The sequence below is a fragment of the Lissotriton vulgaris genome, chromosome 10, assembly GCF_964263255.1.
Source record: "Lissotriton vulgaris chromosome 10, aLisVul1.2, whole genome shotgun sequence".
Classification (NCBI taxonomy): Eukaryota; Metazoa; Chordata; class Amphibia; order Caudata; family Salamandridae; genus Lissotriton; species Lissotriton vulgaris.
In genome coordinates, this window is record NC_141698.1 from 47922210 (window position 1) to 47994298 (window position 72089).

At 43.2% G+C, this 72089-nt stretch overlaps 1 protein-coding gene across 1 annotated transcript; it reads right to left on the reverse strand.

Moving 5' to 3' along the window:
- Positions 1-2472: 2472 nt before the first annotated feature.
- Positions 2473-58199, reverse strand: LOC147684573 (metalloproteinase inhibitor 4-like). Its single transcript, XM_086940416.1, has 6 exons — positions 58034-58199; positions 50037-50194; positions 49432-49544; positions 47463-47565; positions 31375-31496; positions 2473-3938 (listed from the first exon to the last, which is right to left on the reverse strand). The coding sequence occupies exons 2-6, from the start codon at positions 50146-50148 to the stop codon at positions 3777-3779; spliced, it is 612 nt and encodes a 203-aa protein (XP_086796542.1). The 5' UTR covers positions 50149-50194; positions 58034-58199; the 3' UTR covers positions 2473-3776.
- Positions 58200-72089: the final 13890 nt, after the last annotated feature.

Here is a 72089-nt window from a genome sequence, read left to right on the forward strand (position 1 = left end):
TAGAGCGGGAATCCGAAGAAGCGTTCTCTTGTTCCTGTGCTCTGAAGGCTGCACCCACTCGTTGCTCGTGAGCCCTCGACGGAACAAGCAGCAACTTTGACCCACCCACCAGCCCCTTATGGCAATGTTTGTTTTAAATAAAGTTTTGCTGAAGATAGGCCTTTTTTCCTTTGTAGAAAGTAAAGGAATGTTTAAGTTAAGGATGTGACTTCTGCCTGTAGGATAATGTTTTTTTCTTTGTAGGAGTGAGCAGTCGATGACACATCAAGGCAATGTTAGAATTTTTCCTTCCTTAGTAGGTAAACAACTGTCGTATTTATTTTTGGTCGGGCGGTAAGGTCATGATCGGTGAGCAGTAATTTCAAGGTCCCTAGAGGGGGGCGCCACCCAGAATGGATGGGAGCGCCCGGGGGGAGGCGGCCATTGGCCCCTCCCACGGGGAGGCGGCACCCACTAAGGATGGGTCGCCTAGGGGGAGACGGCCATAGGCCCCTCCCAGGGGGGGAGGCGGCTAGATGCCCCTCCTACTAATTTCCCGGGGGCCGGATATCCGCGACGGCGGATAGAGAGTGTGGGGATGGGGGGGAGTCCACGCTGTCCTTCCTACAGATACCTCACACGGGAACTCGGACGACCTTTAAGATGGCGTCGAGTGGAAAGGGGGCCCCCACCAAGACAAGGGAAGTTACAGTTGGCAACGAGGGTAGAGTCCTCTGCAAATGCGCCACTCACACTGTGAGGGCGAGAGTTTTGGTAGTAGGGATCTGACACCGGTTAAGACCTTGCCGTTGGCCCTTAATGCTAGGATGTACAATTTTAATTTAGAATATATGCATTTGCAGGATGTTAGACTCGGCTAGGAAACCTTTGTATTAGAGATCTGTTAAGGTTAGCCAAAGAACATGTCTTCATCGAAATGTAATAAATGTAAAATTGTACATGATTATGAAACTTTTATTTAATGTTTTAAATTTTGTTTCATATTTTAATAAATACGGCCGGGAGGGTGACTCCCTCCCGCCTTCCAAAAGTTCAACCTGTGTCCGACTTCTCCCATCCTTGGGGATTGTGTTGGGAGGGGGTGGCGGGCATCCCGGCCATATGAGTTTGCTGCCTGGAAACCCAAGCTGTTCATCAATTTGCTTGGTTGGAGATGTGGAGCCCATAGCAAGATATTTCCACACAAATTAATTTGCTACTATTGCCCCAATCTTCCTTTCACTTTGGGCCTACATATATTGCCACATTTGCTACTTTTCAACTGCAATGAACTCCAGAGTTCCTTCTTGTGTACACAAATGCGCCTACTGTTTGGGAAAGGGGATGCACTCTTATAGAGGGGAAAATACATACATAATTGCATTGTCTATTTGCTTACTTGCTATACTTGTTAGTCTTCTCTTTTAATAGGATTAAATGGTGTATCTGTTTCCATAGTATGTTTACCTGTTCTATACACAGGAAGGGGGATATCAAGCCTGATGACCTCCTCACTCCCTAATATCAACCAGACCTCTTGCCTATTCACAGCCCCTCCTCTTTATGCTAGTGAAGTGGACTCAAATCTCATATACCCCACTCAAACTAGTGAGCATTGAGCTAAAGCTCATTGGTCCATTACATTTTCTCTTATTCCTTTCCACATGTGCCCAAATAGTAAGCCAACTTCTGAGTCACGCTCATTCCGTAATCTAGCGTCCTTTTGATGTATTTTTGCATAATTATGCTACAGCAAATTATGAGGGTTACGCTCACTGCTACAATTTATCCATGAGAAAAGTGGCTGCTTACCTAGCCTACACTAAAGACACCACTTCTTGCATAAATTAACATACTCACAGGCTCTGCCTGCTTCTGTTGTAACACCCAATCTGCAATACGACAACACAGATAATAAAAAGAGCTGGAATGCGGAACCATGGAGAGTTGTGTCCACTACCGGCCATCAAACCTCCTGGTTCTTGTATCTTCCACACAGCTCCATCATCAGACTCATACACCAAACAACATCCTTTTGCCTCAGACATAATCCTGATGAAGCCTTGCATTGGAGGCAAAAGGGATTGGTTTGTTCATGCCTATCTATACCTCAGTGTAGAGATTTCTTGGCGAAGACTTTCTGCAAGTCGTTTCAGGATTTCCTTTGTCGCAAGGGTATGCTACAAACCAGAGCCATGACCGTTGATGCAATATATGACATTTCCTTTGTTCCTGTAGGAGGAAAGTGGTACCACTGTCTACCGGTCCATGATTCTGGGAGAACATTGCAAGAAAATTGATTACCTATCACCACGAAGATCAGGGATTCTACAAATCATGGAGATTAAACCTTTGTGTCTCCTTAATCTTTCTGATAGGGTCATCTAAAGCAACAGGAGCATTCATCTGATAAAAGCACAAATACTCTTCTTCACAAAAGCAAGAACCAGGTAAAGGAATCAGTTTTTAGGTCAACACAAACACAAAACATAGTTTTGATATATTTCCAATCTCTTTATTCAAAGCAGAATTAGGTTGAGATGCAGATGCAGTAGGAATCATACATAGGGCAGAGCAGGGTCATTATGGGAGGTCTTCATATTATTTATGCTGTGGCTACCACTAGATGTACTGCCACCCTGGGCAGCCCCTAAGAGGGTGGTGGGCAACGGACGACTTGTTACGGGGTGCGGGGTGGTGGAGCCCCAAAAAATAGTGCTGCCCGGGGCAGACCACCCCCCCAGCCTCCCCTAGCTAAGCCATCCCCTAGCTAAGCCATTCCTAACCCCCCAAGCCAGCTGTCATTATAGGTTTAGGAACATGGACTTTTCATTGATTGTGGTCTTTCAAGAACTGGGCATGTAAAGTAGTCAAGCATGTTACGGTCACATGGAAGGACATTGGACTGACATTGTTTCATAGGCTGGTTGAGAGAAGGTTGTAAGGAGTTTTATTAAAATCTCATGAGCTTTTTGAAGTTGTACAAATATGCAAACTGCATACACATTGAAGAATAAAACCACACATTTACCCATAACATTTTCTCCCCAAAAATGTTAATACAGGAAAATCCTTCTGAAATATATCCCTGCATGGATTTTGATGCAGACGTAAAGTTTACCCAAGTACACAATTCAAAACCTCAAACAGTTGTGAAGAGGCTCATCTATGCTAATATTTCATGATAAATTATATTTATATGCATGCTATTTCACATGCATCAGCAAAGACCTGGTTGGGGGGCCAAAAGCCCAGATCTAGCTAGAGTTCAGACTTAGGGACCCATTAGGATCACGGGCGGATCGCCACCGCCCGCATGGCGGTGGCGATGTGCCCGTGATCCAACCCCGCCCTCCACCCATTTACCCCGCCATATTACTATGGCGGGGGGGACCACGGCGGATGGAAAGACCGTCCGCTGCTTTTCCGCCCGGTCAATGAGTTGAACGGGCGGAAAAGGGTTTAATATGGTGGCTGTGCCTGCCATGTTGTGCATACAAGTGCATGACATGCCTTCCTGGCATTGTGGCGGGCGGTGCTGAGTGCACCGCCTGCCACAATGAGAGGAATTACGATGCGCCCACTATTGTGACAGGTGCATCGTAATTGCCCCCACAGGACCCCCGCCCTTATGGCGGGCGCTCCCTCTTCCCGATATAATGGCCAACTATCCTAATGACCCCCATTAGTGTGAATTGAATGTTACATTCCATTTCCTCAACATTTTGCAAGCAAAGGGTAAATGGGCAGGGTATTCTCTCGTAGGGTGATGAACAGTGAAATGCCCCCATCAGACACTACTCAACACTATGATACTCAATATTCTTCCAAGTGCACGTGCCAGGCCCATCTGGCACACACATCTGTTTCTGGTCCTGGTCACAGAATTCTGGCTGAAGATCATTCCACTGATCAAGAACACAATAGTTGTCTTCGTAATCGTTGTTGTTTCTGGCAATCTAGGACATAAATGCAAAAATGTATCACAGTCATGCTTAATAAAAGTACATTAGCACAAGTTGTGATACTGTTTGGCCATTCACTCTCAATAGTTGTTGCAGATTAACCTTAAAACACATTCATTATGCAACTAAATCATTTGCCCATTTTCGTCCATTTTACCAGAAATGCCATTCAAAAACTTAGCAGTTAGGATACCCAGGGTCTTTGCCAAAGTACTATGCAGCCTATCAACATTGTGCCCACTTTAAAGATATTTATCAAATAAGTAAATCTGATAATGCTCAACCTATCAGCGGTATTGGACACCGTCTTCCCGGTGCGTATGGTTCAGTGTTTGCAGCAATTGGTAATTGCAGAGAATGGCTTGCAGTTTTTTCATTCATTTATGTAAAATAGGGCCCATATTGTCAGCTGTGGAGGCTTTAGAGCCAAGGCCTTTAGTCTTCCTTGTGGGGTACCCCAGGGCTAATCTTTGAGTCTCACCCTTTTCAATCATTATGTGACTCCCTTGGCCGACCTGGTGCTGGCTTTTAGATTTCTGGTGCTATCTTATGTGGATGATATGCAAATTATTGTCTCCATCTTGAATGACTTGCAATTGGTATATGAGATGTTTAATCGGTGCATGTCCAGCAATATCTGCTGGATGAAGGACATTTCACTGAAGATCGATGCAGACAAGACTGAAGTGCGGGTCTTTGGCTTGCAGAGTTCCATCTGGTCAAACTCCTTGTGGCCGGCAGTCTATGGTCACCTCCCTGTCTCTGTTAGGACAGCAAAACATCTGGGGTCATCTTTGCCTATGGTTTGAGCGTTGATGCACTGGTCAGCCGTACGTTTAGTATTTGTTTTTATATTCTGAGGATTTTGAGAAAGGTTTCGCCTTTTATTCCATCCAAACTGAACGAGTCGATCATCATTGCTCTGGTCAGTTCAGTTCTTTAGCTTTATTCGATTTTTATGTTTAAAATCATAAAAGCATACATTTAAAAAACATTCATGACAAAAATTACATACAAAACACAAAGTGGAAGAAAAATAAAATAAAATAAAATATTAGTCCATGATGCATTAATAAGTTCCTTTGTTTCGTAGTAGAATTCATAATTTTCCAAACCCATGGCCAATGTACATTGTTGCAGGGTGGTTGAAGGCGGAAAAGCCATGACCACACAATGCATGCGTGTTTCTGCCCTTCGGGTGAGCTGACTCTGCCCTTAATTTTAGTCTAGGAGCATATACCGTGCTTGGGTAGAAGTCGCGTAGGTCCCAGATGGATATAGGGCCAACACCTTCACGGGGGTACAAAGTTTGCAGGTAGGAAACGACTGAGCTGCTTCTAAATTTAATTAGAACAAGGTCTCTGTCAATATCTTTTTGTAGAGGGCCTAGCCAACCCACCCTTCTAACAGACTTGATGGTACCATCAAAACCTAGGGGCAGGGGTCTGATTTTAGTTAGCCAATATGTGACTTTGTTAAGTAAGTCTTGTTCCTGCTCAGTTTTTCCATGTTTGATTTCTGGGAAACCCGCAAGAACACACACGAAAGGAGCAGCCTCCGGGGGTAGCTGTATGTGATTTGTATTCTTATTAGACTCTACTTTTGTAGCAGTATATTGTAGAGGGCCCAGTTTGTGATTCGCTTTAGGTGCATTGGGGGGTGAAGGGATAGGGACTAAGGGGAGGGTTTAATTGTTCTTTTTAGTACCAAGTGGGTTGGGACCGGTTGATGTTAGAGAATTTTCAGTGCAGGTTTGGTAGGCCTTTAAACATTTCTCTATTCCCAACAGCCTATCCTCTAGGGTGGTAATTTTGTCAATTAGTGGCGAAATGAGTGAGCCAACCGTTTGTTCAATTTGGGCCAGTAAATTCGAGTTAAAGGAGGTTATCCATTGGTCTATTTTTTCTTCCAATTTTTGAAGGGCGTTTGTTGCAGTCGTTGGAGAGCTAAAACAAAGTTTTTGTTGTTTTGATTTATTCCCTGTGGGCTTGACCCCATCCCACTTCCTTTTGCTAGATGTGAACTGTGGAGAAACTGTGTTTGGTGTACTAACATTTTTGGGTTGAGTCAGGGGGCTAGCAATTGGGGTTGACGTACTGGTTCGTTTAGCGAGGCAAGGGGAGGAGTTTTTTATTTCATTTCTGGGTTCCACGGTGGCATACCTTGTTTTGCAGAGGGAATTTAGTTCATCCAGCAGCGAGAGATGTTGCGGTATGCCAATGGTTGGGTCGGGCGATTGATTGATGGATATGCTAGACTTGGCAGGTTCAGTCATATTGGTGGTGGGCAGAGATGGCCTGCATAGAACTTGTGACCCTGCGTGAAAGCCTCTCTGGCTGATAAGTTTATTGGTCACCCCCTTGTGTGTCGTCATGGGATGTGCAATTGTTTGGCTATCACAAGGTCATCAAGAAGATCTGAGGGTTTAAAAAGTTTTCAACTGAAATTCAGTTAGTGATCCCTTGCCAAAATGTCAGGAAGGTCATACAATTATTACCTTAGCAGACTAATGGGGTCAGGGGGAGTGGCCCGTCCCGTCCTCCTCGTGCCTCTGAGGGCCACAGAGGGCCCGCCCTTTGCCCGGGCTTAGCCCGGCGTCCCGCGAGGGAGGGCTGACGAAAGTTAAATGCGCCTCCTGGCGCTACAATTGGGTCACATGGTTCCCTGGGCTGCTGGGGGTTGTAGTTCCCTGACCTGCACTCCGCGGCGGCCAGCGCTTCCCCAGGTTGAAGTGTGATCGGGCGGCGGAAGGCAGGCAGGCAGCAACCCCAGCAGGTCAAGCAGGTCGGCAATTCTCCACCCGGACTCCCCAGTGGCAACAGGCAAGTTCCGATGTGCTCCCCCCGCTCAGCAGGGTTGACGAAAGTTAAATGCGCCTCCTGGCGCTATAATTGGGTCCGCTCTGGTCACCTCTCGGCTGAACTATTGCAAATGCTCTGTACCTGAACATCATTGCGGTCTGCCTAAATAAGCTCCATGTGGTACTGCACAAAGTGGCGGGTCTGATTCTTAAAATTCCCTAGCACCTTGTGAATCCCAAATTTCGCAGGCGCAGATGGGGCGGACGCTCCTTTTTGGTGGCGGCCGCCAAGCTATATAACACCCTACCCACTTTTAAATCCAATACGGACTCATGCGGTTTTCAAAAAACATCTGAAAACATGGCTTTTCTCATCTTACGTTGTTGCAGCTGTGCTTCTTTCCTGTCTACTCTTTGTTTGCTTTAGCGCCTTGATACCCTCTCGTATAACTGCAGTTTATAAATATTATCCTATCATATTCTATGCTCAACCTAGTCTTTACCTCTTTCCCTGGCCTCTCACACCTGTCTTGTCATCCCCTCCTGCCCACTTCCTTGTCCGACTCCTCTTCCTCTCTTTACCCCTTAACCTGATCTTTACACGCCTCCGTCTTCCTTCCCTGCTCTCCCTCCCATAACCTCCTCTCTCCCACCCTGACTTGTCATCCCTCTCTCTTCCTCCCCTCCTTCCATCTCCTCATACACTCTCTCAAAAATAAATCTGGGGAATTGTAAGCGCACTACTCACCCGTGAGGGTCTCAAGGCACTGAGGGGGGAGGGTCTGCAGATCTGTTAGCTGAAAATCCTGGTCTTGAGGGTCTTCCTGAAGGTATTCAGGGAGGGTGCATGTCTGATGTCCGGTAGTAGCTCGTCCCAGGTCTTTGCTGCAGTGTGAGAGAAGGATCTTCCGCCTCCTCCGGCTCTGTGTATGCATGGGGCTTCTGCCAGTGCAAGGTTGGAAAATCTGAGATTTCTTTTGGGTACGTGGAAGGTGATTCTGTCGTTGAGGTATTTGGGTCCATTGATATGAAGGCATTTGTAGGCGTGGTTGAGGATTTTGAAGGTGACTCTTGTCTCCACGGGGAGCCAGTGGAGTCTGGCTGATGTGTTCGTGCTGGGGGACGCCGAGGACGAGTCTAGCTGTGGTGTTCTGTATTGTCTGGAGTTTACAGAGTAGGGACTTGTTGATGCCGGCGTAGAGTGTATTTCCGTAGTCCAGTCTACTGGTGGTGGGTGTGTAGGGGACTGTCTTCCTTGACTCGGGGGGATCCATTTGAAGGTCTTGCAGAGGATGCTGAAGATGCTGGATTTGACGGCGTTGACCTGTCAGTTCATGGTGAGGGTACGATTCTGAGGTTTTTGGCGTGGTCCGAGGGGGTGGGTGGGCTTCCGAGGTCGGTCCACCACCAGGTGTTATCCCATGCTGTATGGGTGGTTCCAAGGACGAGGATTTCTGTCCTCGCTGCATTGAGCTTCAAGCAGCTGTTGGTCATCCAGATTGCAACATCTTGCATTCTTTTCTGGAAGTTGAGTCTGGTGGTGGCGGGGTCTTTGGTGAGGGAGAGGATGAGCTGGGTGTGGTCGGACAATGGCTAGAGAGGGGTGCTATGTAGATGTTGAAGAGGGTCCCCTGTGGGACTCCACAGGTGATTTTCATGGATCGGAGAGGAAGGATGGCAGTCTGATCCTTTGGCTTCTTACGGTGAGGAATGATCGAATCCAGTCTAGGGCTGTTCCTTGTATGTTGGCGTTGTGTAGTATGGTGACTAGTGTGCGGTGGGAGACGGTGTCCAAGGCCGCTGATAGCTCGAGTAGGATAATGGTTGTGGAGTGGACTTGGTTCAGGAGTGTGCGGATGCTGCTGTGGCGGTGAGTAAGGGGGTCCCAGTGCTGTGGTTGCTTCAGAATCAGGACTGGGATGGGTTGAGGATGGCGTTGTCTTCTATGAATCTTGTCAGTTCCCTGTTGACTGTTTTCTTTGCTACTTTGGCCGTGAAGGGGCGGAGCGAGATGGGCCGGTAGTTCTTGAGGCCGATGGGGTCAGCTGTGGGCTTCTTGAGCAGGGGCCTGACTTCTGCGTGCTTCCAGTCATCTGGAAAGGAGCCTATTTTGAACATGGTGTTGATGGTGCATTGTAGTTCAGGTGCAATGGTGGCTGAAGATCTGTGGTAGATGTGATAGAAAAATCAAGAAGTATCGCAGGGATACTATTGAATATAAACTCAAAGAAGTTGATACATGGGCGGAGGTCTACAGTCAAAGGAAGTGACAACAAAAAACACAAATCTCTCATCTCAAGAAAGTATGGCTTCAGATTCGGATGTTGCACAAAACAGGCCACCAATACATTTGGGAGCAAGTACATCCACACAAGTTTCAAATATGCAGGCACCTAAAGGGACTAAGGTGTCTTTTTTATCCACAAGTTCAGCAGCCAACAATGCTCCAAATTTAGAAAAACCCGCAGGGGCAAAAGACACAGACCCCGACACAGTCAAGAGATCTCTAAAGAGCACTACCAAAACGAATTAGTAATTAACATATCGAATGTTAATTTGACAAAAGATCAAATGCAAGTACTAAATGAAGGGACATCATTTGTTCCTACATATACGAGCAATATAGCTGAGACAGAAGTTTCCATCTTTAAATTTTTACGCACCTTGAGGTTAAAATCTGTTATTGGTATTCTGTCTGCATCGACTGAACATAATACAATACAAGAGTACATTGAGTTTTAAAAAAACGTTCATTCTGTGCACCAACTTCACACAAAACTACTGATATCTTTGAACGTCTTGTGAAAATTGCTAGCAACAAGATTAAATTTGGCTAACCAAAAACGACTAATTTTACAAAAAAAGAATGGAATATTCTTCGGGACTTGGCAGAAAACACTGAACTGACATTCCAGAAGGCAGACAAAGGCAGCCCTTTGGTCATAATTAATACAGAATTTTACCAAAGTAGTGTGGCTACTCATGTACAAGACAAAGGAATATATATGCAATTAGAGAAAGACCCAACTATGGAATTCCAAAATATTTTGAGACAGATTCTAGATCAAGCCCTCGAGATGGGCTGGATAAGTGAAAATACATATATGTTTCTTGATAGTGAATTTCCACGACATCCTCAATGTTATATGCTACCAAAAGTCCACAAAAACGTATTGAAACCTCCTTTCAGACCCATAGTACCAGCCTGTGGATCTATCTCGATACTGATTGGTCAATATCTGGAGCAATTTTTTCAGCCAATGTTACAGAACTGGATAACTTACATTAAGGACACTACCTCTTTTTTAAACCAACTAGAGTCATTACCCAAAGAAGACATGTCTAATTGGTGGTTATGTACAGTGGATGTAACCTCTTTATACACCTCGATTCCACATAATGAGGGGCTTGAAGCTATTGAATGTTTTTTATTGAACAATGAATGTGAAGGAGCTAATAAAAAAAAATCATTTGGAATTAATGCATTTTGCATTGTATCACAGCTACTTCCAATGGGAAGAAAAAATGTTTGCTAAATGTAATGGCACTTCAATGGGCTTTGCTGGGGCGTCGGCCTATGCAAATATGTTCATGTCCAAATTTTAGTATGACCATATCTTACAAGAAATAAAATGGAGTAACAATCTTGTGATGTTTAAAAGATATATTGACGATATCTTATAATTTGGAAAGGTGAGGAGAATGCCCGGAGAATGTTCTGGCGCCTCCCGTCGCGCCGGAACCCGATGGAAGGCGGGAGACTCTGCCCGGCACACTATGTCCAACATAAGCGTTCATTTCCCCGAGTTTTACACCTATCCAGAAACGGTCCTACGTGCAATAGGACGTAGCAAGCCCAGCAAACGCTACCGGGGAGGCCAGTGTTGTCCCTCCTTTCCGGTTATGCTGGAAGGTCCCGCATCATGCATCGGTTGCCGCTTTCAGAGTCTACAAGGGGGACCCCTTGTAAACGAGTCACAAGCAGATCCATCGAAACACAAGCGGAGTCTTACCCATATCTTATGTAACATTTGCTCCCTTGTTAAACATTCTATTGAGATCTGGGACATGATCTCCACCCTCTCACCGGATATATGCTTCTTCACAGAAACATGGCTAAATCCTACCAACATACCAGCCATAAACTTAGCTATACCAACAGACTTCAAATTTATCCAACTTGATAGAAAGGGAAAGACAGGAGGAGGCATACGAATTGCGTTTAAAAATAATCTGAAAGTTCAATGGACATCCTCCATTAGTAACAATATAATGGAACTAGACATCTTTAAAGTGTCAGTGTCCCCAACAATATCCTGGGATGGGGCCTTGCTTTATCGACCACCGGGCCCCAAATCCAAATCCAATTTCTACACTGCTCTGACAGAACTTATTGCCATGCATTCCGTGGCCTCCAGCAATTTTGTTCTGTTGGGAGACTTTAATTTCCATGGAGAGGAGGTAGAAAACCCAGAGGTTAGGACGCTCTTTTCGAATCTGAGCGATATGGGACTCAGTCAGATGGTGTCGGGACCTACACATTCAGCGGGCCACACAGTGGACCTTATCTTTACTAACTCAGAACAACTCAGAGTATCACAGCCGCTCCCCTTAGTCTGGTCAGATCATTACATGATTCAATTTTCCCTCCAACTTCAATAAGGACCAAAATACAGGACGAATCCTATACATAAAAATGGGAAATTTAAAAGGCCATGGCATAATTTAACTTTGGATAATTTTAACAAAACAGTCATCCCACTGTCCTCTAATATTGAGCAGACTGATCAAGATCCTTCAGCTATACTATCTAGTTTTAATTCAGCCCTAATGGAAACATTTGACACAGTGATCCCACAAATAAAAGTAAACCGCTCATCAAGGGCACGTTCAGCCCCCTGGTACTCAGATGACTTAAAATCTCTAAAAACCATGTGCAAAGCACTTGAGAGGAAAAGGAGAAAGCAAAAACTAGCGGAAGATAGGAAAGTCTATAAAGCATCACTATCCCATTATCATCATGCAATAAAAACTGCCCGATTCTCTTATCTACATATGCAAATTGAAAAATCTAAAAACTCCAATAAAGCTCTATTTGACATTGTCAAAGACTTTTCCTCGCCCTCAGCTTGCAAACAACCTCCACTCGAATCCCAGAACTTATGTGACTCCATCACATATTTCTTTCATGACAAAATTGCTAAAATATATGCCAACTTTCCGGTCACTGATATCAACAAGGACTGTACAAATACTAATTTGAATAATCCTTCGATTTCTGCTAGAGGGGCCCTAAACCAGTTTAATCACATCTCACTCGCTGAGGCAAGCAAACTACTGCAAACAGCTAAATCTCTGGATCACCATCGGACTTATGCCCACCCAGTGTGATGGCTCTCATTTCTCCAACTTGTGCCCCTATGGTACAACGCATCTTCAATGCTTCCATTTCGACTGGCCAAATTCCGAGCGTCTGGAAAGAGGCCTCTGTGCGGCCCATCCTGAAAAAGCCATCGGCAGATCCCCAGGAGTTAAGCAACTATAGGCCAATATCCCTATTACCTCTACTGGGGAAACTACTAGAGTCCAAAATAAATATCCAACTCAGTCAGTACCTGGAAGCCAACGATTTGCTTGACCCTTCCCAGTCGGGTTTCCGACCTGGTTTTAGCACAGAGACAGCAACGTTGGCGGTTACGGACTCGCTGAGACGCATCATCGGTGCCGGAGGATCTTCGATCTTGATCCTCTTAGATCTCTCCGCAGCCTTTGACACAATATCCCACCAGAGGCTTGCGAAGAAACTGGGTGAATGCGGCATCGGGGGTGTAGCCCTACAGTGACTGAGAAACTTCTTAATGGATAGATGGCAATCTACTACACTTGGACCATTTGTCTCAAAAAACACATTTTTGCTGGACAAGGGGGTGCCGCAGGGCTCCTGTCTCAGCCCCACCCTTTTTAATATTTATCTGACCCCCCTGCCAAGCGAATTCAATCTTTTGGCTTCGAGATAGTCTCGTACGCCGATTATACGCAGTTACTGTTTCCAATAGGCAAAAACATCAGTGATGAGCAACAACGTTTCTTGGGTGGTATGCTGGCAATTGCAAATTGGATGAAGGAACAGTGTCTACAGCTCAACCCAGGAAAAACAGAGCTAATGCTGTTAGGAAACGATCCACATCTCCGGACGCCAGACTGGTGGCCATCCCAATTGGGTGAGGCACCAAAACCGGCCTCTTCTGTAAAAAGCCTGGGAATCCAGCTGGATGTCAAGCTTAAGATGAAGGATAACGTGAAAATCATCACAGGAGTATGTTACTACAATCTGCGCTTATCACGCAGAATCATCCCTTACCTACCATTGGAGCATCGTAGAACGGTAGTACAGGCAATGATAGGGAGCAGGATGGATTATAGTAATGCCCTGCTGGCGGAGGTAGGAGTCACCACTCTGACAAAACTACAGGTGTTACCGAACACCGCTGCCAGAATGGTTTTGAACTGTCCCCCCGGAACTCCATCCCCTGCTCAGACATTTACACTGGCTACCGATACAAAAGCGGTCCATGTTTAAAATATGCTGCTTCTCCTTTAAAGCGCCTAATGGAGAGGGACCATCCTACCTTCAGAACAAACTCTCCAAATATTCAAATGAATATAACTTAAGATCCAATGCCCTGGCACTCCTGAAGATCCCTCACATTCGGCTTACCCGCACAGGTGGCAGAGCCTTTTCGTTTATTGCTCCTAAATACTGGAACTCATTACCAATAGCCCTGCGAAATTCCAGCACCTACCTGTCCTTCAGAAAGCAATTAAAAACATGGCTGTTTTTAAAGCCCCTGTATAAAAGTGTCCCTTCTTCATCTTTTGGTTCTCTGATTCCCCTTGACACAATTGAGGGTCTCTGTACTTGATTATATGCAATGCCTCATAATTTTGTCGGAAGGGGATTTTGTTAATCTGTAAGAACTCCACTGTATTCACTACTTGTTTTTCTTTTTCTTTATTGCGTTAAGCATTTAACAAACACGAGTAGCCCCTTCAAATATATCACGGTACACTAACACGTGACTCCTGTCACGCTGCATATCACGTAGCGCGTAGTTCAGTAATGGAGAACTCTCAAGCATTTTTGATCCCGTAACAGACCCTGGGTTAAGCACTCTGTTGCAGAAAGTAAGTTTGCGCATAAGCAAACATTTTGAAAGTTTGGCGATTCTGTCTGACTGCGTTCACTCTTAACACTGAGTTGAATACGAGTGCATATCCGGTTGGAACCAGTACGCGTAAATGAATATGGCTATGTGTATAATTTCATTATTCTTAGAAGACGGGTACCCATCAAAGCTGATTAACTAAATGAGCGTTGTTTGGAACCATGAATACCACTGGGGCACTTTTTTAGCTTATGTGTGTACATAGGACCGCGGTCTCTGGTAACTTTGGTTGAAACGCAAGTTATTCCATTGATCAGTCGAATTTGGCATGAGGTATTGGTTGTGAATAATTTTGGGATGTGAGCACTTTTCATAAACACGGGCATTATACATTTTTATATCGCAAAATAAATGAGATGGACCACCGCGCATTGATTTCTCTATTGTCACTTTACGAACATTAGGCACCTTTTTTGTAGTACTGTATGTTATATGCTAGCAATTGGAATCTTCATTATCATTTGTCAGTATTACATTGAATACGAGTATATCTTATGTTTATCAAGAAAGAAGGACTGATTAGCATCTTGCGTTATTTCATTTTCAGACCCCTGAAGAAGGGTCCATGGAGTGACCCGAAATGCATTGGGTTGTCAAATCTATGGATGATATATAATTGGAAATTCAAATATTGTCCGTTGGATTGAACCATTTGAAGTAAAAATCGATTTCTTTCTGAAAATAAAGAAGTGATGAAGCATTGAAAATAAATGGCTTACAATTTTGTTTATTGAAGATTTGGCATCACAAAATAGTGATAAGGAACCCCAGAGGTTTCCATAAAAAAAGTGGTCACATTCATAGGGGAAGGGCTTGCCTGACCGGACCATGATTGTAGTACTTTTGGCACCTTGACGTAGTGTAACGAATGGAGCAGCACCAGATGAACATTGTATAGAAGATGAATTGTTTATTATTTCAGTGTGCACAGAGAACCATTAATATATGTAGATGTGAGGAGGGCAGGGGTCGGTGGCGGCCCCTAAGAGTATGCCTTTCATGGTCGAGGCGTTGTCTTCAGCCGTGACCGGCGTCCAGGTGGAGATGGTGGGCTGGCTGGTATGTTGTGTGGGCGGGGGGTTGACTGCGGCGTCAGGTGGATGGTCGACAAAGTTGTCGTAGAGGTTTTTGATCTTGAGGTGGAAGTAGGTCTTGGGACAGGGTGATGTCTGTGGCTTCGCTGCGAGGGTTGGTGAATTCCTGAATGACACTGAAGAGTTCCTTGGAGTTGGTGGAGTTGGCAAGGATTTTGTTGTGGATAAAGTGGTTATGATTTGGGAGTGGTAGTCAATCATGGCTTCCTTATAGATGATGTGGTTTTCGGGTGTCTTGGTGTTTTTCCATTTCTTCTCCAGGCATCTGCATGTGCATCTGATTTCTTGGAGATCGGTGGTGCACCATGCAGCTTTCCTGGGGCGCTGTTTGTCGGGGTTGCGTAGTGGGGTGAGCTCATCTGCACAGGTGGAGATCCAAGTGTGGAGTTCTCTGGCTGTGACGTTGGCGTCAGATGCCCAGGTGTGGTTGTCTCGGGTGAGGGTGGAGTTGAGTTGCTCGTTGATGACGTTGCTCCAGTTCCTTCTCCCTCCACTCTCTCTGCCTTCACCTCCTCCTTGACCTCACACCAATACCTGGCCTCTAATACCACTTCCTACCCTTTCCCCAATGTTCTTTCCCTTTCACGTGCTCCCCTCCCGCACTCTCTCTATGCATGCGCCCTCTCACACTCGACCCCTCACCTGGCCTCCCACCCTCCACCCCTTCCAATGCACGCCCCACTTTGCACTGCCCTCCACTCCCTATTCTCTGTATCACTCCCATCTCCACTCCACTGGAACTCTAACTCTACTGGACACAGTTTCCAATTTGTATAGATCTTTGTGTTATTTTCCTCCAAGCCCAGTCCCTTCTCCCTGTTTCCACTCCTAGCCCCCTCCTACCCTCCTCTCCCACTACCCCTCCCCTTTTCAGCCTCTCTCTCTCTCTCTCTCTCTCTCTCTCCCTCTATCAGACTTCACTTCCTCCCTCTAGTCCCCCATCCCTAGTCTCCCCTCGCCCCATTCCTTGATCCATCCTCCTTGCCACAACCTTGTCTCTGCTCCTCCACAAATCCACGTCTTTACCCCGACCTCCCCCCTTCTTCGTATAACTTCAGCTCTTTCCATTACTATCTTGCTCCAGCTCCACCATGTTTACTTCCACCTCTCTTTAACTCTCTCCATGCCATCTTTCACACTCAAGTTGGACAGCCCCCTGCTTTCCCGCCTTTCCTCAACCTTGCTCCATCCCTCCCCTCCGCTTGTTGATGCTACTCCCTGTTGGTTTCACATCTCTTCTTCTTCTCCTTCATACTCATCTCAGCCTTACACACTTTCAGTCCTTCTCTTAATTTTCCCTTTCCTCCTATTCATTCAATTTTTTTAAGCGTTGCTTTTGTTACTATGTAAAGATAGTTCACAGTGCTAGTAGGCTCTATAAAACAGTGGAATAAATACTAAGAAAGATTGGATTATGATTAGCATGGAGAGCAGGATCAAGCTTCTGTGGTTTAAGAATTGGAATTATTATAGCATGAGTAAATGATTGAGGAAATAGGCTGGATGACAAAGGTTAGCAGAAAACAGAAATAGGGCAACCACAGGAAATAGATTTATAGAGTATAATAGGGAGGGGAGGGGATAGTGAGAGGGTTCTGCAGTAGCATTTACACACTTTGGTGAGCAAAACAGATTAGATTCAGTGAAAGTTGTGAGGATAGAGGCCAGGGAAAACTAAGTAAAGCTGAAGTTGTGAATGGGGGGGATTGAGCACAAAGTAACACTCTCAGACGTACAATAGGAGACTAGAGAAAGCAACGCATTTCAGTGGAGATTGAATCTAGGTGATTGAAAGGATAAAAGGTTTTATAGGACAGCATGTTTGTGGTGGGAGAAGTTACTATGCAATCTGAAGCTGCCTTTATAGACTCAGTAAAAATACTTTTTTCCCTAGGACATTTGGTAATGTCTTCTTAAATTGTGTGGATGTATTTTTGATCTGGCTAGACATCAAAACTGTTTGCTAGATATTTTTTCAGTTTTTTGAAAAAAAAATATATATAATGGGTTTTGTCTGAGTAAAAGTTTCTCACTTCATGCTAATAGGTGTTTGGTGTGCTTATTAGGGGTGGTTGATAAATTCTGCTCAGCCGTCAGAGTTGGCGGAGTGTGGCCCCCGCCGCAGTATGCCTGTAACATAGAGTTCTGTTAAAACTCCACAAACCGCCATGTGGAATAATTTTGTCTTGAGAGCAGACCCCCAACGTTAAGTTGGCAAGCGAGAATTTGCATCTCCTAGTGCAATTTGAATACACTAGAATGGAACTCAGTGAGATTTTTGGCAATGGGGTGGTGGCAGATGTTTGCACTGAGAAAGGTGCCACTCGAATAGAAAATCTACTCGAGCCGCACCAAAGAAGCTGCGTCCTCTGGCACGTAGTTTGATGCAGCTCGTGCTAATTTTGCAGCATGGAACAAGCCTCACTTGCTGCCGAAACTCCGCACCTTCGAGGTCGGTCTTTTTCCGTCATTGCTGCTAAATTGTGGGACTCATTTCTAGCCACATTGCATGAATTGCATGATCACCTATGTTTTTGCAAGGAGTTAAAAAACTTGGCTCTACTCACAACAGATACTTATCACTGTTTCTTTTGAAGGTCCTTTGCCTAGTGCTAGGACACCTATATGGTTTTTAGATTGCTCTAAGAATCTGGTAACATAACATAACCACGCCTCTTTTAAACAACACTCTGTGAAATTGGGTTGTTGATTGCGAGGGGTGTTAACCCTGCTCAAGCAACAGTCACAATCCCTGTCAAGGTGAACCACAAAAGTGACTATATGATCTATGCATAACTCTTTGTTTGCTTGGCACAAAAGCAGTCAGGCCTAACTTGGAGGCAATGTGTAAATTATTTATGCAGCACACCAACAGCAATAACGCGAAAACAGCATCACAAGAAAAAAATCCCACACCAATTTAGACAAATAGAGTATATTTTAATAATGTATTTGATGCCAAAATGCCAAAAATCCATTCAGTAGAACTGGAGTGATTAAGTTTTGAAGTTCAAGGGAAAGAATAGCACTTAAAAGATCAAAGAGCCAACATGGACATCTAATCGCAAGAGACCAGAGCAAAATAAAAAAAAATGCGTCCAACTGAGATGGAGTGCTGGTCGGACACAGGAAGTGGATTGGGCCCGGTCAGCACTTACCTTCGAACTCAGAAGAAATTTCTAAAAAAATTGTCTAAGAAGGTAAAGATACATGAGATAAGGCTGCAGGCAGTGTCTGAGAAGGAGGCATCATTGGGATGCCGCTGGACAAAGTCACAGTGAAGATATGTACTGATATGACTTAGTCTCCTTTTTGGAATTTGAAAATCTCCAGCAGGACGAAGTGGCAAGCTGCAGCTGCGAGGATTCCACAAGTTCAAGTATCCCTTCAGTGTTGTACAGATGAACAGGATTTGCTGCTGTGGAGAAGAACATAGTGGGAGCTGCGCAAAGAAAGGCAGACAAGCAATGCACCTTGGGTAGATTGAGGAGCAGGCAGGTTCCAGTCTCCTATCGGTCCACAAAGCACCTTTTTGGCTAATATAAGTCCCCAATTTTAGATTTTGGTTATCTGGGTATGTTTAGCACCACTCCCATGGGGTTAGGGCTGGAGAGCAACCACTTGTGAAGTCCTTTGTGTGAAGACAGGGTGCAGCCTATTGAACAGCCAGTAGGGCTGTGTCCAGCCCTGCCCTACCCCCATCCTGGCAGTGATGGTCCATTAAGACACACCTGAGGTGAGTTGTTTGAAAAGAAAAAGAAATCCCTGGTCTTTTGAAAAAAAATATTAATGGATAAAAGATTTACTGATCATCTTAAAAAATAGGTAACAGAGTTCTTTGATAACAATAGATACAGCGCTTCCTGGAATACAGTGTGGGATACATTTAAGGCTGCACTAAGGGGGGAAACAATAAGTTACTTTGCAAGACTTAGGAAAAATGACCGAGAGCAAGTTGATAATTTAATGTTGAAACTAGGGAGAGCAGAGGAGCAACATGTGAAGGATATTGCGACGGGGAAAGATTGCGCAGAGAGCTTAAAAGTTTTAATGGTTGTGAAAGCTGACCTACAGAAAGAAATAACACAGAAGGCAATTAGGGAGTTTCAATCGTCAAGATCTAAGAGATAAGAGACTGGGGAACAGGCAGGTAGGGCCTTAGCCCTCAGACTAAGGCAAGCGAAGGCAAAATCCACTATTACTCACATTGAAGAAGCAGGCATAGAGTACACGGATGAGAAGGATATTCTTAGAGTATTTGAAAACTTCTATCAAAGGTTGTATGAATACGAAAAGCCTGGAAGTATTGAAGGAGAAAAAATGTGTGATAGAGGCCCTAAATTAGATAGAATATGTAAGGAGGATTTAGATAGGGATATCACAATGAATGAGGTCCTTGCTGCACTTTGGGGGCTAGCCTCAGGGAAGGCTTCTGGACCAGATGGTATACCTTTGGAAGTCTTTAAAACAATAGAGGATGAGAGTTAAACCTCATACTAACTATTGGTGGTTGAATGATAGAGATCATAGTTGGGTTGGTAATGTAGGTAAGAAAAAGGAAGTTGAAGGATTCATGAGTGATGGGAAGGAAGTAGTTGCCAATGAGTCTGAAGAGAATTTGGTGAATGAACCCATTCGAGAAGAGCATCAAGATGAACCTGAATGGTCATCCAATGTAAAAACTGCATGTGGAAGAGTTGCTAAGAAACCCAAATTATTTAATGAAATCTTATGCAATTGATTTTTGCTTTATGTTTTGTTTGGTCTGTTGTTACACTCGTTGTCATCTTTTCTTACTTTATTATTTCTCCACATTGATTCAGAAATTCTTGTAAAAAATAAAAGGGATTGTGTAGTATATGTGTAATTAATATTCAGAATATAATTAACATGTTGAATCCTCTTATTGTTCTTTGTTCTTTGTTCTAAAGTTCTGTGCTTTTATGGGCTTGGAGTAGAATGTTATGGTAGATACTGCTAAGCTGAGGCCACACTTGTACTATGTTTAGGTTGATAATAAAGGAAGATAATTATAATTATGCCAAGAATGTGGATTTATTCTGAAGACATTACTACACTTACCTATTTAAAAATGTCAGCCAAGTTGGACTGTACAGATATCAACGACTGGCAGAAATCTCAACACACAACCTACTCTAGCATTGACTCACAAGACCAATATTGAAACCAACATCTTGCCCTGCCGTCTTCAGCCCGGGCCTTTGAGCTTGTTGGAATGGTGAACACAATGTCAATGATTAACTAAATGTGTGCAGGCCAAACAACATCAATACCAATAAACGCAATAGCAACATATGCCATACCGTGTCCCCACATGACCATGCCAGTACCCTTCAATGCAATGTTCATTTAAGTCATAATCTTTACCTGCACAGTAGCGCTAAAACCATCAATGACGAAATCAATGTATGTCATAATCAATACTCAAATGACAATACTGTTGCTAGTAATAACAATGCCGATGTAGGTTACGACTTAAGAAAACATAACTGTATCCAAACCTGTAAGAACAATGTCAATGTATGCTATGACAACCGTGTGCATAATGCCAAGGATGGCGATAAAATGATGCTAGTGACTGTCATATTATTTTCAGGAGTTCCAATGAACTCATATCATGCTTATACTAAACAGTTACTGGGCACACATGTAAGGTCAATAGTACAGATACTACAGTATTTAACACATAAGAATTTGGTCGACACCAGTTGAGTGAAAGATACCTTGTTTTATGTAGATTTCTTTCTTTTTTTCAAAACATATAACGCCAGCCGACACGTGTTTTGTCAACAGGAAAGATCCTGTGACTCTTCAGGGCTGCAAGGGCGTGAAGTAAATCTAAGAACCGGTGATAATTCCAACCCGGTAAACGGGTAAAATTGGGGCCGTCGTGCGGGACACATGTTTTGTCAACAGGAAAGATCCTGTGACTCTTCAGGGCTGTAAAGTTTACAATATACATTAAGCACACATTAGTACAGATTGGATCAAACAATAAAAACCTAAAAAGGACAACAAAACAATACATGAAAAGGAAAAGAAACAGTTGCCTGTTAATGAAAATCACTGGAAAAAGCAGGATCCCCGGAGGTCTATGCAAAAACTTAAAAACACATAATAAAATCTTATGTGTGATCTATTCATTGGTGGGGAGGAGGTGACGAGACTATGTTTGCCTAGTAATGGGTCCCAAGGGGATGAGTGCAGGCATCACCCATAGGCTAAATGCCAAAAGCATAATGGCTGCGGAGTATGTATCAGAAACTTCCAAATATCAATAAAAGGGATAGCTAGTTGGTGGGAGACCGAGTCCTAGAAACTAAATCAAGCCTAAACACACAATTAATCAAAAGTAAGTCACGCGGTGTTCATATCCCCTAGTAGTGGGTGTGGGACCGATGCCGTGATTGAGGTGATCACTTGTGTCAGCAATGGTAGGCAAATGGTCAGAAATAGCGGGCCAACACGCGGTATAGAGCATTACATACGAAGAAGCAATGTGCGGTAATGGTAAGAGAAAATGATTTCCAACAAGGTGCAGCAACTTCAAAAACCATGTGACTGTCATGCCTGGAGCCGAATGCGTCTTGTAGCAAGTATATACTAAATAAATACAGGGATATTTAATTAATGATGTGACAGAACTAGAACGAGAGACATTTCTTGTGACTGAAAAACATTAGTATTATGAAAATTGCGTGAATCGGGAATGGATAGAAACATTTTAAAATTAGAACCAAAGACATGATATTGACTATGATTAAAACGAGATCCTGTTAGCACGAGTGATCCCAAAAACAACTTCAGGTGTGTGAGCATGCGAAGTGAAGATTAACGGTGAAGGTGCGGGTCGTGGAAAATAACAAAGAGAAAATCGAGAGAGAAATACCTGTAAGGGCGTAAAGTAAATCTGGAGGGAGAAAAAACATAGAGGCGGCGGAGGCCGGTGTCAGGTTAAACAAGAGGTCATGTAGAATGAGAAAAAGATACTGAAATGCAAGGGTACGTGGAGATCGCAAAAAACTCCGGGACGGAACTCACCTAAGAACCAGTGAAAATTCCAAACTGGTAAACAGGTAAAATTGGGGCCGTCGGTGCGGTGGGGCTGGGTGTAGATGTAGTAACAAACGGGTACGTCTGTGTACACAGTAACCTGTAAGAATAGGGTACGAGAGGAGCATAAGGAGGAGGGAGTACTATGGGGCACTGGTGAAAGGAATGGTGCGCGATCTGGCTGGTGGATCCCTTACCCGGGGTAATCAGTTTGCGTCAAGGATCGTCTCCATTATGATGTCGGGAGAGGCCTAGGGGAAGTTGCTCACCAGTAGAAGTACTCTGGCGTAGGGCAGCGTAAGAATGCGTGACGTAGGTCGGAAGTGACGAATGTGGAGAAAACAGGGGGGACTAGAGCGCTAACCAGGTGTGTGGGTAAACGGCGGTAGGAACTGTAGGGTAGTGCGCAGAAGGTACAAAACAGAAGAGGGACTGTGAAAATAGTATGACGGAACAGGATCAAGTTTGGACATGTATGAGCTTAACACTATCATATTTCATAGTGGTAATAGTGCAGTGTAAGAACACAAAATCCAAACCATGGCAAGTATAAAGTCAGCAGCAACAAAATTGACACATACAGCATAAAGTATACCAGTTAATTATGGTTATCCAAATTTGACGGAAATGTGCCAGCCAGAAGTTTGGTGGATGTCAATAAGTGGTAGGCCATTCTAATGGCAGCATAGATCGTATAATACAAGTTGCTCTTGGGTACAGAGGTGAGATAATATTCTCAGCATATATGAATCTAGAACAGGAGCGAAGGAGACAGGTTTATACAAATAGGAAAACCAATTGGAAATTCCGAGACCAAAGGAAACCCACTGTACACTAAGTGGGTTGTTGAAAGGTGAGCTACGTAGAGTCACCGCATAGGTTATTCAAGAGCGAGAGCGAGGGAGACAAGTTATATCCACAAGTTAGGGTCTTGCGCTGATGTTGGGGCATAGGGATTTGTCTGCTAGTAGCACTTTCCAATGTCTATTGATATTATTTCTGATTACCGGACTGAGTTCATTGTAATCCGCAATAAGTATAGTTTGAGAGTTGTCCGCCACTGCTTTATGTTTAGTTTGTAATGTGCCACTGCGTTCAAGTGTGTTGATGTGTTTAACTGCTCTGTTGATGGTTCTATTATTGTACCCCCGCTTTTGAAATCGGTGTTTCATGTCATTAACACATTTGTTGAACTCAGCGTTTTCGCTGCAGTTTCTGCGGGCTCTGACTAATTCGCCGTAGGGAATTGTGTCAATTTGGTGTTTGGGATGGGAACTGTCTGCTCATAATATGGCATTACATGATGTCCCTGTGCGGAAAAGCTTACTCTGGAGGGTGTTATTGGTGACATATAGTTCTAAGTCCAAAAAGGTGACTTTTTGTGAACTGTAGTTACATGTGAACTTCATGTCCATGTCAATGGTATTTAAATGTTTGAAAAATGACTGTAGTTCATTTTGTGATCTTGACCAGAAAAGTAGACAGTCGTCAATATAACGACCCCAGTAGACTATTGAGTCTACCCATTGTGCGCCTCATGTGCCCCAGATCCATGTGGCTTCAAGTGTGCCCATGTATAGGTTCGCGAGAGAGGGGGAAAACCTCGAGCCCATGGCCACCCCCTTAGTTTGTTTATACCATTTCTGGTCGTACATAAATTAGTTATTCTTCAGGATAGTGTCCATCATGTTGACAATCATGTTGGTGTGTTGCCACAAATTAGCTTTTTATCAAACAACATTGGTCCCCAACATTGAAAAATTTCAGCAAAAAATAAAATATAGACGGAGTCAATCTATATTTTTAGAAAGGCATGTCCAGCCGGACAGTGGTCTTTCAGAGTTTTTACTCAGGATTCATGTATTCAAATCACATAACAATACCTTCCAACAATCAACCAGTGTGGACCACAAGCCTGTGTCCAGTACCAACAGGGCAGGTACAAAGGGTTGATATAGACAGCAAAGAAGGGCTTTGTAATGCGAAATCAGGTTACTCTATTAACAATACAGATGTACAGAGTATTTCAACCATGCACTTGGCATCCAATAGTAATCAAAATTCGGTTTCAGTGCATACAAAGTCGACGGCGTTTCGGACCCCTAATTAGTCTCAGGGTCCATCATCAGGACAGATACAATGAAAAGCCTTAAAGCAATTAAGCCTCTAAATGCCTAAAGGGGGGAGAGAAGAAATTTTCACATTAAGTACAGGAATAGCATTAACAAAGTAAAGAGCTTGATAGGGAACCAGTGACTTCAGTGTGACCAGTGAGCGCAGCACTAGTCAATCCTATCACGTGACCTACGGTGGTTGGTGCATGAATACTCTAAAATCAGGACCTAGTGAACAGCCAAAATGCTGTGAGGAGGGCGGAGGTTAAGTCAGCACGATAGTGAAAGTTGTGAGGTAACACGAAAGTGAATGTGCCCAGTGAGGCGGAAAAATGCGGTCGAGCCCGTCGTGACTCAATTGGGGGAATATATCGTAATAAGTGAGTGACAGATGGTCTAAAACGGAATACGTGATGTTATCCGTGGTGGTTGGTAAAGTGTCGGCGGTGGAAGTAAAATCGGCACACAAGCTTACCGGAGCGCCTCATGGTGTAGAGGCTTGTCCCTCGGTAACAGAATAAATAAACGTTCACCCTGGACCGGCGAAGGAAGAGAATGAAAGTATTAACGCGGTCAGCGTATAGGGATTGAAAACAATTACCGCGGCCAGCGTGTGGGTGTATAACTTACCCCAATCGGGTGGCGGGAGCCGCGGAAAAAAATGGAACCCGTCGGCAGCCAGGAACCTGGGAATAAGGAGGGAATTACTAACGTGCATCAAAAAAGCGATCAGCACGGGTGGCGAGGGAGACGGGGATCCGCTTACTGGGTTAGTCGGTTGAAGGTTCAATTTCCTGGCGTGCTCAGAGCAGAATGGCTCAGCCGGCAATATAATAGCTCATGATTGGTCCAAGGGGAGGGGATAAAAATAGATGACGGACTCCCATAGGCGCCATCTTGGGGCAGTGAGGGAGTGATGGTGTAAGTGGTGACGTGAAGGGACAGTGACATGCTTGAAAGGCATATTAACAGTGAGGTTAAAATACCTATTTACAGCAGACTTCAAACAGCCCGAGTTCTAAATAAGTGACAAACTTGACAGAAAGCATATAGACAGTGCAGTTAAAATGCATATTTACAACAGAATACACGTCTGACTACAGGGAGCACCTAGTTCTAAATAAGAGCAGTCCATTCATCTTGAAGGTTAAGTCCAGAGTTAAGACTATCGGTCTTCAAAATCCATTTAAGTTCCTCTCTGTTCAAGAGGCGAGTGAGATCACCGCCCCTGGGTGGAATGATGATTTGTGAGATAACAGTCCAGCGGATATCATTCTCCGAGTGTCCCTTTTCCAAAAAATGTTCAACCAAAGGGGCGTTGGGTGTTTTACACCTGATGCGGCTACGATGTTGAGAGATCCTCAGCTTGACCTTCTGCTTAGTTTGGCCCACGTATATCAGGTTACAAGGGCAGAAAATGGCATACACAATGTTCCGACTATTACAGTTGGTAAATGTTTTATGTGCACTTCTTACATTGTTAAACACAAATTCCTTGCCATCAATAGAAAAATCACACACAACGCACGAACCACACCGAGAGTGTCCAAGGAGTGGGGGTAATTGCCAGTGATCATTAAGAGTTACATTTCTAGTAGATGGTAATGCTGCCCTCACCAATTGGTCCTTAAGATTTTTATTCTTCTTAAAGGCAAACAGGGGGGTGTCCCAATTCAGTACCCCTGAGTTTAAAATGTGCCAGTTCTTTTTTACACATTTCTTAACCTGGTTGGAAACTGGGGAGTAGGTAGTAACACATACCAATTTTTCAGTTGGTTGCTTGGGTTTAGGCTCAAGGAGGGTTTTGCGTGGACAGTACCAGGCTCTTTAAAAGAGGCCTCTGTCGGGATTTATAGAGGTGTACAAAGACACAACGTCTAGTGTTGGCATTGTCATCCCTGATTGCCTTTGAATGTCATTAAGGATGCTGAGGATGTGTTTAGTGTCTTGAATACACGATGGAAGGTTTTTCACAAGGGGATTCAAGCAAAGGTCGACATATGCAGCTAGTTTTTCGGTTGGTCCGCCTATGCCCGAGACTATGGGTCTACCGGGAGGGAAGGGCAATCGTTTGTGGATTTTGGGTAGTGTGTATAACCATGGTGAGGTGGGTTTGTCAACTTTAAGGTATTGTGCTTCCTCATCATTGAGTAAGCCTACCGTGTGCCATTCCCTCAGTTGGTTGTTAATGAGGTGAGTGACTCGATCGGTAGGATTGTCTTTGATGTTAGCGTAACAGGTCTGGTCATTGAGTTGGGACATGATCTCATTGTGGTAATCTTCCCTGTTCATGATGACCACGTTTCCGCCTTTGTCGGCCTCTAGTAATATTATGTCTTTGTCTGAGGCAAGAGTTTTGCGTGCCAAGCGTTCGTTTCTAGAGAGATTGTCCCTGTTCTTAAAATGATATTTGTATGATTTAATTTTGTGTTGCTCAATGTCCTCTAGGACTAGACTATGAAAAGTATCTATAGGATTGCCCGCCGGTAGGTTGAGAGTCCATCTGGATTTATGTTTGAGATTGCTAGCTATTGTGTCATCTCCATCTATGTCTAGATCCTGAAGTAAATGTTCAGGTGTGTAGGGGTAGTCCTCTGCCTCATCCAGGGTCAACAGTAAGTGGGTGGCTTTGATTTCTTTTATGGATTGTATAGTTTGTGTAGGAAAGGTGCTAGGGGGAACCATTGTGGAGGTATCGGTGGGGTTATTTGCAAAGTGTTTCTTAAGTTTAAGGCGGCGGACAAATTTGTACAGGTCTATTTTGGTTCTACAGGGGTCTTCTGCATCATGGGGGTTGAAATTGAGCCCTTTGCTAAGTAGGGTGACCATGTCTTGGGTAAGGGATTTGTTAGAGAGATTGACAACCTGTACTTCTTGAGAATCTGAGTCTATTTCCATGTGTCCCCTGATCTCAACTTTCTCTTGTATTTCTCTTTTCCCTGATCTTTTGCCTCTACGGGTTTTCTTTCTTGGGTGTTCTGTCTTTGGTGTGTCCTGTTTTCATGCCTGATTGTTCGAACCTTGAGTAAAAAATTGTTTGCCAAGTAATGGGTCCCAATGGGATGAGTGCAGGCATCACCCATAGGCTAAATGCCAAAAGCATAACGGCTGCAGAGTATGTATCAGAAATGTCCAAATATCAATAATAAGGATAGCTAGTCGGTGGGAGACCGAGTCCTAGAAACTAAATCAAGCCTAAACACACAATAAATCAAAAGTAAGTCATGCGGTGATCATATCCCCTAGTAGTGGGTGTGGGACCGATGCCGTGATTGAGGTGATCATTTGTGTCAGCAATGGTAGGCAAATGGTCAGAAATAGCGGGCCAACACGCGGTATAGAGCATTACATACGAAGAAGCAATGTGCGGTAATGGTAAGAGAAAATGATTTCCAACAAGGTGCAGCAACTTCAAAAACCATGTCACTGTCATGACTTGGCAAAAATAGTCTCGTCACCTCCTCCCTACCCGTGCATAGATCACACGTAAGATTTTTGCATAGACCTCCGGGGATATTGCTTTTTTCAGTGATTTTCATTAACTGGCAACTGTTTCTTTTTCCTTTTCATGTATGTTTTTTTGTCCTTTTCAGGTTTTTATTGTTTGATCCAATCTGTACTAATGTGTGCTTAATGTATATTGTAAACTTTACAGCCCTGAAGAGTCACAGGATCTTTCCTGTTGACAAAACATGTGTCCCGCACTGATGACCCAATTTTACCCGTTTACCGGGTTGGAACTATCACCGGTTCTTAGATTTACTTCACGCCCTTACAGCCCTGAAGAGTCACAGGATCTTTCCTGTTGACGAAACACGTGTCGGCTGGCATTATATGTTTTGAAAAAAAGAAAGAAAGAAAGAAATCTACATAAAACAACGTATCTTTCACTCAACCGGTGTCAACCAAATTCTTATATGTTAAATAATGTAGTGTCTGTACTATTGACCTTACAGGTGTGCCCAGTGACTGTTTAGTATATGTATTCTAGTGCCAAGGTCTTGACTTTGGCTCTTGTGTGAGGTTAGGATTTTTTCCTCAAATACTGGATGCACCGTGAGACATTTGACTACCCGACCATTCATCTACCCACCATAAACACTACTGTTAGAACGCCACCGTCCTGTTCTACCTCAAACCCTTCGCAGGCCTTCAAACTCATATCATGCTATTGGATTCAGCGATGGTGACCACATCATTCCAGAGTCATATATACCTCGTTAGACTAGTTCTATGACCCACATCCATACCTATCAAATACCAGATGCAGTCTCTCTAAACCTAAAAACAAACGTGCGCCCAGGGAAAATCCTGACCGATCCCACAGAGAGACAGCTCCACCTCAAACAGGTCCGACAAATTTGTCCCCAGTAGAACACGCTTGCCAGAGGGCTCATTTTTCCCAGAATACCACAAAGCTAGATACCACACGTAGATAGAAGTACCAACCAATCAGGAAATGAAATGCACACCACATGTAGCGATCACACGCTCCTCATGCCAGACATCTGGACACATACAGATAGGCCCACAACAGCTCTCCCTGAGGTTTGAGAGCCATCTGTGTCCTTATCAGATGCCAGTATTTGTTGATTTATGACTGAGATGCTTTTTTGGAATGTAGAAAATTGCTTTATTGTATCTCATGAACTTTATATAACAGTTGCCTGAACTTTGGAAACTGAGCATCCTGTCTAGGCTTTTCCGTCCGCAGCGTTTAATTAAACCGACTTGTTCCTGTTTTGCCAAACACCTCTTGCCTTTTCATGCATTTAAGGTAAACTCATATCCAAGCAACAAGCTAATATGGGTGGAACCGGCAGCTGTCAAATTCCAGGGATGAACTATTTACATACAGGTGCCTATAATATCTAACAGGTCAGTTCACAGAGCCAGGGAAGGGTCAAAATAGCATTTACAAAAGTTTACAGTGTCATCAGCACCAAGTAAAACATTTGAAGAAAAAATATTTGTGAAAGTCCTGCCAGAGTACATTACGATAAATGAAATAGTATTACTGATGTTCAAGCTCATGATTCTGCTAGAGAAGTTTTGTGAAGCATATAAACTTTTCACCTTTACGAAGTTCCAATTAGAACTTTACATGCCAAAATGTGTTTTTTTGAGATTCTTACTGCAAATTATTACACTGCACCTGAATTTTCCAGCTATGGCTAGGTTTTCTGTTTTTTTTTCTGTAAAAAGCAATGTTTATGTATTTTTGGGCTATTTTGTTAAAATATTTATCAGCGTTAGACATTGTATCAAGGACTGCGGTATAGCTGGTCTGAGTGGATAGTTTTTGGTAATCACTTTGCTATCCTCGCTGTCTAACAGAGATCAGCAGAGCAAAATGGCTGCTTCTCCCCACCGTTGATTTTTATCTGGGAGACCATTGAGTGTGTGTCCCCAAGTCCTAAGGATCTTGTGATCTGACCTATTGCTTGAATTTGAGGTGTAATATAAATGTATCATGATGTATTGCACTTATAGCAGTTAAGTCAAATAATGTACATAGAGAGGAAAAGCAGTCACTGCGAGTGTATGTGAGTGCCCGCAACAGCGTGCATGCGGATTTATATGAGTGTAAACAAATCAAAACAAAACAGTCAGCTATGAAACGAAGGACACACTGCGAAGGCTGCCATTTTGTTCTTGTTGCACATTCCAGCTTCCCGGCATATTGCTGATAAACTGAGGTCACAGAAGCACAACAGCGTTTTATGTTGGAAGTTAATGTTGTGATAAACAATGAAATCTGCTTGGGAGCTTTAGCAATATGGGTTGCCCTTGGGTTACTGCTAATTTTATAATTGATTAAAGAGCTGCTGAATTGTTGAAACTGCAAGCCAGCAAGACATCCTGGAGCTGGGAGAGGCTGGATTATTAATGCGAGACTCGAACACACATAGAAGTGGCACACACAGCTTGCAGCAGGGCATGCCCAACCCACCCCATCAAATTAACAGAGTTTGAATGTTGCATGCCTGGCAGAATGTCAGCGCTTTCGAAGGCACCCTAATAAGGACTGGAATACAATTATAGGAAGAATCTGCCATGTAATTAGTATAATTAGGAAATTGTGTGGTCCGTGAATTACAATTTCTGCACTACCCAAGACAGTCTTTATGGAATTACAAGGTTTTGTGTGTATCTTGAAGTTTTGTGCCAGCAGTGCAAATCTCTGAACACAACAGACTCACGCCAACAAGCTGCACCAATAAAGTGGGCAGATGATTACACATTGTGAAACATGTACCCGCAGGAAAGGAGAAACACAGAGCAGAGATGAAGAGTCAGACATCTGGCCAGTTGTAAGTGTGCCTCGAAGGTAGTGATCACACGTCCCCTGGAGCAGTAGGAAATATGTATGGCACCCGGTAACTTCGGTTACCCAGCCACTTGTAAAGAGGAGCATCATGATTGAAGAGGTAAACTGCCAATAACAGATAGCAGGACTGGAGTATTGTGCACCTAAGACATGATCCGCTTTCTTTGGCCCTGCCCCTCTTTCAACAGAGCTGATGATGTAACAGGCCAAGTAGGGCTTTTGTTGTCGCTTGAAGTCATAAATGATTCACAAGCCTCTCCTTCCAAGCCTTTTAGAAACAACAGTCGCCAAAAGAAACACATGCAGGCAGTTCAACAGAAATGTACACACCATATATTTTAAATGTCAGTTTCTATGCACTAAACGAACACAAATGAAAACCGCACACCTCGAGCTAAAAGTTAAACAAGCATTGGCCGTGCGGCCGTGAAAGTGATGCGGCCGTGTGGCAGTGAAAGTAAAAGTGATCGCGATCGTGGGCTGTAAGGATGCCTGCGAGCTATGCACTTAATGAGCCATGATGAGACAGGAAAGCCAGATGACATAACTGTGATCGTAACCGCATCTTTTAGGCCACACAAAAAGCTGTGGTGGCTTTTTGAAGGCCACTTACTAAAAGTCTTGCCAGAGGAGCGCATGCGCTGGCTCAGGTGAAACTTAAAAACAAATGACAGCGATGTGAAGCTCACTTATAATACAACTCTCACTGTATCCTGTTTGTAAAATTGAACCCTCACAGCCAGCCCCTTAGAGCTTATCTTCCTAGGATCCAAATCTGTAAATACACTCACCGTACAACTGCAGCCTTGTGCGTAGGCTCCACGGAGGCCCTTTGTCTGTTGCTCAGACACTTCATTCCATTTCTTGATGTAGTTGCAAAAGGTGAGATCCACACGGTTACCCCGGTTGCTACCTGTCAGTCATTAGCACAAAAAAATATTAGGGTTCCCATTACATTAGGTCATAGTAACTTCTGTTATTCACAACGCTTAGAAACAGCAGCTTAATATGAAAACGTAATAATAATAATAAGGATTTATAATCAATTTGAGGGTCTCAGGCTCTGGAACTGCTAAATATTTTTTTTAAATGAGGGGAAAGCAAGGAGAAGCCACACAAAAAACAACAAAAATATTTTAAAGGCCTCCTTAACTGTCTCACAGAGTCTTATAAGACCTCTGCACACAGAAGGGCATGAGGTCCGTCCCATGTGGTATTTGGTAGTTGTGTCACTCATGTTTTGATCAGCCAACTTTGATCAGACGTGAGACAGAATTTTGCCTCTCCAGTGGATTCTGTCATTTCATTCAATATAGGGAGGGGAGTGTCCTCTTTATTAAGTTTAGTAAGGCACACAGTATACATTGACAGCAATACCATTGCAGTAGACCACAATTACATTCAAAAGTGCTGGCGGCATACACAGATTCCTAAAAGATGGGTCTCTTAGTGAAAAACAAACAAGAAAGTGTATTAAGACCGTCAACTGAACAAGTCTCAGCGAATGAAGTGCCCAAGTTTACGCCACCTTCCCCCAAGTACACCCTAAAAAAACGATAAAATTAACATGCATGAGTGGAATTTCTGAAGTAGCCAATGATGCGTGGGGAGACCAGACCAGAAGGGTTGGAAAGGGTAGCCAGGCCAAGCCTGACCGAGTCACAGGGTTACCTCCTATCTCGTGGGGTCTCAGACTTGGAAGAGGTGGTGCGCCCTATTACTGATAGGACAGAAAAATAGCGGCAGGCCGTTTGATAGAAATCGCACCAAGGGTCCCTGCATATAGTAAACGTCTTTCAGAGTCTCTAGGAGGACATCAGCCAATCGCTCCATGGTTAGTCCCTGCCGGAGGCTGGCATGACACTGCGACAATGAGGGAGCATCAGTTTTCTTCCAGGCAGCTAGAGCCATCTGAGCTGCCCCCATGCCCAGCTATAAAATTGAGCGGTCCCCAGCTGTTTGTGCTTAAGGGATTAATCGCTTAGCCCCAGGAAAGCAAAGTTCAGAGTGTTTGGGAGAGGGTATCCCAAGACATCTTTCACTTGCACCAATATCTCAGACAAGTAGGGCTAGATCGCAAGCAATCCCACCAGATATGTTTAAAATTTCCAAGAAGGCCATAGTCCCTCCAGGCCTAGCTTCCATTATAATTCCAGGAAGAGCTGTGCGGGAGGGTGCTGATTAGGTCCCCGCCTGGCAATCTATAGATGCAGATTTTGTAATATTCAATGCCCGGCCAAGTCTCTGTGGGCAGGTGCATTTTATACAGGGCAGGGCCTCTGACTGAGGTATCATGGCGCTTCTCCTCCCATGACCACCACGTGGTCTGCACTCGCGACACTATGGCCTTTATTATAATCCCTTGGTCGCAAAGGGAATTAGTACACCCCTCCGCCACAATGTCCTCCTAAATGTTGTTCACCAACTATTAAACTTCTTGTGTGTAACTGTCAGTCCCTGATCAATTAGATTGTTGTTTTTGGCAAGCTTATAGTTTAATATGGGCCTCAGAGTTGGTAGCGGCCAACGGTATAGGCAGAGAGGCCCTCCCAGGGAAGAAGCCTGCAACCAGATCATTCTTGGTAACCAGATTGCTGACAAGAGTACAGTTTCACCACAGGACCGGTGGCCTAAAGGTGTTTAAGTGTTCACACGTAAGTCTCTGTCCGAGATGGCTGCCATTTTGAGGTCAGGCACCCGTGGTGTCAGTGGGTGGCCTGTGCCACCACTCCCCACCAAGCACCACTTACCACTGTATGGAGATGACAGTCTATCTGGACAGTCTATCAGGATTCTTGTGCGGCACTTCAGATCTGCCGATGATCACTCATGGGGCGACTATAGCAGTGACGTGGCCCAGGCAGAGATCATGCAGCTCCTCAACTCTGTGGGCCATCACAGGCAATCACAGGCAATCTCTGGCCCCTGTTCGCTGCCACACAGCAAATATTGTCTCTTATGCACTTTCGATTCCTCTGCATCTTCCACGTACCGGGAAATAGCCAAATTCAGTACATTAGCTCCAGAGTTCTCAGCTTTGAGAAGAATACAGCGGAGCCTTGGTAGATCATGTCCCAGTCCTTTTTTTTAACTGCATGTTGGGATCCAGTTGCACCACATGTCCAATGAAGCATCCATGAATTTCAGTTGAGATGGATTCCTACACTTGGTGCAGGTTTCTGAAGCAACTGAATGTGTTAGAACAACTGGTTGTGCGGGGTGTGGAAGCAAAGGTATTGGGAGCCTACCACTGCTGGTCCTGGCAATCAGTATCTCTTCTGGGTTTTGTGTTACAACCAGTGTGGTCAGCTTGCAAATCAGGGCACCTATAAAAGGGTGAAAAAGGAGCAGGTGTCACTAGCAACCCCTGCAACAGCCTTAATTTTCAGTCCACAGAGATTCATGATTCTCTGTAAAGTGCAGGCAGTCGGTGACCTTCAAAGTTGTGTATTGTGTGTAGTAAACCTCATGTGGAGGATACCTCTGACCAGTAGCTAATGGGATGAGTGAACCACTGAATGTTAAGGGTATTGAATAGTAATAATTTCCTATAATGTAATGACTACAGCTATTTTTTACATGTATGTCCGGATAACTCTTGTAAAACAAATGTTGGGTAGACACGCATGGGGCAACAGGATATTCAATAAGGAGCTTCTACTGAATCGAAGACAAGCAAAATTAATGGAGATACAATAGATTGCATGTGTCAAAATCTGCCTAACAAGTGCTTAACCCCAGTTGCCACTAAATATCCCATATAATCTATATGCCCATATGCTTTAGGGTCTATCATAAAAAAAAGAATATTATGTTCATCAACATATTAAGCTGCAATTGTAGAAGCTGCAACCAATTATGAATGATATAATAATACATTGATTGCAAGAATAGACAGAATTGGAGGATGTAAAGTGGACGGAGGTGTGAGGTGAGGGGGTGTCCCAAGAGAGTAGTCAGAAAAAAAGAAACTCCACTCCACTTCAAATAAAGGTACACCTGGTTAGCACTGGTTTTCTACCATCACCTCATGGGTTTTCATAAGCATTTTCATTCCTTTTTTCACTGTTATCATTGTTGCTTTTACTCCGACCACAGTCTGCACTGCCTTTTCAAGTGGGCTGCAGAATGTCCACCTCAAGGGCTGATCTTCTATCAAACCCTAGGAGCCTCTGTTGTTTGCTTATTTTTAGGCTGCAATCTCTGCACCAGTGGTTGGCATCTACACCCAGGCAGGGTGGGTGTCAATGAGGAGAGGCTGCAATAGTGTCTCGGAGTGGCTGCAAAAAATCGGAGGGTGTCCGGGGCGTACTGGCTTACACAGTGTGTGGTGTTATGATACACTTGCAAAAAGTTGTGAAGTGCCCACTCAGGGTCCCCACCTTGATCAATTCCTATCCGCAGTGATTTGTTAAGGGTGTGCATGTCTTTCACCCTCAGGAGTGGTCAGACTTCTTCAAGAGCCTTGATCACAACTTGGACCAAGCACCAACATCTACAGGTGTAAGTTTCTTCTTTAGGGGTAATATTTTCAGCCGTAATATAATAAATGACCCGTGAAGTGTGGAGTGGTGGCCCATGGACCATGTGGCCAATTTTTTTTAACTATGGGTCAGGAATTCTTTGGATAAAGATAACTGCAATTTGTTGAGGGCTGAGTGCCACAGGCCATCCACAGAAGGTAAGACTTGCACTACACCTGATTTAGACACTGAACTCATGAATTTCTTGTTCAAATTTGGAAAGGACCCCAGGAAGGTGATTGAGAAGTGCCTGAAGAAATGTCAGGATAAGTACCTGGAAATGCAGTGTCCTTTGATTGGCATACTTGATGACTGAGGAGGCCCGAAGCAAGAATACCAAGGTCAGCGTGGACCTTTTGAGAGGCAGGCCCCAGCACGCCATTTGCATGCTAGTGAACAAAAATGTGGGTCTGAATCATGGAAAGGAGAAAAGCAGCCCTGATAAAAATGAAACCCAAATCAGTGATTTGTCCAACAGAGAGGAAATAGGGGTTCAAAAGGGACCTCTCTGGGCGAATCTTGTTAAATGCTGCAGAAGTTTGTCTTCACCTTAACCACCTTTAGCAGGGCACAGACCAATATGAGACACATATTCGGCTCTGGGGCTGTTTTTTCGAAGGGCTGACAAGAGGGGGCTGGCTGTCAGCCATGGATCCCCTAGATCTCAATACTACTCCCAAGAGCCCAGAAACCATGGGAAACACAGTAGGCACTTCCGCTCGAACTCAAGTTTCTACGCTCAGAGAGGAAGAAATTCAAGATCCTGTGAAGGAAGATCAAGACCTCAAGGTGATGATCCCTAGGTGAACTTAAACTCCAAAGCTGGTTCTTCCCATTTAAAAGTTGGGCGTAGATTGAGATTCTTCACCCATTCTGGGGAACACCAATACAACAGAAACATCCTAGGGAGTTGGCCTTGGATGCAGAAAATATGGGACTGATAAACACAGAGGTGGCCCAGATGTTAGAAAAAGGGGCTTTGCTTCAAGTAGTAGAGTTGAAAGAGGTGGAAGGTTTTGTGAGTACAGCTTTTCATGTAAAAAAGGACAAAGGTTGGAGTCATACATTTAAGGGAGCTTAACAAGTTCCTGGTTTACAGACATTTCAAGATGGAAAGAATCCATCTGTTGAGGAACATCTTGCAGGAAAAAGATTGGTTAGTGAAATTAGATTTAAAGGACATATATTTCACAATACCTATGGCAAAGGACAGTCAGACGTTGTTACGATTCAGGTGGAAAGGTGCCCTATACCAGTGCCTTTGCTTACCCTTTGGACTCTCCTCAGGTCGTGGTGTTTAACCAAGGTGATGCCCCCAGTAGTAGCTTTCCTGAGAGAGAGTGAGGCCAGATTAATAATTTATTTGGAAGATATTTTGCTAATGTTCCAAGACAGGTAAGCATTGTTGAAACATCTGGCTTGGACTAGTGACCTCTTAGAGAGTTTGGGATTTAGAATAAAGTAGAAAAGTCTGTTATGATCCCCACACAGAACAAATAATTCCTGGAGTTTCAGGTGGATATTCTCTTATCACAACTGATTCTTCCACAGAAGAAGGTACCAAAGATAAGGAAGGAGATAAGGGCAGTCTGGCAAAGGATGCAATCACCCTGAGTAACCAAGCACGAGTCTTGGGACTAATGCCAAGCCATTTCCCTAGGGCCTTGTATCACATAGCTCTTCAGAGGCTGGAGACCTTGAGTCCGAAGAAAGGTTTATGGTATGGAGACCCAATTTCCTTGCCAGGGGATGCTCAGGAGGGTCTGGAATGGTGGTTGAATAACATAGAGGCTTGGAATGGTAAAGCTATCTTCTGGAATGTTCCTGAATGGCTTTAAGAATCAGTTCCCATCAATTAGGGCTGGGGAGTGTATTTAAACAGATTAGAAACAGGAAGAAGTTGGTCCAGGGAGGAACAATTGTTTCATATAAATTGTTAAGAGATGTTGGCAGCCTTGAACGCATTTATAAGTTATTATTGGCCTTTTGGCAAACAGTGTGACTCTGATTCGCTTAGACAACTTTGCAGCTGTTTCTTAAATAAACCGCTTGGGCGGATCTCGCTTGAAAGTTTTGGCAGATCTGGTGAAACAAATATGGTACTTTTGTCGGAATCACAATATACTTTTGAGAGCAGAATACATTCGAGGTCAGCAAAATTTAAGGGTGGATTGGAACTCCAGGTAACTCAGGACTACAGCGACTGGAAGTTGAATCCAGAGGTGTTCAGTATGATTCAGACACCATGGGGTCTAGTTCAAGTAGATTTATTTGTGAGCAGGTTCCCAGGTACTTCGGCTGGAAACCAGATCTCAGGACAATGGCCGTGGACGCCTTTCTCCAGGATTGGGGAAGAGAGGGAGGCTATGCTTTTCCCCCCTTTTTGATGATCCAGAAGCATTGATGAAAGTCAGATCAGAGGAATGCTGTATCATTCTAGTGACACCCTTTTGGAAGTCTCAGGTTTGGTTCCCAGGTGCGAAGGAACAGTAGCAGTAACAGTAGCAATACCCCATCTGTTTCCGGTTTTCGTTGGTCTTCTGATAGAATCAGAGGGAGAGGAATACCATTTGGTTTTCTAAGGGATAATGGACCTTCTTACCTTGAAAATATCCAGGGTACCAGTAAATATTCATGTCTTTCAGGAAAGGCTAAAGAATTATTGAGATATAAGAGGGTAAGGAAGAAGTGGCGTAGTTGGCGCACAGAAAGGGGTTTCGATCCAGTGGAGGCTCCTGTAGCTGAGGTGGCAAACCATCTAGTGTACTTATTCAACTCTTGTCTTTCATATAGGACTATTTACTGTTATAGGTCAGATGTCTCTGCTGGACATGCTTTAGTTAATACATTTACAATAGGGAGTGGCCCTTTGATCAGGAGAGTTATGAATGGAGTACGATTAAGGAGACTTCCTAGGACTCATTATGAATTATAATGGGACATTAGTATAATTTTCAGGTTATTTATTTCATGGCCAGCTAATAATTACCTTTAGCTTAGACAGATCTCTTTGAAGTTAGCAAATTTACTTTGCCTAATTACCTTTAGAAGATTTTCTAAAGGTTAAGGTGTTGAACATTTCTAAAAGATTTTTTTTTCCTGTAGGGGTACATTTTGACATTTGAAAAAGGACTAAAACCATGTCTGAAACCGTTTTCTATCCCTATTTATCATGAGTGTGAGAAGCTCTGTGTGGTGAAATGTAAGAGATCATATAAGAGCAAGTTGCTGGAGTTTAGAGCAGATGGAGAGGAACAGTTATTACTGTCTTATGTCAAACTGTATAAAGCAGTCTCGACATCTACTTAAGCAGATGGGTGAGAGTATTACTGAATGAAACAGGAATACATCTTTCAAGATTTGGTGCTTTTTCTTCGAGAGGTGCTATGGTTAGCAAGGTTTTCAGGGCAGGCGTTTCACTAACAGAAATTTTAAAAGCAGCTGATTGGTCTAATTTGAATACTTTCATAAACTTGTATTTAAGACCTGTGGAGAGCATGTGAGTTGTGTGGAGTTGGATGGCTCCAAACGTGCATAACGCTAGCCTCCGGTCTTCTGATGAAATGGCGATTCTCCAATTAACAAGCAAAGAGAATCTTGATTTCATTAAAGACAATGAAGGCTAAGAATATTTAATCCTCTGCACCCTATGAGGAGAGGAAAATACAAAATATATGAAATAAATAAAATAAAATGAATTAAAAATATATTAGTTAAGTTTATTAGTATGATTAAGGTGGTTAATGTTATATCATGATGTACTTGTGGGTTAATGTATGATTTTATATGCAGACAGCTCATAATGTTTGGCAGGCAATAACGATTTTATCCTGTTTTGTCACATCTTAAAGAAGATGATGACTGTCTGCCTTGTATATGTATATTTTCTGGACATTCTAAAGCTTTATGATGTCTTTTCTGTTCTTTAAAGGGCTGCAATAAAAGTGTATTGCATAATGTTAGCCTCAGTGCTCCTTAATGGAATCAAGATTTTCTTTGCATGTTGATTGGAAAATCACCATTTCTTGATGGTGGGCCCTGGGAGGTACTTTGAAACAAGATGACTAATGGTTTGTGGCAGGTAAAGACTGTAAAGCTATGTACAGGTATTGATGGAAATGTTGACACTCCCACTTAATTGCCAGAACTTTCTTTTCAAGCTGAGTGTACTAGGCTTCCACTTCAGTCGGAGCCCAGCTTGCAAAAGCTATTGAGGCCTGCATGTTGTTTCCTAGATCAAGTAGAAAGACTTCTCTGAGCCTTACCAGCATCGACCACCAGTTCAGTCTTATTCTGAAGGTTGAAATAAGCTATTGTGGTGTCAGGAACACTTCCTTCCCTTTTTTGAATGCATCCTCATGGGTACATCCTCATCCCAACTTGAACTGGGATTTATGGAGGCATTAGAGTGGTTCATTCAGGGTCACCTGTTCAGAATAATGTGGTCACAATATATAGCCATCACTAAAAAGGTTTCTAACTTCTTTTGCTTACTTAGGAGCCAGAGTGTTCCAGATATTGTCTGATGTTTTGGGGGGTCAATCTTGGTTCCCTCCTTCAACAATATGTATGCATAAAAATGTACTTCAAAGAATTAGCATTTTTCATGATGTAGTGCAAAATGGTGGTCCAAAAGTCTTTTCAGGGTGGCTGCCAAATGGTGTTATGTTCTTTGACTGTTTTTTTGTACAGGAGAATGATGTATTTTATTTTGAGCATGCCATAGAGCCCTGAGATCATATTTCTAATGGCATTCTGAAATAATTCAGTGGCAGTTCACTCTTTTATATCTAACGAGCCATAGGTGCATTGAAAAGGGGATTACATATTGACTTCTTGGGTCTAATATTGACTGGTGATAACAGACACATAGGTCCATCATTTTGGAGCACCACCCAGCTTTCATGAGTTCTATTATCATTCGTTTATGGAGGGCATGGTATAGCTTAATTTTTGAAGCTCATTAAATCCAAAGATGCTCTGTACCTGATTCCACTGGTGTGGGGTCTATCACAATTTGGAGCACCCATGGGATTGATCCCCTCACCTTTTCAATGACATCCATTGCTTTCACCATTTCTAATTCCTGTTAAAAAGTCTCCGGTACTGCAGGTCAAAGGAAATATTTTCTGTTTTATTCCTGTGGAGATAAACAGTATGTTGTATTTGAGATCCCACACTTTGGAAACTATGTTCACATCCCTTGAGGATGTTCTCAACCTGCTGTCGTAGATCTATTTTGCAAAACAAAACCACCTCAGATGTTCTGTGGTATGACAAATGAGCATAAACCAGCCCTTCCTTCACTTGTTCACTGGCTATATGAAATTTCATAGTCAATGTTCGCTGTCCATGGTGTATTTTGCCTGTACATTGGTGACTTAGACACCAGCAACTGACAATTTGAGGCTCACGATAACAGCACTTTTTAATTGTTCCTTTGAAGAGATAGGGGGTCTTCTTCCAGAGGGGACTTGCTGTGATGGTTTCCTTCCCCACAGGCACAAATTAGAGAAGAAAACAAAATGTTCATTTTGTTCTGTAGTATATCTCATGGTGTTCCTCTGGTTTTTCAGTGGGCTCTGAATATCTCTTGCATGCGGTGCTTTCCCCATGCACTAGTTGGCCCTGTTTCTTTTCATTTTTAGTGCAGTCTCGGCATGCTAATATGGTCACTGAAAATTGTTGCAGAAAGGTGGAGGCAGGCTCTTCTCTTTCCGCTGCTCTTCCTCACCCCTTCTAGTGGCCACCATTCATTCTCCCAGATGGCTGACAGGCGGATGCTGTGATTCAGGCAGCAGGTCATGGCAGACCCTGACTGGTGGCACTGCAATAGGTCAGCCTCCCCTATGCAATGGAAGCAAGGCTGTCAGGAATGCATTGGCCCTTGACCTCTTCACCACTGTGGAGGCCTGGTTCAGGTTTTGGGGGATGTGTATGCAGCATTAATGCACCAGACACTGCCACACTGGGATCCAGTGTGGAAGAGACAATGAGCAGTCCCACTCCCCCTTTGGCTGAGCCCAGCCCTCAGGTACATCTGAAGTGGGTGTGGTCAATTACAGCTAGCCAGGTGGCTCACTATGGTCATTGGTTCAAATTATTCAAATCCCTCAGTGCTGAATGAGTTGTGTGTGATTGGTCAAATGGACATTAATCCTCATTGAAAATAAGGACATCAACACTGGGTGTAAGTGTTTGATTGGTTCAGATGCTCCGTCCCATCACCACCCCCTTTTCTACCATTTTGCTCGCCATAAGTTGGCTTGGTATGCTCAGACGTGAGTCCCTTGCTCACTTTGCCACTGGATTCAAGCAAGCCTGGCTGAAGACGGCTGAAATGCCAGAAACCGGTCCTCGGAAGCTTGTTTCCGGTCCAGGGAAGGCATGGCTTGGCAGTTCGGGCTGGACTGTTCCCATGAGGCACAGGTTTAGACTGATTTGCATATGGCCATGTCTGAACTGGGGTGGCAGAGTGGGCTAAAGAATGGTGATGGATTAAACCCAGATCTGTTGACTGGGTGTGAGTGTTTGATTGGTTCAGATGCTCCGTCCATCACCACCATCTTTCGTACCGCATTGTTCGCCATAAGTTGGCAGGGTATGCTCAGACGTGAGTCCTTTGCTCGCTTTACCACTGGATTCAAGCAAGCCTGGCTGAAGATGGCTGAAATGCCAGGAAACGGTCCTAGGAAGCTTGTTTCCGGTCTGGGGAAGGCTTGGCTTGGCAGTTAGGGCTGGACTGTTCCCAAGAGGCACAGGGTCAGACTGATTTGCATATGGCCATGTCTGAACTGGGGTGGCAGAGTGGGCTAAAGAACGGTTATGGATTAAACCCAGATCGGTTGACTGGGTGAGAGTGTTTGATTGGTTCATATGCTCCATCCATCACCACCCCCTTTTGTACCGCTTTGTTCGCCATAAGTTGGCAGGGTATGCTCAGACGTGAGTCCCTTGCTCACTTTGCCACTGGATTCAAGCAAGCCTGGCTGAAGATGGCTGAAATGCCAGAAACCGGTCCTAGGAAGCTTGTTTCCGGTCCAGGGAAGGCATAGCTTGGCAGTTCGGGCTGGACTGTTCCCATGAGGAACAGGGTCAGACTGATTTGCATATGGCCATGTCTGAACTGGGGTGGCAGAGTGGGCTAAAGAACTGTGATGGATTAAACCCAGATCTGTTGACTGGGTGTGAGTGTTTGATTGGTTCAGATGCTCCGTCCATCACCACCACCCCTTTTTGTACAACTTAATTCCACAGTCACTCTTCCTAGTCCTAAAATTGAGTTCAATTTAATTAATTCCTAGATAACAATATACAAACTCTCTTAGTGCTGTATTCAGCAATAGTCTGAATACTTATGGTTTGAAAATGCTTCAAACTTGTTTCACCTGCAAAACACCTGCAATGTACCAAACCATACCACACACCCCTCCACATAAAAATATGAGATGTCACCAGAGAAGGCATGAGCCACACCGTTGTCAAGGAGTATGACATGAAGAGTATTTGCAAAAAATCTTTCAAACTGAAAGAGCAAGATGAGTATGCCCCAGAGCCCAGACACAACTGGAAGACAAGCCAAGTTCAAACGAAACATCTTGAATGGGGCTATTTCAAACCATTCATTTTATTTCCCAGTCTCCATATTAAGCCATACAAATAGTTTATCAACTTCCATAGTCAGAGTTGTCAATAGGCAGCAGTGTAAATACTGGTCGGCATGATCTCGCCATAATGTCTTAATAAAAAGGCAGGTCAGAATGCTTTCTATAGGTTTTTTAAAATCTGATCATGAAGCTTTTTATATATAGTTTATTTCTAACAACCATGTAAGATTATTGAACTAAACAGTCCATAAATATTTGAAGCTGTAGCTTGGACCAGTCGATTAACAGATGTAGACCACCTCCTTTTGAATACTAGGGTTCAAAAAGGTGTTGTTTCAGTTTTTGTCAAATTTACTGCCAGTGCATTTGCCGTATCTAATGAACCTAGTATGTTATGGGGGTTTGCTTAGGGGACAGAATCTGGGCTGGATTGGTTATTTAAATTTCTGTTGTGTATTAGTTATCTTTGTACAGCAAGAGTTGTGTTTGATCCTGGACCCTCACTGATGTATCATCCTACTGGACCTCTTTATGAAAATAGATTCCTCTTTACTCCTGCTGTGTCCTTCATTTCTTGAACATTATATTTTTAGTGAAGAGTGTTCTCCTGTTTAAGAGATTATTGTTCTTGGTCATCATGTCTCATAGACCTGGTTTTGGTTACCTGTTTCTAGCAGTACCCTATAGTTGCTGAGGGTCCATATGCTTGTGTAATTATATGGTTTTGCAAACATAACTTTCAAAGCTTATGATTACTCTAGAGAGCACTCAAGCATCTGCTCCTTGATTAAAGCTTGGCTATGATTGCTTGTGCGTCAATTTGCTTGGTCTCAACAAAAAAGAGACTGCCTGGTGCACTGTTTAAAAAGGCCTGAGGCAGCCTTGCGCTGTCATAGAAACAGAAGAGGCTCTTTTTCAACATGAGTCAGCCTTTGTTGGTACACATCGATCAGCACCTGTACCTTCTTAGAGATGGAGGACCAGGAACTGTTTAAGTGATCTCACCATGTGTGCCTTTAATCTGTGGCAGCAATGCCTCAGATTTGATCCCTTCCTGTTGCTCCAGATGGCTTACTCTTGCATAGGAATATAAGTACTCCGCTATAGGCGTTCTGTTGTCCCACAGACCTTGGTGTTGCCCTCTTGCACCATCTACTGAAATTGCGCTCATTAACTTTTTCGCGCTTTTCATATCCACCTATAAAAGTTTCAGCAATCCACACATTTGGTGCTGACTACTGGCTATTTCAAGTACAAACCATACCAGTACATTCATTGACTGCTTACATCTTTCAGTGATCAAGCAGCTATGTGCTAATTTTATTAAGGTAATTCCTCTTCACTTAGTTTAGGATCCAGGCACTTTTATGTTTACCTTGAAAACTACAAAATTGTCTGTATTCTAAAGATTTTTTTGCAGTGATTTAGATTTTATTTTACTGAAACTCTAGTTTTTGTTAGACTTATGTGCTCTTTACATTTGCATTGGGTTTTGGTTGGTGTTTTTCATTTCTTTCTTCTTTGTTTGCATGACTATTGCTCTCAATCCTTTTCTTTAAAATCCAGAGGATCCTCCAGCGAAGTTGTGAGACTTGATCAGCTCTTTCAATGTCTATCTGGATGCTATAGATGAACACAGGCAAAATCATGAAATCCCATGGCCTTAAACGTATGTCTTATGCTGAAGACACTCACTTCTTTCTTACGCATTATGACAATCTCCTGAACCGACCTCTCTTTTTGCTGATGCCTCTCAGATGTCGAAACTTGGGTAAATTCCAACTGACCTCACCTGATAAAACAGAGGTACTGTTAGTGGGAGCTCTCCTCTTCTTGGTGGCCTCAAACTTGAACTCTCCTCCCTCTCTTTCCATCTCTGCCCGCAATCTTGGCTTTGCTTTTGATAATGCCCTCAGGTTGCTCCTCACATTTTGGAGACTCCACAAATAGTTCCTATTACATTCAGCTCCTTAAAATTGTTTACCTTCTCCCTATTGAATTCCGGGACACTGTGGTACGAGCTGTTATACTCTCTTGGAATTTATTATGGAAATTCCTTTACCGTGGGCTTCAACAAAACATTTTCTAGCTTCACTTGGTTCAGAAGGGAATGCTGGGGTATGCCTTATATCTAATCTTCCAAGTCTTGCTTCTATCTGACAATTTCTATCTAAACTCCACTCACTACATATTATTCAGTGTGCCTTGTTTCTCCTATTTTACCATTGTGCTCATTACTTCTCTGATCCTCTCTACCTCCTGACAAAAATAGTCACTGGACTTCCACAGCTCTTGGTGCTCATCTTCTTTAAGTCTTCTCCCTACACCATATACACCTCACTATAAAATCTGAGGCAGCGCCTACTTTTACATTTCACTCAAACAATGGATACTTCTACTTCTTGCACTTTGCAAACAAGACAATTTCCAGATGTGATGCAACTTTTTTAAGTACACCTGTTCTCTCATTAAGCTTGCTTCATCTCCTTCATTGTTGTCGCTGGCACCAGGACACCATTGTGTTAGGATATTTGCATGCTCTGAAAAACCCACCAATTAATCAATCAACCAGTTATTCTGGTGCAATGATGTGTGATTGTTGGGTAAATCAGTGGAGGATTATGTCTTGATTAGACAAAGATGATATTAGTTTTAATAATATTGTTGATGCCAGAGTGTCTATTTGTGGCCATAAACATGCATCTCAAGAAAATACTCCTCTAAAACTCAAAAGTTAAAACTACTGTAGAATTGTGGCCAATGGAGAGATGTGTGGGGATTGAATGAAGGAATATAATCTGGGCCTGGATTGGTTATTATAGATTCTGTTCAGGAATTGTTTATCATTTTACTGTGGCTACCATACCTTGGGCAGTTGAGCCTGCAACCCCATTTATGTAACATGTATTGCAATTCAATTCAAAAAGCACTTTATTCAAATTTGCACACTAACACCTACATGCATCAAGCGTTTTTGAAGTCAGTAAAATTGCGAATCGCAAAAAAATGGCATTTGCGATCGCAATTTGAAGAGTAGAAATGCATGAACCTCAAATCTGCGAAAAATAGTAAATTTTCGCAAAAATAAGGAATCGCAAAAATAAATCTGTGAAAACCATTGCGATTTCTCGTTTGTGATTCGCAAGTAAAGAATCGCAAATAAGGAATTGCAAAACCTTTCATTGATGCATGTACCTGTAAATCCTAAAAGTACATAAAAACAAACAGTTCAATAAAATCACCTAAAAGCAGTACAAAACTCATAAAGAGGCATGAAACTCCCCTACTACCCACGATACACAAAGACAAACATGATAACTATTTAAACATGAGAGATACAATAAAGCGAGCCTCATTGAATAAAACTAATTGTAAGAGAAGGGGATGTATGTATTTATTAGCAAATTTAGGGCCAATAAAAACAATATGTAAAGTGTCCAGGGCAACAGCCATTTCACAAGTGCAAACTGGGGGCTCCGATGGATTATGCCAGCCCGCTATGAGCTGGGGGACCACATTTATATGAAAATAAGACAGAAATTGTGCTTGCAAAACTGGCAAATCAAATGTCAAATACACTTCTGTTTTACACAAGGATTTAATCATGGCATGATGAGTACACACATGTTTAGACAAGGTGCCTTCAACCCTTTTCATGCACATTGGCATGAAATGTCTCCTTGGCCCATAAAACATCTAATTTGTTAATTTGCTCTGATCCACAAACAAGTTTGGGTCTAACAAGGTCACACAAAATACCTTTGACATATTGCAGCCAGGGAATACGATGGCTATAATCCAGGCCCAGACAAAATATTTCTTTTAGATTCCAGATCATTTTTCAACGAGACAGAAAACAACTATTACAAGGGGCAGATTTGTATACAACCATGAATAAACCATGCATCCAGTTCTTCATGCACAATCTCTGGGGATACCCTCTGCGGTATCCTCAGGATCCTCCTGAAGAATTTATTTTCAGCAACTTGGATGGGGTGGCAGTGCTTATATAAAATCTTATCAGATCTGTTCTTTAGAAAAAAGTTCCTGTGTATTCCCGATTCATCCTTCATTTGTGGAACACTAAAGACGCGTGGCTCATTTTTCAACCCAATGCTGTAAAATCACATGGAATTAAATCGCAAAGCACATACCTCAGTATAAAAATATGATAAAAAGGCTTTATGCCCAGTTTTAAGGGAAAAGATATGCCTTGTCAATTCTTAATCCAGGCCTGCTAAGTACAGACTAGAGAGTAGTGTGTCAAGTACACACTGCTGCCATACTCTTCTACAATGCCAAGCGGTTCACGTGTTATTGGTGCTGAGTATCAGAGTACATTTTCATTATTAGAATAATAATCAACCTAGGGGCGCCCAATCCCAGTAGCTTCTAGCCCAATACAGCCTGACCTACTCAATGAAATTCAGTATTAAGGTTCATCAATGCACAGTGAAACAAGGAATTCAGTTTCATGGCTCGCTTATTCAACAAAATGAGTGTAGCATTACATGGTATGATGGATATTCTTTTCACAATTTTGTCTTGGTCAGTAGAGTCATATCAACTGAGTCTCCTACTGAAATACTTCTAGTGACAAAAGGGATGGTATGAAACTTATAGCTGTACATGTTTCCAGATAAAATATGTTTTCTGTGGGATCAGCTGCATGAAGTGTTAGCGAAAAAGTTCACTCAAGGCGGAGCCACGTAGTGAGATCACACACTGGTGTAATCTATTCAGACTTACCTGTGATCAGGTACTCGGTATTGAGGGTAGGCATCGGAATGGTACACATCTGAATGTGTGTTGTGAATTGCATGTTGCGAATCTCTTCGCCACCTTTGAATATCTGTCAGAGGATATTAAAAATGTTTCAGGATTTCCACATAAACCTCCTCCCTAGCATCAGTAAAAGCTTTTCTAGTGTTTTCATTTCTCCCTCGATTGGCTCTGCAAAGTAAAGCATAATGACTACCAACAGTGCCAGGCAAATCTGCTTAGAAGTCAGAATAGACTGTAGAACAGTAAATTGGTAATAAGTACTAAATGTGTTGTATCTTTCATTTAGAATTACATTTCCATATTATCATACAGTCTGCTAAATCTGAGCCAAACATAGCTGTAGCAGAGATATAAAAATTGAACATTATACAACCTAAACCGCGAGCAACTACTCCACCTTAGGTGGTAACAAGGTTTAACAAAATCCCCTATCACTCTGAAAGAGACCAGTATTCTTTAGCTAGGATATACTTCACAACTGGGAATTTCTATTACTGAGGCCATAGCTTTATTGCAATGTACAGTGGTACATAAACATTTAGGTTTTCTGCAAATGTGAAAAACATAATTTATGACTTAAAAGAAAATACTATTTTTGATATGCCATAACATTTTCATATTTGTGCTGAAATCATATCATAATAGGCACTTGCATTAAATAATATTGCAAAGTAATTTACTGATCTATTTATTCCATTTATTGTAACCATTTACTAAAAAACAAAACCTCACCTCCCTGTAACACGAATGGCACCTCCTGGTTTGAGTGATATTTATTTATTTATTTTGAGTATTTGTAAAGCGCGACTGATACCTTGCAGGCTTCCTGGCGCTGGAGAATACTCCACTGACGGATAACCGGGATAACTGTCGGACGGGCATTTATTGGGGGAAAAGCCAGGTCTTGATGCGTTTCCTAAATGGAAGCAGTTGTGAGATCTGGCGTATATCAGTGGGCAAGCTGTTCCATAACTTGGCCGCTGCAACACGGAAGGATCTGCCCCCGGTTCTAGCTTTATTAAATCTGGGTACCTTTACCAGACAGGCCGAAGATGAACGTAGGTCTCTGGTGGGAGTGTACCACAGAAACAGGGCTTGCAGAGGTTTGGGTCCGAGTCCGTGCAGGGCCTTGAAGACAATGCAGAGGGACTTGAATGCCACACGTTGTTTTAAGGGTAGCCAGTGTAGCTCGGCCAGAGCTGCTGTGGCCGAAGACCTCCGCGTCCAGCCAAGAGCCAGCTTGGCGGCGGCAGATTGAATTCGCTGTAATCGATCCATCAGCGTGACTGGAGACTCAAGGAGCAGGGCGTTACAATAATCGAGGCGACTAAGTATCGTACACCTGACTATCGACGCCCGGGCTTGTGCAGGGAGAAGTGGCATGATTTTACGCAGGGAGCGTAGCAGGGCTGTGCAGATCCCCACTGTTTTTGTTACCTGGGTTTCCATGCTCAGCTTGTTATCGAGCATGGCTCCAAGGTTGCGAACCGAGGCGACTGGCAGCGGTTTGTCTCTAGTCTCTGGGGGCCAGAATTCACTCGGAAACTGGCGGGGTATGTTGGTGCCAGAACAAAACAGGACCTCTGTTTTAGAGGAATTAAATTGGAGGGATAGGCCTCAGTAACGGTAGTTCTCAATCATGGATGATCTTAGCAATGGAATTTCAGAAAAGGGGGTTCCCTAACCTGCTAACTGAAATAGCCAATTACTGCAGTTTTGGTTACTTCCTTAACCTAAAATATAACTCGGCATGCATCACCAAGAGGCTCAAAGTTCCTCACTGTGATACAATACTGAGTGAAGCACTCTACTGATTCACATTGCAATATGTATATATACAATCCTATAATTTATATGAAAATTACTGTAGCCCAAATTTATGGCTTTCACCTTCCAAGATCTGATGGCAAATTTTATTGCCGAAAATCATTACCTCCAATACATCAACTTCACAACGTATGAGCAGGTCTTCTTCATTCGGGATCTCACCATTGGGGTAATCTACTGGTGGAGGTTCGGAGCAGCTTCGAAACACCCCTTTAATAACTGAACAGAGAGAGTCAGCAGCAAATGACAATGACAGGCAAATTAATGTGCAAATCAATACTAGGAAATGAAGCATTGTTTGTTGTTATACCATCTATGTCAGATCCCCTTTGTGACTCTTTCTGGAGTCACCCTGAAGAGGTTAAAGAATTTGAGTGACAAAGGCATTAAAATGGGAAAGTGCTTTCTTGACTACAATAGGTCAATGGCTATCTCTGCATCATTTCCATGTTCCTGACATGTCTAAAGTGTATTCCACATCTCATATGGAATCCAAGGGATGCACACCTTTTCCATTGATAGCACCTTCTGTGAGAAGCAAATCCGAGAGAAAATGGGACACATGAACTTATTATCAACTGGGCTAGAAATATACAGGCTGTGAGTGGCTCATGACTCCTTACATCTGGTTGTTGTTCTTGCTGACTCAGGTCCTGGGCAATGAAATATGAAGATGAACATACCAACAACATGTATTTTAGACAAACTCACCGACGCTTGAATGGCAGAAGTCTCTCTGCAAGTGTATCAAATAACAACTGCAGGCATCTGTAGGAGAGGGGGACAGAAGGAAAAGTAGAGCTGCTGCCACCACCAGCCACATCTTGCTACTTATGACCTCTGGTAAAGTATTGATGCTGTTGAAGAGTCTATCAAGAGGAAGAAACAGAAACAATAACTTTTAAGGGTGATGACAATGTCATGACTCTGCCTTTATGAGGAAAGGGAACTTCTTAGTGATTGGTCATGCAATTCTACAATACACTCACACACTCATTAAACCATGCTCAAAGTTACCAAGGACACGTTTGTAAGTAGAGAAAATGTCAATTTCTAATCAAAGCAATTCCTCAGCAAGGCAAGACACAACTCACCTCTTCTATGCCTTCATTTTGTAAAGCACTCCACTTAACATACTCAAATACTTGTGCATTTGGTACTCTAGAATTCCACAAACTCCTCAACAAATCCCATTCACTCTAATACCTGAACTCACGGTGTTACAATTTTCACTTACCTGAATTTTCCCTTTCTCTACATACACATCAACACTCATGTTGTTCCACCTGAAATGCAGGTCTTCTACACTTACCAATTACACAGAACCTACACTAGCATTGCTTCACCTTAATTTATCCCACTTACATTATCTATAACAGCGCTAAGCAACGTAATATCAAATGAAATATGGGCGGCTTAACTTTATATATCTTGTAATTGCAGCAGCCCACTAACTGCTTGCTGTTCTGTAACTCCTAATAGATCTTGTCTCCACAAATCAGTACCCCTGATCATCAAAAATGTAAATGGGAAAGTGGGAGGGCATATTGAGACCTTGCCCATAGGCGAAGGAAATCTCAGCAGTAAGCGGGTCTTGATGACAGTATTCAAACTGAAAACTGGCATAATGGACTGAGCTTCTTCTTTTGTCAATCCCCACTGTCGCCGAGGATAGAGGGAGGCTTTTTTCTTCTTTCCTATCAATCCTTTTGAGTTTATCTATCCAAGTATGAGATATGGGGCTTCATCCTATTACTCATTTGGGCTGAGAACGCATCAGAAAAAGAATGGAGAATTGATTGACAGGGGAGACAGAAAACTCCTACCTATTATATATATTTTTCCAATAAATCATAGTGCCATCATCTGTGCATTGCTAACTTTCAGCTTGATTGGCACTTCCATTAGTGCAGAATGCAGATTGTGTGTTTGATGCTATTCATATGTAGCCACGCAGAATGTCCACAGTGTGCAACATACACAATACAATTAGTGTTATTGGGAGACTCAGGCAAAGTTTAGGTAAGTTAGACAAAAGAGACCCCGACTTCAGTACATTAAGTTGTCAACTCTGCTGGACAATGTGGTCTGCAAGATGTACAGGTTTTTTCTATAGATATATTTTTGTACTTTGCTCTTTAACTTTGCTCTCTAATTGGATCTTCACAAAACCTAATGTATTGTAAGCAAATGACCCCCTCTTTAAAAATGCCCTACTTTATGAAGCCGTCCATAATCTCCTTGTGTTTGCTTTGTTCTCCCTAAGTTGGCAGAGTATGCCCAGACGTGGGTCACTTGCTCACCTTGCCACTGGATTCAAGCTAGCCTGGCTGATGAGGGGTGTTACCCCAAAACTGGTCCCAGGATGCTTAATTCTGGTTCAGGGAGGGAAGGCTTGGCTTGGCAGTTCGGGCTGGACTGTTCCCATGAGGTACAGGGTCAAAACTGATTTGCATATAGCTGGGCCTGAAATGAGGTGGTGAAGTGAGCTAAAGAACGATGATGGATTCAACCGTGAACTGTGAATGGGGGTGAGTGTCTGAAAAGTTTCAGCACACCGTCCATCATCTCCTTGTGTTTGCTTTGCTGGATTGGCACAAACTTTAACATACCTATAGTAAATAATCCTTTCTAGCTTTTGACAAATTGCGTGTAGCTTCATAGGGTGGTGAAAGGTATTATACAATTAATGAGCAAAGGAACAAAAGAGTGGGAGTCTGAGCTCGAAAAGATGGTGTGGGAGTACAGGATGACATAACATGAGACTGTTGGACAAAGTACATTTTGTTTGCAGTGAGGCAGAGTACCACATTCCAAGATGAATCCTGGTTGGATTAGGAAGAGTATGAAAGTGGATTGGGATGTTGATAGTGTTAGATGGTGTATTGTGACATTGCAGGGAAAGAAAAAGTTGTATTTTGAGTCTGAAAACAAAGTAAAGGAGGAACATTTGGAGGAAGGGCAATGGGTAAGAGTGAAATTGGGTAGGAAGGTGGTCAATGGGGAAAGCAGGTTTAGTGACCCCAAAACAATTGTCAGGGTCATAAAGACCACAGTAAAGCTTGAGGAGGGGAGTATTTTGCACATGAGCCATTTGGATATTGTCAAGCCTAATGCGGTGGAGGGTTGTCAAGAGGGTGAACATGGTGTAAGAAAGTATTGGTGGTTGGAAATTGCATGTGATAATGAGCAGAGGGTTGACAGCAATGTAGCAGATGAAAGGGAATCGAGTGGTGTAAGCATACAAAGAGTGGATGCCAAGTACAGTGGACCAGAAGACGCGCCTGGGAACAACACCTCTTGACCTGGAGAGGAGAAGGAGAAAAGGCAGAATTCACATACAATGTATAAATTCTAATGTGAAATGCGGGTGGTAAATAAAGTTTGGGAAAGTAATTAAGGGGAGGGAACATTGAACAATAAAGCCTAAGAAAATGACATTACATTAGTATGGTGTGATGACCTCTCCCCATCCCATTGTCCAATCACAAGTAGGGGATTTACGAATATTGAAACATTAGAGGGTGGTACATACACTGAGAACAGTATAACCAAGGTAGGCTCAGTCAGTTAGATTGTCTGACTTGTCACCGACCCATCATTGCGGCAGAAGACGTCAGATGCCACGGAGGTCAGATGCGCTGCTCGAGCACTCTGACAGAAGATTCGAGAAAGGAGAGATGGAGAGAAAGAAGAGTCTGGGAGATTGCTGAGGGAGAAGAATCTGTCCATCCAGAAGGGGGAAGAATCTAGGAGAGTAGCACCAGAGAGGGGTGTAATGCTGGCGTTGCACTTAGAAGAGGTTACCTGTCCTGAACCTGTCCTGATCTGTTGGCTCTTGACTATTCGGGAGTCCCTTTCCCAGCTCCTTGGCCAGGGGTTGGTCCTCACACCATTCTAGGTAAATATATATCTGTGTGGTATGTCCTTTCACCGTTTTCCTTTTCCACCCTTTCCAGGTACCAACGTCATGAGATTTTACTAAGTCTTTATGTCTTAGATCTTTATTTCTCCTTGAAAAGTTGGTGTTTTGATATGTATTCGTATTTGACCCACAAAATTATTGCATGGATAACGTTTTTAAAGCTCTCCCAAATCTGTGGTCATTCAAAGAAATAAAAGTAAATGTCATTTATACCTATTATGCTAACAACCTTATCTATTTACCAGAGGAAATTGAGAGTTAAGGTGATACGGTATTGGTAAGAAATGGTGTACAGGTATAATTCACGATAAGGTAAATAAAAGTCCTGATCACCAGCGGTGATTATCTGCTTATTGTATGCATGTTTATGGGCCCAAGTGAGTATGGTGTTTTAGAATACCCCACGCTGGTATTCTCGCTGCATCAAAGGGAAGGGGGGGTGTTGTAATGGTAAGTTTACTTTAAGGTAGATCCTCAGGCTCAAGTATAGAGTCTAGAACTAGTGAGGCTCCAAGTATATATATGAGGTAATGTAACCACCTTGTGGGGAGTTTGCGAGGGGTTGGTTTCCTTTGTGCTAGTTGCTGCATCCTTGTAACAATGTATCTTCAATAAACCAATCTACAGTTTGTAGTGTGTGGAGATTATACACAGCACAGAATTAGAACCTTCAAATGGAGGATTCACTCTCTCATCCTGTAGGACCTTTACCATGAGCAGAAGGTCTGTACATTACCACTGATGAGAAAATACCTGGAAATTCACATTGATTGATGTTATGGTTCTTGTTCAGAGAGTAAAAGGAAAGGAATCAAACCATGGTGAGGTAGCTGTGTCTGTCTTGTCCATGGCTTTGCGGGAAGGCAATGGAGTCAAAGAGTCAATGTTGTGTTTGAAATGTACAACAAGACGTCTATTATGAACAGCAAAAGGACAATCAGAAGGGAAGAACTCGGACACCAGTTACAGAGCATCTCACCTTCCCAGATTGTCAGACAGTGGAGGAAATTCCTAAGCCATGTAAGGAATAAAACAACTCTCATCACATTTCTTGTTAACGACTAGAGGAAACCAGAGTATTTCATAAAACTTGAGAACAAAACACTATTCGAGAACTTGGAGATAAATGCTATAAAATCACATCTGAAGGGAGCCACGAAGTGCCCGATCTCAACTGTACACATGCTCCAAATTAAGGTTATGAGGCAGTAATGATAAGCTCAGATGACACCAATGTGTCTATTATGTATGTGGGATTCCAAGACATAATCATGGCTAAATAGTTTCTGAAATCTCGTACTAAATAATACATGCAGGACCTTGGCATTGGGAAAATAGTTTCAACTCTTGGTGAAAATGTTAGTCGAGCTATGATAGGTCTCCATATGTTTACTGGATGTGACACAAAAAGCGCATTTAAGGGAAAAGGAAAAGTAGGTGCATTCAAAATCTTGTCTGCTAAAAGACATACACAGGGGGAAACAGCCATTACAATGAGGTTTTTACCATGTTATGACTTTACTATGCATTTTTTACCAAACATGTTTATACCAGGAGTATGTTTTTACAACCTATACCTTTACCGCACTTTTAAGGTAAGTTGGAGGTGTAGGGAGCCTCCCCCCACAAATGCATTGTTTTATATGAAAAAACAATGTGTGGTAAAGGCATGCATTGCAAAAGCATAAGCGCTGAAAAAAAACGTGTGGTAAAAAATACGCGGTTAAGGCATGCAATGTATTTCCCTGCATTGTTCCATCATACAACCATACAGAAGAAACGTTTTAGCAGCTCAGAATTGTATGGCATATCCCAAAAGAAATAATGGACAAATTGGAGCAATTCTCGTGCTTACTGTGTGCACCAAAATATTTGGTTCATCACATGAATGCCTTGAGGTATCACCTATTCTGCGCAAAGAAGGGTGAGATAGATAGTCGTAAACTTCCACCTTGCATGGACTGTCTAAAGAAACATGCAAAAAGTGCAAATTATCAAGCCGCTATGAGCAAGAGTTGTCTTTGAATGATTAACAGATACCGATTACCGACTCGAATTGGAAGTTGGAAAAACACGAGGGGGCAGAGCAACTGGTGGTGGACTGGATGGAGGGACAGTCAGCACCGCAGGCTGTGTTAGATCTACTAGCTTGCAACTGTGTTTGGAACTGCAAATGGCCAACAAGTGTCTGCTGTCTAAATTACCTCAAGTGCGCAGACATGTGCAGACTTTCTGCCTGTGAAAATCAAACAGACTCAGAGAATGATGACACCGATTCAGAAGAAGAAGATGATGACGACAAATGTGAATGATAAAATTGTGTTTATGTTCACTCATGACATACATTGCCTATGTAAGATGTAGCAACTATTATTATTTGAAATTGTAAATGAAAATTATGCATATAATCTATATCAATATATGAGGAATACCATGAAGTTGTATTATTATTATTTTAAGGACCATATCGTTAATATTAGAATTATTAATCATAATTATTTTTAAATAGTATTACATATAACCAGTCTGGTGGAATTAGGTTTATTTTCCACATATTATGATGAATTTGAATGCTATTTATCAAAAATATTAAAACCATTAATAGTTTCTGCTATGGTTGCTAATCCAATAATATCAGAACAAAGGCAAAGAGTGGTGCTGTTGAATCACAAATTTTCCATCTCAATGCATCCATACCTTGCAATTTACCGAGTGGTACCAATGGCCTAAATTTGGGGTCCTGACTCATGGCCTAATACTCTCCATTTCAATAGATGTAAAGTCATGAAAACTGAGTGTCTGATGTAAATATGCATCTGTGGTTTGGCAAGAAGAGGCTAGCTATTTATTAAACCTATACGGCACTTTTGCACCTTGTACTTTGAGTTTCTCACCCTAAAATACACATGTTGCCTCCTAGCTCTTAGGAAATACAGAAAACAGCATGTATGCACACCCTGCCACCTCCCCTTAACCCCAAACTGTAGTTTAGAGCTTCGTAGAGTGAAAGAGCATATTAAACAATTACTTTTGGCTACGGTGGCACTATAGAAACACCATATGAATACACACATACATTTCGGCAAGTGTTGGCACTCAAGGTACCTGTGAAGATGGATCTCATCAGCAACCTCAGGTGGTATATTTAACTCAATCTGTTGGACGACCACTCCATTGGCTCAGACCATTGAGTACAAGGCCTGAGCACCTATCAACAAGTATAGCTGCTGATAACCGTATTTGAATGGAGTAAACCATTTAATTACTGCGAGACTTTGTAATAGGTTAATTATAAAAACAGATTCATCGCCACTTGAAATAATAACCCAACACACGAATGCTTGGTCTACTGAACAAGGAAAGATGAAAAACAGAGGGAACATGTTGGGATTCATTACTAATACCTTTTAGTTGATGCATTAGTCCATTGATTCACCAGGCCAGCAGATACAAAATGTTTTTGGTTAAAAAAAAAAAAACAACATATGTTGAAATAAAGATAACTGCACTGTTTTCCCTTTCTAAAAACAAATAAATAAATTCCATCCACGATTTTTTAAAATTGAATTTTATTTTAAAATTGGAAGTGCACGAATAACCTTATGGGGCACATGGAAAACCCTAGTAGAAGGGGCAGTGGGCTGCTTTATGCATCCCTGAGCAGAGCGATCTTTATTCCATTTATCAAACAACTATCCTTAACCGAACACAGACAGCAAAGCCCCTGCACTATACAATTACAGGTAATTATTGGTAATATTAGTGTCCGTAGAAGTAGTAAAAGTAATAGAGCCCACCAATATGAAATCACAAATTTCGAGAGTAGATAAACATAAGTTGACATATATCAGTACAGAAACGTTCTTTTCTTGGTGTAGTATTTCTGTTTATTGTTCCTTTGTATAGGCCAACACGTGTTTCATCGCAGGGAACAGACTGCGAATCTTCAGGGCCTCACAAGTGATAAGCGAAAATGCAGTAAATGAGAGCACCCGGTAGGGGCATTTCATGGAATCCTGTATTCGGAATTCCAAGGAGTATCAGTTTGAAGTTTGCGGGATTTTGGTGAATCAAGATTGTTAAATATTCAAGTAGTCACCGGGAGGAGAAACAAATGTTGGTACCAATTAACCGGCGGGTACACCTAGCTGGTACCGGTCTCCCTCTTGTGGTTCCCGGCGCCGTTTTCCAAGGACGGACCTTAACCGAACACACACTTTTCTCATAAACTCATACATGATTTACTGCTGCAGAGTAATATTGCTGCTAAGTGCAGTGCCAGATCCTGAACTAATGGAATATGGTATGCATTCCTCATCACCTTCCTGTAAAGTCAAAGACTACTTAGACATATATATTTTTTAAATCATGCTGTAAGTTTGGGAGTGAATCTCATAAACACTCCGAAGAGGATTGGCCACACCTGCACTTTATATTTACTCAGTAGGTTGTAATATGAAGCAGGTATCAAGGACTTTTTCAGTCACAATGTAGCCCTCAGCCGTGAACAGAGAAAATTCCCTTTCTTCTCATTCTGCAAATGTCACCTTGCCCTCTTTAGGTAGACACAGAAAGGCAGCCATCTTGTCCATGTGGCTACATTTCCAGCCTAGGTTATGAACTACCCTAAGTGGCACCCTATAATGACAAGAGCAACTCAAAACAGAAAAAGCACAAGAATAACAGCATCAACAAAACAACACCCACAACCAGAAATCATCATTATAATAGTATTAACAGCACAATAAAAATAACATTGATGAAACATATAAATTCAGTTCACCTGTTTAGCTTGGCACGCGTCACCCTGGATTGAGTCGATTAGGACTAGCCTGTTTTTGTAATGCTGACGCTCCCTATATAAGCAGTGGGGCTGGTTTGACGTGTCTTGTGCAGCAGGTGGTTTGGCAGTCTGCCTAGTTGTGGGCGTGCCTATAGTAACAGTCTGTGCAAAGATAATAGATAACAATGAGTTTAATGAGGCAGTGACGTGGAAAGGGAAGTTGGCAGAAGTGATACAAAGACCCGTGAAGGAGAAAACAAGAAAAACAAACAAGAAACAATAAAAAAAAATTAAAGAACCACATTAGAAGATTTAAAATAACATTTTATGAAACGGGGATGTCTAAAAGGGAAGGTAAGGAAGATGTAGAAATAGAAAAAATTGAAATCTGAAGAAAAATCACAATTATAACAATGTTTAAAATAAGAAGGCAATGAACAAAATAAAGCAGACAATGAAAGTTTCGGAAAGAAAATAATCAATTGAAAAACAGTAATAATTATCACAAAATAAATTAAATAACAAAAGGTGATGAATGGAGAGAAGAATATAAACAATAAAAATAAATATTAAAATAAAAATAAAGAGAGACATAGACAGTATAAACCACCCTGTAAATATATTGAACTACCGCTGGATAAAAAGGCATGTCTATAGAAAATAATGGAAAAATAAGGAGAAATCCAGAACTAAAATTGCAGTATAGGTAGCTCCTGACTTTGACATTTTGTAAACTTTCTTCTAGGTATCTAAGTCTACTACTGCCATTGTCGCTGTAAAACATGGCAATATCATGCGGCACTACTAAAAAACTGTATTCTAATTAATAATGATAGCTTACCTTCTTTGTGCAATAACTGCTTATCACACAAAATGTTCCCCGAAGTTGTAAGCAATCATCATGTTTAACAAAGATGCTGCCAAAATAAAATGTCTGAAAAATAAACTACAGGCAAAAACACTGAATAAAATCCTGCCAGTTTCCCACAGCATAAAGAGTGCCAATAATAAACAGTGATACAAATAAAGACTAAGGAGCCGATTATGATTGCGTTTTTTCCCAATCCTCCGGGCCGGCGGAAGCCACCGCCAGCCCGGAGGTTGCGGAGAAACCGCTGCGGAGCCTCCAAAGACCCACCGCCATATTAGGATGGCTGGCGGGTCTTGAATTCTGTCCGCCGCTTTTCCGTCGCGGTCGCAGTACGACCGCGGCGGAAAAGCCCTAATATGGTGGAGGTGTCTAACAGACACCACCAGCCATATTAGGATGGTGGGAAAAACATGCTTTTCCACGGCGGCTTTTCTGCCGTGGAAAAGCATACAGACTTTCACTTTGGGAGCCCGTTGCGGGCCCCCTGGGTGAAGGGAGGGTGGTAGTGCACATGGGGAGTACCTATGGTACCCCCCTGCATTTGCGTGCACAAAGCAACAGGCACTGCGCGGTGCCTGCCGCTTTGTGCATGCAAATGCAATGCATGCATTTTTAGAATTGCGGCGGGTGCAGCTTGAAGCTGCACCCGCCGCAATGTTAAAGATAGAGGATGTGACCGCCACCCTGGCGGTCACATCCTAATCTGATCGGAGGGAACGCCGCAGCCCCTGCGGACGTTCCCTCCTCCTCAGGGGTCGCAGACGGACTCAAGTCCGTCCGCGATCATAATCGGCCCCTAACTATGCATCCGTGCATTATGCACCGCCCCTGCACATCAAACAATTTGGTGGAGTGAGCATCATGTTTAACACGTCTTTTTTTTCCCGCTGGCTCTATCTGCCTCTCCTTATTTACCTTCCCCTGATAACATCTAGCTTGCTCTCAAATACCTCTTGGCTCCAGCACCTGTACTCCCCTTGCAGTCTTGAGTGGCATACGTGCCAAACACCAATGTATCAGATCCATATTTTGGATGATGACACATCACTAGACTGGTTGGAAAAGAATTCTTGTCCTAAAATGTTTCGGAAGTGAGTATCATTTGATGTGGGAATAAAATTCAAGTTAGATTTGTTGTATGATTGATCTGTGTAAAGTCGACCTTTTTACAGTCAATATTTTAGAATTGATATTTTTTGAAGAGCAATTATTTTGCAACATGTGTTTCACATGGAGCTTATCCCTATGACTTAATCAGTTGAGTTCACCCCTTTGAGCAACCATTCCTTTTGTATTCACCACTTCTTGAATAAAGCCCACCATTCCTTTCCCAACCAAAACACTCAACACAACCAACAGTCCCAAGTGCAAGCTCTCATCAGAAAGCCAACTATGCATCATCATGTGCAGTGATCCCATTAGCTAAGCTCTGCCATAATTCCGTGATCAAGCCCTCATGGCAACGTTTGACACTTTTACTGTAAAAGCCATCTATGTTAGACCTGGTATCCTTGGCGTGGTTTTTTAGTCTTTTTGCCTCTGTCTCCTGTATTTTTGCTGTGCTGAATTTTGTTTTTGCTCGTCTAGATGCTTTGGGCTCTTTGCCACTGCTGAACAGTGCCAAGGTGCAAGTGCTCCCTCTGTAATTGGTGAAAATGGATTGCTGTTTCCACGATTGGCTTGTTTAACTTACTACTAAGTCCCGAGTACAGTGCACTGTCTGTGCCTAGCGCATGTAAGTCGAATGCTGCTAGTGGACCTCCAGCACTGATTGTGCCACAAACAGAATCAGCCTTTCAAAGGGGTCTCAGACCTGCCACTGCAGTGTCTACTGCTTTGTTGTCCTGGCAAGTGCACCAACTGGCCATGGCCTAATCTTCCCTTTTATTACCTGTGAGTCACCCCTTAGGTAGGCCTAAGGTACCCCTGTGGGTAGGGTGCAGTGTATGTGAAAGGTAGGACATGTGCTGATGTGTATGACATGTCCTGATAGTGAAATACAGTGTATTATGTTTTTCACTATTGAAAGTCTATCTGTCCCATGGGATAGAATGGGAGTGTATTTATAACATCTTATAAATATAACTTTCCATTGGGAGAAGATAGAAAGTTGGAATTTAGTATGCCTGAAAAATGGGCTTTTCGAAAAGATGATTTTTATATTGTGTGTTTGAAAATAACACTTTTAGAAAGTGGCTATTTTCTTGCCTTGCCATCCTGTGTGCCTCTGCTGTTTTGTGGGTTGGCTGTCTGGCTTTGGAGTGACAGGGGCTCGGGATGTGCATTCACTGTAGAGAGCCACGGGGGTTGAGGTGTATCCTGCCTTTTCTGGATGAGTCAGGGCTGGACTAAATAGACACGGTCTGCATTTAGAGTAGGGAGAGGAAATTTCCTTGCACCTGAATAGACCTGGTCTGCCTTACACAATGCTGTCTCCACCTCCTGCTGGGAAGCTGGTCCAGAGAGGACAGAACTGCTTTTGACTGGGCACAGAGCCACTCTGCCACCAGAGAACAAAGAGAAATGGAATATAAACATTGGGGACCAGACCCCAGAACCTTAGAACACTTCTGGACTCAAGAGGAACCTCTGCCAAATAGAAGAGATGGGACAACTAAAGGAGAAGTACTGCCCCTTTGCGGTGTGCTGTCTGGGGTTGGCCTGAAGTGGATGTTTCTGCCAAGAAGAGGATAAATACTTTGCTCTGTATCCTGCTTGAAGAAGATATCCAAGGGCTTAAAGTAGAGCTTGCCTCCAGGCCTGAAGTCTCAGGGACAGAAAGACTTCACCACCAGCTCCCCTGAACTTCCTTGCTGGGAGTTCTGACCTGCCAAGAGATGCCTGTTCCTGTGTTGGGCCTCTGGAGGCTGATCCTGCTGCTGGGGGCTGTAAAAGAGATGCAACTAAAGAAGCATGATGCATCCGCACCCGTTTCCGAAGCATCACCACTGTGCCTCTGAAGAAAACTGAGGATGTACCTAGTCGCGCCTGGAGAAATCGCTGCACGCAAATCCCATGCACCAATCTGTGCAGTCCAAAATCACCACACTGATTCCAACACAGGCCCTGCTGTGCGAATGCAAGAACTGACGCATTATGAGACCACAGCTGTAGAGATCACTGAAGCGTCATTGCCACATCAAGAACTGTCACATCCTTGAATCCCCATGCATCGTACCGGGGCGCCAAGTCTACAACAATGCTGGGGTTGCAGTAAGAAACCGACGCATCACCTTCCCGGACAGTAGAAACAGATGCATCACTGCATCTTCAGTAAGGAACAGATGCATCACCTCCCCTGTGGGGCAGTAAGGAACCAACACATCCCCTTTCCCTGGTGTAAGAAATGGATGCATCACATTCCCTGGGCTTAAGGAACTGACACATCACTTTCCCTGCAGCAGTTTTTGTTTATGATTGTGACGCATCCACCCTACTTTGTGCTGAAAGTGTTGCATCTGTAGTTTGCTATGAACAGAACTGTTTTTACCTTCCAAAAGTCATATTTTGATTATTTTATGTTGAATTTTGGTCATAGTGGTCTTTTTCTGCTTTAGATAAAAATTACTTATTTCTCTAAACAGTTATGGTGTCCATTTGTAGTGTTTTCCCTGTATAACTGTATGTGTGCACACATGCTTTACACACTGCCTCTGAGTTAAGCCTGTCTGCTTGTGCCAGCCTACCAAGGGAGTTGCCAAGGGTTATTTTAGATGTGTATCTCCCTTACCCTGATGTGGAAGAAGGGCCCCTACTTGGACAAAGTTGCAACCCATTGCCAACTATAGACCCCCTATTCTAACAATCTATGATTCTTGCCACAGTACCACCTAAATACCTCTCCTCCAAGCTTTGTCTCAAGCTCTGGGCAACTCCTGCCATTGAAAAGGTGAAGCCAATCTTGCACATCTGCCTCTGCCGATGGAGAAAATAGTGGTGTACGGATATTCTAGCCTCGAGCCATCTCCATGTCACTGCTCTCTCCTCTGCTCTGAAATTTGCCGGGTTCATCATACTTCCAGTCGCTCATCTACTTCCTTTAAAGCCATCCTTGGCCTCTCTGCAGTACCACAGAAACTTCTACACCTATTGGTTCCACTTCCATGACTGACAACAACACTGCTTCATTTGTTTCAGGAAAGTTCCATAAAGTCAGGATATTTCTATTAAACACACACTGACATTTCTTCTGAACACTATCTCTCCTGTCCCCATCCTCCTTCTTTCGTTACCTGCTGAATGTATTTATTGTTCTCCAAAACTGCCCACTATATGCCCAATATGCACTTTCAAATTTGCACAAGTATTCAGTGTTTCCAAGTGCCTGCTTAACTTTCATTGGAGCATGTGTACATTTACACCATCACTATTCTTAGCTGCCCGCATAGATTTCAATAGAGCATGTTTAAATGTATATAGTATCCTTAGCTGAATGCTTAGATTTAATTAGCTCATTTAAATTTGCACCATCACTCAATAATCCTTCCTGCACGCTTATATTTTATAAAAACATTTTAAATGTGTACTGTCACTCAGTGGTCCTGCCAGCGTGCTTTGATTTAATGATAGCATTTTAAATTTGAACCATCAATCAGTATTCCAACCTGTGTGCTTAGATTTAATAACAGTATTTATTAATTTGCACTGTCAGCATTCCTAGCTGCGTGCTTATATTTAATAAGAGCATGTTTAAATTTGCATTGTCGCTCAGCAATGTTAACTGCGTTTTTGGACTTCGCCCGTTGCCTCTCTCAGGTATATTATTGGTTTATTGATTACCCTGGATTCCTGTAATAATAATGTTTCCTGCAAACATATGGAAACCGCAACACAAATGTTCAATGTCCTCTAACGCCACGTCCGTGAAGCTTTAAAAAGGATCAGGCAGGGTGTGCTAAAAACAATGCAACTCGTTAAATAAACTTTGGAACCAGGAACTGAGCAGCATTTCTGCACTAAGAAATCAAATATTGACATAGCTACTGGGCTAGGGATTCAAATGGGAAGATGGCAAACAGAAACCAGGATGTGGCCTCAGGGGCGTAGGTTGGGGGGCGGGCAATTTAGAGTATTACACCCCACTAATAAATATATTTTCTGATAAATAGGTAGGTACAAGTGATTTTAGTTGGGTATGGTGAGGTGAGTGTTGGATTTCACCAGATATTTTTGCATATACACAGTGACAAACAACACACACACTCACCCTCTCTGTTTTGCAAGTCTTCGAAACTGTTGGTTTTTATAAACTCTTCTTCTTTCTCGGTAACCGACTAGCCTGCATTCCTCTCCCTTTCCACTGCTCCTTAAGTCCCTCTCATGAACCCTTGTATATTGTATTTTAACATTAAATGTCAGTGTGATTTTGGCAAATCTGAAACTCACTACCCCCTCCCCTCAATTTCCCTGACCAAACAACACCCCTGTGTGGCCTGCATGTACCGGGGTGCTCAGGTATCGCCTGAAAAACTGGCAAAATGTGGCAACAATCTTCAGATAAACCAACAAACATTAGCACTAAAGGCAATGAACAACATGCAGCCTACTAAAATAATCTTTGCATCAGTGGCAGCGGCTTCTGCAGCTTCTGCAGTAAGTTATTGTCTAAGACAGGGGTCTCCAACCTTTTCTTTAATGAGAACTAGTTATTTTCAATACAAATCATCCTGCTAGTAATATTATGAGAGTTGTAATAGTGACATCAGCCAGGATTACATAAGCGGCCACCAAAGCAGTTTTACCAGCAGTGTTCCAGACCTGCTGACTCACACGCCCACCGCGTGTCACACAATGTCGGCTCCCTTCACACAGTCAACCAGTGAGGAGCCAATGTCACCCAGTGGCTGGGAAAACAAGCTGGAAACCACTGTAAATGGTGGGCTTTCAGCTCGCTTTTTGGAAGCAGTAAGAAGCCGATGCCCATTAAGAGGTGTGAAAACAACCTAGGACATCAGCAACAGCATCAATGACCATTTGTTTTTATTTTCTGGGGAGGTGCGTGGGAGCTTGGTGAGGGGCAGAGTGCCTCTTAGAAAGAAAGCTCTCAGCACCAGGACCCACACCCTTCTAGGCCCGATCCCTCCCCACACTGCGGCATCAATTTGTAAGTTGGCAGGTGCAGTGTTCTTGTCAGTACATCAGGCGCGGGTGCCAGCAGTGATATAAAAATGCTTTGTCAACGTGGCATGCCTCAACAGGGCAAGACATAAGAGCCATATTTAAAATATTCCTGGCACCAAGTATATTAAATTGGCAACAGGTCTGCCCAAGACCAGATGATTTTTCATTCATTTCCTGTCATTCAAATTCCAGCTTTGATTTTGTTTTGGAAATTCAACCTTTTTTTCTCCAAACATCAGCTTATGAGTTCTGAAAATGCACACGTTGCCTCGAATAAACACTTTTCCATTTTTTGAGTACATATAATAATACAGCTTAACCCCTTCGATGCTCATGACGGAACGGTTTCGTCATGAGGCACAGTGGAGCTGTGCTGATGACGGAACCGTTCCGTCATGACCACACCCATTATCATTATAGTTCAGCACCGGAGGGGAATATGGCTAGCAGCGATGAGGTTAACAAAAGCTTCTGATTTAAAGTGCTGGACTGCTCACAGGAGAGCTACTTACAGCTGGCTGGTGAGCTACCAGTAGGTCACGAGCTACTAGTTGGAGAACCCATGTCTAAGATAACCAGCGTGTAGCTCGGTGAGGAAAAAATGGGAGGGCCGCTCATCCTCCTTAGAACACTGAAGACTACTGCCCATTGGCCATGTTTTCTTTTACATACATTTACATGGCTTTGGAAATCAGTGTTGTAAGTCCAACCACTTATAAGTAAATTGTAGAGGGACAATTCACAGGACATCGACCCCAGAGAGGCAGAGGTAGGGATCAGTATCAATATTATCAAGCGCCACGGCCTTTTTTTTTGCGAGAGGCTGTAATCAGAGCAGGGCCCTCTTCTGAGACAAGACAGGATAGGGTACCAGCAGATGGACCCACAACCTCCCCAAATGTACATGAGGACTCAACATCAACAATACTGGAGATCCTAAATGGTAGGTCTATGCCTGGAACCATACCGAGTTTTAACTTGTCTAAATATAGCCGTGATGAGGCAGCAGTACTTAACAAAGAATTGTCCTTTGTGCCAAGTACTTACTGTGATAAGTTTAAACTCAATCAAGATATTTTTGCTTTCTTCAGAAAGATACGCTTGAAGACATTTTTTTCTCAAAGTGAGGCACAAAATGAAGAGGGCAACCTCTCAGGGTGTAAACCTAAATCAACATTCACACCCACCCTGGAGATGGTAGGCCCAAAGGTGGCAAATCTGTATTGAATGAAATACAAAAAATTACGAAATATAGATACAGTAGCAGACCTAATCTGTCACAATCTAATAAAGCTGCACTATTGAGACTTTAGAATATGTCCAACCTCTCTATAAACCCCTGTGATAAAAGAGGGGGAATAGTCCTCATGGACACCCAAGAATATGATGATTAACATGTTTTTCAAATGCTGGCAGTACCAGGCCACCACAGACCCATAACATTAGGGGCTATAACTAAATTGAACGATCAGAAAGGTAGCATCATGAAAAAAGCTATTGAAGAAAAGACCATCTGTGCTAAAGAGTACCAATTTTTGAATAAAACTATCTCAGTCATGCCAGCCATGTATGAAGTAGCAAAAACGCACAAAAATACAATTGACCCGCCACTGCGTCCCATACTTTCATCTATAAATTCTTGTTGAAAACCCCTGTCTAAGTACAGTGATAATTTTTTATGTCCTCGAACTACCAAGTACCAGTCATATATAAGGGATACTGGTGACATTATTAGGAAATTAGAACATGCACCATATAATCCCGAATGTGAGATCTTGGTGACATTAGATATTGAGGCATTATATACCAACATACCTCAACAACAGGCCATAGAGGCAGTAGCAACCCTACTGTGTAGGTCACCAGGAAACAGGCTGGATCAATTTATCTTAGAATGCTTGGAAGTTGTATTGAAAAACAACTACTTTGACTATCAAGGCAAATTGTACCATCAAATCAAGGGGACCAGTATGGGCGCATTTTGTGCCCCAAGTGTGGCTAATATATACATGGGTGAATTAGAACTGAAGCACATTTTAACGAGGTGGCTCCGTTCTATGAGAATGTCAATAGGTGGCACAGGTTTATTGGCAACATTTTTTTCATTTGGCGAGGAGATAAAACAACCCTGGCAGTTTTCATCGCATGATGAAAATTTGAGGTTTACAGATCACCACAGCACCAAGTCAGTAGAATTCTTAGATATTGTGGCCAAGCTGGTAAAATCCAGGTGAATTTTTTCCGAAAACCCATGGTAAAAAACACGATTTTAACAAATGACAGTTATCATCCAATCTGCCAGAAAGACTCTATTCTTTTTGGGGAATTTTTAAGGATCAGATGTAATTATTCAGACATAAAAAACTACGAGAAACATGGGGAAGAGTTGAAAATACAGAGAGGATACCCAAAACGCCTGATTAGGACAGCTTACAAAAGGGACGCTACTACGATCGCGATGCCTTGCTGTCAGGACACCCAATACTGGGAATACGGAGGAACGAAAGGCAAATCAAGAGACTTTATCAATTGTTGGAGTTCCAATTTGGTTTATCTTATCCTCTGTCCCTGCAATAAGGGCCATGTGGGTGAAACAAGTCGCAAGTTTAGAACATGGTACAGTGAAAATACATCGGCGATCAAAACTCGCAAATTAACATCCCCCATGGTCCAACATTGCATTGAGTTGAATCACAAAGAAAGTGAGCTCAGATGGCTAATACTGGAAAAAGTCAAAGGTATACCTGCAAAAGACATTACAGAAGTACGCAAATGTCGAGAGACCTTTTGGATTTTTACGCTTGACTCAGTGAAGGAAGGTCTCAATGAGGAGATAATTTGGCAGTTAACTTGATATTTGTCTGTCACTAGTGGGCTGAATAGTGAGATCTACAGCTTGTTGCCCCTGATTATATTACAGGCTAGGTCACGACCATATGAGGGAAAGATGGGCATGGGCCATACCAGTATTGTAGGGGCCCCAAATGATAAGGACACTCTCTCTCCCTCTCTTTCCATCTTTCTCTCTCTCCCTCTCTTTCCATCTTTCTCTCACCCTCTTTTTCTCTCTCTCTGTATCTCTTGCTCTCTCTCTGTCCTTTAATGTGCACATGACACACCTTCTTATATGGAATTTTGTCTTGCAGGCTGTGACCTACAGATCGTCCCAAGAAGAGCTACCATGAGTCTTCGAATTTTTTTTTTTTTAAATAAAATGTTTTGTTTGGTAATTCAAAGGTGAATGAGTGATGCTCATTTTTATGATGACACATGCATGTTACCTGTTGTGAGTGTGCGACATCAGGCAAAATATTTTGTACATGATTTCGTGAAGTTGATGTGACATGTCTTTGCCCAAGGGGAAGGGGTCTTGGGGGTGGCGGCGCTGGGTGTTGGGGCCCTGTTGGGGCTCCCAGCTGCATGGTCAGTGGCTCCATGGCATCTGTTGCCCTTCAGGTGTGTTTCTGGCCTGGGCTCCCTTTTCTGGTGCAGGCTATCGTCTGACTTTACACCAGGTCAGAGCAGGTGTTAACTTCCTGCTGCTAATGATCCTTATCGCTTGTTTTGTGAGCTTATCGCCGATCTGGCTGGTTGTTGAGAATGTTGCGGAGTGGTGTTGTCGTGGCTTTTTGCACGGGAACGCCTACTCTGAATCTCATTAGCAATAGTTGCCGGTGTCATCTATGGCGATGTTTTTTGCTTTGTTAGCACCAGCTTGTGAATGGGGCAATATATTTATTGCCACTTTGGCTGCGATAAAGTGCCAATAACTCAGCAATAAATCCTTGAAAATATGCCCCAACGTGACACTCACTCCTCTCCCACCTCCATCACCTTTCCCCTGCTGTGCCCATGAACTGACAGAATCGGGATATGTTGTCTAAGGCGTAGACTTTATTCACATCAAATAACCAGGTAATTCAGCACAAACCACTACAAGAGTAAAAGTATCCTACTTCGAAATATATCAATATTCAGGGCATCTCACACTAGCAACATCTACATGTCAAAGGCAGTAAGGAAATTAGACTCCACATTACACTGGAACTTTCACTGGTCCGTAAATTTATACTTGGCTGTCTTGGCCCCCCAAGGACCAAGTGTGCTTGGCACATTGTGCCAGCAAGCCCCAACACGCTACGGAAAACAATTGCACTACTTGAAACTCAGGGCACCGCTTAGCGCACAGGCCCACCAAGGCACCGGAACACAGGCAACCTCCCAAAGATTGTACTCAGTCCATATGTTGCAAGTCCAGGACCACCAGCAGGTCAGTCCCCTCTCCCCGCCTACCCTGCGCACCCTTTAATCCCACCTCCATTGTTGTGAATGCCCCTTTTTGTTAACTGTCAGCTCTCCGCCACAGGGTGAGAAGATCCCTGCACACTCGCCTTCCCTCCCTGGTGCTGACTGTGCTCCACAATAGCCATCAGTATTGTCCGGATAAAGATCTCCATCCCTTTTGCGGACAGACACACCCCATCCTGATGGAACAACTCTCTTTCATCAGGATGGATCCTAGACATGGCTGCAAACAAGGCCTTTCTGACCCCTCACCTGCCAAGAGGCATCATATCATACCCTCCCACGTGAATGACTAAAATGTCCGGACGGGGCACAGCTTTAGATACTATTGCTTGATCCAGCAGACCACACAGATCCTGCAATTTTAGACCGCTAACCCCAATCCAATGGTGTGCAAACCCAACAGCCCCCTGTGCTTCCTCCAGATTGGACCAGCAGAATTGCTGCCCCGCTCTGCGAATCAAGGAATGCCCACACCAACATACGTGTACTGGACTGCGGGAATCAACTGAAAGAGAGAAAGAATTGCTCTTAAGGCCATGAGTGGTGGCCCGGGCCTCATTCCTACCTGTACCGCTCAAAAATGCTAACCGCCATCAACCCACCCTTTTGATAACTTCCGCTGGCAGGCCCATTTCCGCAGCTGTGGTAGCTGCTTCTATGCAAAAGGAATGGGAGCTAAATTGAGTTGAATCCATACCCAGGTAAGCCAATGCCTGCCTACACACCTGAGTGAACTGATACCGGGACATAGGCACCCCTTCCCTGTGCACTAAAAACGTAGTTGAGGCCCCCACGGGGAATTCCTTGAGGTAATTTTGTGCAACGCCAAAGGACAGTACGTGGTATCTTGTGCTGTGTGCACTGTCACCCATGTGCCCTTCCCTAGTGGGTCGTTTTTGACCGCTGGATCCTGAGATGTATCGCCCCTACCTCCATGAGGACACCCGCCACGCCAAGCCCCCCTTCCCCCTTCTTGGATGATGCCACCAACTCGGAGATACAGAAGGCCCCAAAAAAAGCAAGCACGTAAGCAAGGCTGAATAGCTCCACCTCACATTGGGGCTGGCACACCTGCTGCAGTGCCCCAGAAGCTTTCCCAGCCTCTCCATGTTTATAGGTCTCTGATTTTCCTGCAGTACCGGTCCAATTGGTTCCCAACCCCTGGAGGCCTTTCGTACCCTAAAGTCCTTGGCCGGTCCCTGACTACTTGTAACCCGGCCAAGAAGGCAATGGCAGATAGTTGCTGGCGCACTAGCAACAGCGATTTTCCCCATCCTTCTATCTCACCAGAAAATCCAGTAGCTATTCTGGCGTGAATATGCCTGCTTCCCCACCTGCTTTGAAAGTTGTGTTGTACACCCCCAAGACTTCTAGTACATACGTTTTGTCATGGGTGCCAGCACTGCTGCAGTTAGGTCTGTGGCTATGGGGCACCAAGCCTCCACAACTCCTTTGGCAACTCCGCCATCACTTTGTCCACCGTGCCCTGAACTCTTCCAACTTAGATCGGGACAAAGCACCAGCCACTGTATTATCCAAACCTGGGACATGCTTGGCAGAAAAATGCACGTTATGCAATAGACATAGGCAAATAAGAATCTTCAACAACCGCAGCAGCCACAGGCATTTCGTGCTCTGATTATTGATGGCCATGACCACCGACATGCTGTCTGACCAAAAAATGATTCTGGTGTTCGCTAACGATGCTCCCCAAATGCGCAGGCCGACAATGATAGGAAACAATTCTAGAAAGGTAACATTGCGTGTGAGCCCAGATGCAATCCATTCCCCTGGCCTATGCTTCATGCATCACTTAGAGCCCAACACTGCCCCAAAACCAATGCTGCCCACTGCATCTGTGTTGAGGGCTATCTCTGTGCTGCTTCATGCTGGTTGCTGCCATAATAGTGCTTCATTGAAATTATCTAGAAACTCCCTCCGTGTCTCCAAGTCCTCCCTGACCTCTGTAGACAATCTTGTGTGGTGGTGCTTAGCCCGTAGGCCAATCATTGCATGCGCAATATTTTTTGAAAAAACTCTCCCCATGGGAATCACTCTTAAGGCGAAGTTCAATTGCCCCACCAAAACCTGCAACTGATGCAGCGTAACCTTCCTGGCCGTTAAGCAAGTGTTAATCTCAACCTTGAAAGCCCTCATCTTCTCCTGCGGCAACCTACACTCCCCTACCACCGAGTCTAACTCAATACCCAGGAAGCACAAACAAATCGAGGAGCCTTCCGTTTTGTCCTCAGCCAACAGAACTCCTAATGCCTGAGCAAGCTGTTGGAAGCCCTGCAGGGCCCTACTGCATGCCTGGTCACCAGGGGGACCCATGAAGAGGAAGTCTTCTAGGTAATGCACCATATCGTCCAATGACACCAGGTCTTTCTCTGCCCACTATAGGAATCTGCTGAATGTCTCAAACACTGAGCAAGCTATGGAACATCCCATAGGCATGCAGAAGTCAAGGAAGTACTGTCCCTCAAAAGTGAAACCCAGCAAGCGAGTATCCTTCGGGTGGACGGGTAGAAGGCGGAACACCACCTCTGTTATGTTCAATATCGGTACCATTATATAGGTCCAGGGAACATCGTACACTTTCCCTACATCAGCTACCATCATTTCATATGAACGAGCCTGTCTAGTGGTGGTTCATAGGAGCAACAATAATGGGGCTGTTCTCTAGTGGTGTTGCACAGGTGCAGAAATAAGGGGGGTCTTCTAGTGGTGGTGCATAGGTAGGGAAGTGATGGAGAT

Excerpts from the sequence above, each read along its gene's own strand:
- LOC147684573 (XM_086940416.1), bottom strand. The coding sequence starts at position 50,148 with ATGTGGCTGGTGGTGGCAGCAGCTCTACTTTTCCTTCTGTCCCCCTCT. Across the intron at positions 47,566-49,431 it reads GTGAAGTTGATGTATTGGAG|ATATTCAAAGGTGGCGAAGA; the intron begins GTAATGATTTTC and ends ATCCTCTGACAG. Across the intron at positions 3,939-31,374 it reads CACAAGGCTGCAGTTGTACG|ATTGCCAGAAACAACAACGA; the intron begins GTGAGTGTATTT and ends TTTATGTCCTAG.